The sequence below is a fragment of the Lactuca sativa genome, chromosome 5 (assembly GCF_002870075.4).
Source record: "Lactuca sativa cultivar Salinas chromosome 5, Lsat_Salinas_v11, whole genome shotgun sequence".
Classification (NCBI taxonomy): domain Eukaryota; kingdom Viridiplantae; phylum Streptophyta; class Magnoliopsida; order Asterales; family Asteraceae; genus Lactuca; species Lactuca sativa.
This window is the reverse complement of record NC_056627.2, coordinates 128,524,751-128,596,839: the sequence shown is the minus strand read 5'-3', so window position 1 is coordinate 128,596,839 and position 72,089 is coordinate 128,524,751. Positions and strand designations below refer to the sequence as shown.

Genomic DNA, 72,089 nt, shown 5'->3' with positions numbered 1-72,089 from the left:
GTAAGAATTTGATTGGATGAAGAAATTCATCGGTGATCTGGATGTTGTTCCAATCATCAAAAATGCCCTTGAGATGCTTTGTGACGACACTGGTGCCATCGTTATCGCAAGAAACCCGATGGTGACGAACAAGACTAGACACATTCAACAAAAAATCAATTTCATTTGTTAGGAATTAGAATTGGGAAATGTACGCATTGAAAAGATTCATACAGATGATAATCTAGAATCTTCGTTCACAAAGGCTCAACCTCAAAGCAAGTTTGAGAGTTATGGAAAAGGAATCGGTCTACGATTAGCTAGTGATTGGATTTAAATATGTATTTGACTAATATTTGGATATTTAGAACTATGTATCAATGATATTTAATCTCCCCTAAATATGAGACGTCTCTTTTGTGTTGAATATTACTGTGTTCTATATTAGCATGTTATTTAGTTCCTGAATAATATAATTATTCAAAATTTGTCCATAGTCAGTCACTGTTGCAGGAACAACTATGAATTAAGACTAATATGAATCGGCTTGGTTGATTTCAAGAGGTGATATAGCAATGTGCTGCATCCAAATTCATATGTACTTGTTTCAAGAGGTGAAATAGCAATGTGTTCCTCCAAGGCATTACAAATGTCTTCCAAATCTGCATTTGTAATTATTCAAAATTTGTCCATAGTCAGTATTAGCATGTTATTTAATCCGTGAATAATGTAATTGTTCAAAAGTTGTCCATTGTCAGTCACTGTTGTGGGAGCAACTATGAATTAAGACTAATATGAATCGGCTTGGTTGATTTCAAGAGGTGAAATAGAAATGTGTTGCATCCAAATTCATATTTACTTGTTTCAAGAGGTGAAATAGCAATGTGTTCCTCAAAGGCATTACAAATGTCTTCCACATCTGCATTTGGAATTACTGCATAATTTTTTTTCCAAGGATACATAAGTGGAAAAAAAACAGAAATTATAATCAAATTAGGAATGTGTTTTGCTTACCTGCATTCAAAGTGCTACCTGGAACTTCAATAGTTGAAGCCTCATCGGATGATGAATCATCTTCATCCAACAATGCAATAATCTCAACAGCCTTTTCACTCTCCTTCCTCAGTCTTGGCTCTCCAGATTTCTTTTCGTTTTGCCTATTGGAACGTCTCGTGCCATATGTTTTCTGTACATTACTCTACTTTCTCATGGTGGTTGAATTCGTTGCCACCTTCCTCCGGCCCTTTGCTACAACCACTTCCGGTGACTTCTTATCTTCTTTTGAATCTAGTTCGCAATCATTCAGTTGACTATTAACATTCCGGGAAAATGAAGTTGTCGGAGCCTTCCTCATTGTGCTGGAAACATCTCAAAACCCTAAATATTTAATTTTCATAATCAAAGTCCTTTTAAAATGAAGAAATTATTAAAGTGATTAGAGATCTGGTGTTGAGAACTCGTTGACCTCTCACAAGCCCTAGAGTACCATCTATAGCAATAGTCCTCACCATATTCTCCTTCAAATGCTACGCCACTCCCAAGACTAATCTAATCATTTGTGGTAGGTGATGGAAGATAGAGAGGTTTGTTAAAGACAAGGTGGGGGCAACGAATGAGATGTTTGATGATACCGATAAGAAGGAGATTGAGAAGAGATCCGATAAGAAGATTAACAAGTAGTGGAGAAGCAAATTGGAGAGGAGAGAGAAGGAGGGAGAGGGGAGAATCGATTGCGAATATGAAAGATAGAAAGAAGGTAGAAAAGAACAAGGAGGGTTTTCAAAATTTTGGGGATTTTGTTTCCCCCTGGTCTACTAAAAGCATGTTTCATTAAAGTTATAAAGCAACAATTATAGAGGACGCGCGTTTACAATAAAGCACCCTCCGTGTTTTTAACTTTTTTTCTTAAAACACTAATTTAAGGACACACAATAATGAATGACCTAAACCCTTAAAATTTTTGTAGAGATGACACTATTTTAAGGTCACTCTCTTTTGCATAACATAAATCAGTATGTGTCATGGTTTGCATGTCATTAAATGCATATATATTCTAGTAGTGATATATCAACACGATACACATGATCTTGAAACTCTTCATTTTCAAACCCTAGAGGTTGTTTTAGAAAGACTTCTTTTTGAAGATTTCCATGTAGAAAGGAAGTCTGGACATCTATTTGGTAGAATTTGAAGTTCTTGAAGGAGGCAAAAGCTAGGAACAGACGAATTGCTTCAAGTCTTGCAACAGGAGAAAACGTTTCATCATAGTCTAACCCTTTAATATGATGAAACCCTTGAGCCAAAAGCCTAGCTTTCTTTCTTATGATGATTCCGTCTTCCTCAATTTTGTTCCTGAAAACCCAAGGAGTGAGAATGATAGTCTTTCCATGAGGTTTGTAAATGAGAATCCACACACGATGACGTTCGAATTCATTCAGCTTATCCTGCATCGCTTTAATCCAGTCAGCTTATTTCAAGGCATTTGAGACATTTTTTGGTTCAATCATTGAGACGAAGTTTATAAACATGTAGAAGTTGTTGTTGGATCTGTTGCGAGTGAGAATCCAAAAATATACATCTCCAATGATTTAGGATTCAAGATGATCTTGAAGAATTCTTGGATAAGAACTTTCATTAATTTGCATTGCTTTGGTCAGAGTCTTCCTGGTTGGATGGTTCAGCTTCTTCAGGGGTAATAAGCTGATCTTCAGAGATAGGTGGTAAATTTATTAATTGATAAACATTAGGAACAATGGGATTAGCATCATTTGACAAGAGCTCAGGAACAAGGTCTGAAGGACTATAAGTAAGTTCATTCAGAATTGACGAGGGATGATCAACTCAATCATGAATGAATGAGTCCTCGTATTAGTGACATGAACTATTTCTTTAACAATTTTCCTTGAAAGATTAATACTCTAAAAGCCTTGGATATGCTAGAGTGTCCTACGAACACTCTTTCATCAGCTTTAGCTTCAAACTTCTAACGTTGATGTCTTTGATTCAAGATGTAACAAACATATTCCAGCGCATGAAAATAAGAGATTTATGGTTTCCTTCCTTTTAGTAATTCATATGTAGTTTTCTCATGATGCTTAACAATAATAGACCGTTTTTAGGTATAACATATTGTATTGACAGCTTCAGCCCAAAATGACAAAAAAAAAAAAAGACTAGCTTTAACGACAATAGTTCTTCCAGCTTCAATGAGAGTTTTGTTTCCTCTTTCTGCAATACCATTTTGCTGAGTAGTTCTTGATGGGTTTTATGCATAAGAACAATCCTATGTGCTCATACAAACCCTAATGCTTGGATCTAGGTTTCTCTATTGTACATGCTTTGAATCCAAGACTAATAAACTTAGATCTAACATATTATGAACTGAATTAGGGTTTATAGAATTACCTCTGATTGTTATATATCAATAACAATCAATTCCTTGCTTGAATTGGCTTCAAAAGCTTAGTGCCTCAAGTGCTGCACCTCTAATGGAGTCACAAACACCTTATGCAACTTGGATGAAGAGGAGAAGAAGAGAGGCTGCCCAAAAACGACTAGAAACCCTAATGGAAGTGTTGTTCACGTTTTTGGAGCCTAGGGGTCCTTTATATACTTGTGTGGGCTGCTAGGGTTTCAGTCAAAACCCTAATGGACAGCTTAAACTCTAAGCAGCCCATGGAACCTTCTGGATAACGCCATGGACGAAAATATGATGGGCTTCCATCATAATTTCGTTCACCCCTTGTTCCTTTAGCACTCCTTAGCCCAATAACTCAATTATCCAATAATTGTAGTCCAGTCCCCCAAATTTAATTAATCTCTTTTAGCCACAAAATTAATTATCAATTAATTCTTGACTAATATTAATTAAACAATATGATTTCTCCTTTAATATATTATTCTCATAATATATTAATAAATCATATTTAAACCTTTCTCTCCTTAAATCATCCTACATATTGCTATGGTGAAGGCAACCCAAAAGGACCATGCTCATAATCGGGTCAAGTACATACCAAAATAGTTATGGACTTAGACACTAATCCAACAGTCTCCCACTTGGATAAGTCTAATAACTATTTTCCGTATGACTTCAGAACCTGATCAGCAATCGTAGCTTTCAAAAGCCGCTGTCAACTCTGATCTTATCAGATAGCGTGTCCTCTAGATAAGGGATTATATGTTCCATTCTCAAGATATCATATAGACAAAAGACATGAATTTCAATCATTCTCTCTATACTGTTTCCCGACTTCCGATTTATGATGACTGATAACAGACTACAATTGAACACATCAACTTAGTCCCGGCTTGGCCAAGCGCTTAGGTGTCATCATTAAATCATCGAGAGTCCCATGGATATCGCTTTTATCCTACTTTGGGTAAAAGGAATGGATAAACTTTGACTCATATGCTCGCTTGCATTTACTGATCGAATCACACACAATAATAAGTTTCATAACACCAAGTTACTGGTGCGTTTACTTATTATCAATGTGTAACCGACCAACAAATAACAACTCACATGTCTCCGTTTCAAGAATATACAATATTATCGTCTCATTAATCCCTCGTGATAAATCCATGAAGTGATCCAAGTGAGCATGGGTTTAATCCAATACTCTAATCTTATCAAAGCACTCATGAATTCTGCAGCAAACTTGTGCCATGTCTAAACACTTCAGACAATCTACAGACAAATTCATGACAGTCTTTATTCATACTTACTCCCAACGTATGACCGACTGTGGATGTTTGAACAACCTAGTTATTCTGGAAGTCAAAACATGCAAATTGAAACATAACAATAATACTTAATCCTATATGGCCTCAAACTTGTGAGAGTAAATAAAACACTTTTATTTAACCACCATATTGATTACTCATTATTATCGTTTACTGTTTCAGAAAATCAACTTATTACTCGAATTACAACAATAGCTATCCCATGCATAAAGCATGCACACTATGTTTCTTATGGTCCTTACTTTGTGAAATAGATCAATTGAAAAACCTTTTTAATGATGCTCATTTCATAATTCCCAATCCTTATCATTAGTGTAAGAACACAAGGTTCTTTCCACTACTAGAATATGCTAGATTCTAACATTTTAAGCAACGATCCTTTCGTAAGGTCATAGCACAAAAGTCACCAAGACTTGGCTAATGAAACTACAAAGTACTCTATCAGAAATTGTTACAAGACAATTCCATAGACGTGAATTCACACATTCAAAGTACATTCCTTTGAATATCCTTCTTGCATAAAAGTTTCTAATCTAGGCATAGACTCTCAATATCCAACTCCAAATATGGAAACATTTCCACATTTGCCATATGACAACTCATTCTTAATAGAATCTTATCTGTTCATAATAATGTCGATATGGTCCATCCAATACCATACTTCCAACTAATCACAAGCGACCAATCCTCAGCGAACTTTGGATCGTCCTTTGATAGTTGTTTAATAATTTTAGTCAAAATCCATTCTAGTCCTTTTTCCCTCTTAATGTGCTAGACATTTGAAAAATTTTAGAATGGTAAATATTATAGCATTTGCAATCGATCCTATACCCGAAGCGTATGGGACACGATGCATAATGTCTTACATAAAGATATGATACTTTACCAATCTTTTGCCATAATATTTTATGTGTCATGTTCATAATTCGAACTATGAAGAGGGATGCCGTAATCATAATCGAATTTTAAGAACTCACAATGTATCCTTTGACTGAAACTATTAAAATTTCTCAATCTAAGCTTTAGATTTTGAAACGAAGTATAATATTCTCTCCCTTAATTATATCAAAACAACTTTTCAACCCATGCAACTTTGCAAATTAAATCTTTGTTTTTCTATAATTAATATTGCTAACTTGCAATACTAGCCATAATAATCATACAATCATAACACTTATGCTCCCACTATCATGATGATTATCATATAAGCATAACATTTATGCTCCCACTAGCCTTGACATGTATTCAGAAAACAAATGAACTTCCAGAAAAACAATGCCTATTGAATTTCTGAAATTCATATTTCTAATACCAGATGCTTCGATAAGCCTTTATCTAAGCTTCTTAAACTTATACACCTTTGCCTTAGATAGCTCATATGTCTGTTTAAATAATTTAGAACTTATGTTACTAAGTTCCAAATGTTCAAACTACTTGCCAAATCTCACAATTCGAACTATGGAAAGGGATGCCGTAACCATAATCGAATTTGAGAATACAATTTTCACAATTGCTATCTTCTTAAGATATCTCTTAGTGAAAGCATTTTCTCACAGTCATTTTCATGAAGGAGGGAATCTTATGACACTTAGATTGTATGGTGTATGAGTTCCTATCCATGTGAATTTGCCAAAACCAAGGTCTGCGACAAATCCAAACTCATATGGACTGAACTTTCTTAATCTTGATTTCTTGTCCTATGGTAACATGAGTGCCCACCATGTCTTCCAAGTAGTTTAGTAACTTGTCCTTACATATCAATGTACTTTCCATCGACTAAGGCTCTAGTATGCATTCAAATGAGAACTCATAGAACTCACATACACAATTAACTTAATTGGAACGGCACAGAAAACAAAATAATGTCAGCATGATAGATTGTAAACCTCTAGTCGTGTGCTAGTGATGATCGATAAGGTTTATTCTTGATTTGTTCTTGAAAACTTTCAAGACCATTAAGACTCCCACTGACTCTTTGACATATAAGATTCTCTTGTAAAGAAACATTTCTTGACAAAGCAAATATTCAAGAGTTAGTGTAGTTCTTATCAAGACAAAACACTTCACATAATTGGTCCTAGTTGGTCTTTGTCTTATCCAAGACAGCACAACTTACCAATTTCTAATGTGCAAGAATAATGAAACCTTTTCTAAATTCCACATTTGATGAGTGTTATAAACCTACTTAAGACTTTTCACTCAATGTCACAATCTTGACTCTAAGATTTGATATTGGAACGAAGTATGATTGACTTCTTGATTTAACCATTTCTACAATTCTCGATTCCTCTTCTTAGACATGCAATTGCACTAAGACTCACTTAGAGGATCAATTGAGACATGGTTCTTAATCATTAAGACTTATCATAAAACACAATAAAAGGTACTCTCCCTTCTTCTTAGAATAGAGAAACTTTTATCTTTCTGCCTACTTGATTCTTCTTTATTCGTTCTACTATTCATTGAAATTCTTTCAATCAACTCAGAATTACACTTAATCTTATAAGTATAATTATATTTACTAAACTTTAGTAAATCATGACGAATATCTTTGTCACTCTTGTGGTGGACTTGATCAACGCACAACCTAGTGTACTTGATCTCCTAGTCCTTCAATTGACACTTTGTCAAAGAATTAGTCTAAGTTTCCCAAATGTGAAAGTTTTTCATTCATCATACAATACACATTGCATGATTCCAAGTTTCTGTCCAATGGAAACTTGGGCGAAGAGAAACTCTCCCTATTTGGTAAACTTTTGATATTTCCACAAATAACATAATTAAGAATCAAATCCATTTTGCTAATTATAGAAACATTCAAACATCAATTTTTCATTCATACCAATGCAAGGATAAATAAATAAGATAAAGTTAAAAAATTTATTTTACTGCGGAAAAAATTTGTCCTTACAATGCAATTGAAAAACTATGTTATTTAACAATCTATTCTAACTCCAAGTAGTAGCTCAAGAATCCATTCTTCAAGTAATGCGATCGAAATCCATTTCTTCACGATTAGATTTAGCTCACTTCTTCCCTTAAGCTTCCTCTCTTTTCTTCGATCCTACAAAAAATCAAAATGTAATCTTATCACATCATGTATTAAGAATCTAGAATAGGAACTCAAAAGAGTTAGATAATGGATTTTACCTGAAGTAGAGCCATATGTCTTGACTCTCCCATCTCTTACATCTCTCAGGTAGTTAGGGCAGCTTCGTCTCCAATGCCCCTTCTCTTGGCAATAAAAGCAAATGGACTCCTTTGGCACAGCACATCGGACAATCACAGACTTATTTATTTCTGGACTTCCAATGTTTCCAGTGTCCATTGAAGTTTGGGAGTTTGATTCACCAGACAAATTTGCTTGACCAACACGCCAAATCATTGCTGATTCAGCAGCTATAAGCAAATAGGTGAGATCAATTAGGGTCACGTCGTGGTCCATCATATAGTACTCTCTAACGAACTCACTATATGATTCAGGAAGTGACTGAAGAACCCAGTCAACAGCCAACTTACCTGAAATCTTGACACCCAACATCTTTAACCTATCAATGCGTGACTTCATCTCTAAGACGTGTGCACACACAGGTTTCCCATCTTCGTGTTTACTTGCCAAAAGGGCTTGAGCTTGAACTTTTCAAGCCTTTGAACTTGTAGGTCAGGGAGAATAATTGGAGGAGGTGGAGGAAGTGAAGCATGACTCTCATTTCCTTGATCGTATCTCGGAACGTCATCTTCATTTGGAAAGCTTGTTCCAAAGGATTTGGGAAGACCATTGTAAGATGTAGACATCTACAAAATGGGAGAAAATTTAAGTTAAGTTGATTTGAATTCTTGATACAACACCCAAATGAAACATCAACCTAGGATCCAACACAATATTCTACAACCTAGAAAAGGGATGCCGTAACCTAGTTGCAAAATATTTGAAGGTAGGTAAATGACGATTTACCAATTTCCACCATGAAAAACAAAACGGAAGATTAAGTTTTAAATGAATTGAAACTCCTAGATCTTTTGAGATTCATTGAACTTTTCAATGGCATGTTTAATCTCGATTATGCCCTACTATTTGTGACTGGGATGCCGAGGATCACAAACAAGGTGTGAATAACCATACGAATCACGTGGTGCACCCAATGCTACTATCACCTAATCAATGTGCCAGTTAGCCACACACGCTCCATTGATCTATGACAAGCATCGAGTCACCCTTCGCTACCAATGTCATCCCCAAATTAGTGTGCCGGTTAACTTCACACGCTCCATTAACGTTTGACAAGGGTACGAAGTGTAATTCCATGGGTTAGCATACAATTTCACATTTTTCCTAAAGTAACTATGATTTGGGAATTTGTAAAAGCATTTAGTTACTTTGTACTTCATTATACTTATAATGGAAGGTTTCTGTCCTATCCTACCCGTTCGGCTAACGACCCTCCACTAGTCAAAAGTGCGGTGGGTAAGAGTGGATACCCATTCAATCGCCATTTTATAGGCAATTTCCTTAAACACCCCTTATAGACCAGCTTCGTGAATGAGGCCTACTAACGGTAAGACTGACTGTTTACTCATACATATATAATATTAGACTTTTAATGTTATATATAGTATAGGGTGTATTTTACATTTTTAAAATAGTAGGTGGTTTAACTTACTAAATTATACTTTTAATTTAGTTAAATGTAAACCAAAACTTTATGGGTTTATTAAATCACTTTTAATTATACACTTTAATTAATTAATAAAACATAAGGGTGTGATTTGAACTTTTTCAAATTACTAGGGTTTTAGAATTTAACATTTCAAAATTAAACTTTTAGTCAAATTTTAAATTCCAAAACTTGAGGGCAAGTTTTGAAACATTTCAAAACATTAGGGATCAAATAACAAATAATTCAAATTAAACAATTAATTTTACAATTATCTATATTTGAACTAATCTTATTTTAGTCACTAGATAATTACCAAATAATTTGAAATAATCCATATTTATCATATAAACAACCAATATTTAAAAGATTTGAAATTATCTATTGTTTTGGCATGGATAAACACTTAATTGAGATAAAATTCGGATTTTAACTTCATAAAACAAATTAAGCATCAAGTCTAAGTCAAAACAGCAGCCAAAACACGAAAATCCCTCTGTCTGACCCCTGGACTCGCCGAGTCAGGGACTGGACTCGCCGAGTCAGACAGACACGCCGAGTTCATCCACTGACTCGCCGAGTCAGGTCAGGCAGAGGCCAAAAATTCGTTTTTCAGTAAATAAAATAGATAAGCATCACATACAACTGAAACCAATCAAGGCTCTGATACCACTGATGGGTTTTATGCATAAGAACAATCCTATGTGCTCATACAAACCCTAATGCTTGGATCTAGGTTTCTCTATTGTACATGCTTTGAATCCAAGACTAATAAACTTAGATCTAACATATTATGAACTGAATTAGGGTTTATAGAATTACCTCTGATTGTTATATATCAATAACAATCAATTCCTTGCTTGAATTGGCTTCAAAAGCTTAGTGCCTCAAGTGCTGCACCTCTAATGGAGTCACAAACACCTTATGCAACTTGGATGAAGAGGAGAAGAAGAGAGGCTGCCCAAAAACGACTAGAAACCCTAATGGAAGTGTTGTTCACGTTTTTGGAGCCTAAGGGGTCCTTTATATACTTGTGTGGGCTGCTAGGATTTCAGTCAAAACCCTAATGGACAGCTTAAACTCTAAGCAGCCCATGGAACCTTCTGGATAACGCCATGGACGAAAATATGATGGGCTTCCATCATAATTTCGTTCACCCCTTGTTCCTTTAGCATTCCTTAGACCAATAACTCAATTATCCAATAATTGTAGTCCAGTTCCCAAAATTTAATTAATCTCTTTTAGCCACAAAATTAATTATCAATTAATTCTTGACTAATATTAATTAAACAATATGATTTCTCCTTTAATATATTATTCTCATAATATATTAATAAATCATATTTAAACCTTTCTCTCCTTAAATCATCATCCTACATATTGCTATGGTGAAGGCAACCCAAAAGGACCATGCTCATAATCGGGTCAAGTAAATACCAAAATAGTTATGGACTTAGACACTAATCCAACAGTTCTAATGGCAGAAAAATTCTGAGAAATTCCTGAGATTAAGCAAAATTACTCCAGAGATGAGTTTCTAAATTCGGTTCCATGATCACTATGTATCTTCCTTACTTTGTGATCATAAAGAACTTCCTACTGTTTTATGAGAGCAATGATTTCATCAGTGACATGACTTTTCATCTCTAAGAAGACAACCCATGTAAACCTTGAAAATTCATCCACAATGATGAGAGTTTATTTCTTCCTAGCTCTTGACTTAACTAGAACAGGTCTAAATAGATCCACGTGAAGGAGATGAAGAGGTTTGATAATAGTGGAGCATGACTTTCGCTTGAATGAAGACTTGGTTTTCTTCCTTTTTTCACACGCTGAGCATAGCTTATCCTTGATAAACTGCATTTTAGGAATTTTTATTACAATCTGATTCCCTGCAATCTTTAAAATCTTCTTGAAGTTCGAATGTGACAACCTCTTGTGCCACGAACAATTTAGATGAGATTAAGCACGAGAGAAGAAACAACAACAAAGAGAGTTGTCAACGGAAAACATATCCATAACATAAATCACTTTTTGTCGATTTGCAGTAATAACAGTGGCATTCTTTTTATCAACAACCCTTCCTTCTCTCTTGTTAAATAAAACTTCAGAACCAACGTTACATAGATGGCTGATAGAAATGAGATTATGTTGAAGACCTTTCACGTAAGAGACCTTCTTGAAAACAATAGAATTGCACTTGATGGATCAATATCCCTTTGTAGCTCCTTTGCCATTATGTCCATTTGTATAGTCGGACCATCCTTTTTTATGAAATATTCCAAGGGAGATTTTAATCATGTCATATGGCTTGAACAGTCGCTGTCTAAATACAAAATATGCTCTTTGCCCTGAAACTAATATATACAGTAAGACATAAAAAACAAAAAATACATATACTACACACTAACTCATTTGCGAAGGGTCACTCAATAAAAGATATTATAACAACCATTAAGGAGACAGTTCAATGAGTTTCACTTTTTGATCCACTTATCATTGCGAGTTCTGATATTGTTAGTACGAACAAAGTCCTTTTCAAAAGTACACTCGCTGACTTTATGAGAGGCATCACCACATCAACAACAGAATTTGATTCCTAATTCTTTCCTCTAACATTAAATTTTGAATACTTTTCAACTACTGAATTTAATTTGAAAGTTCTGGGAAAAGGGATGGCATCAATGGTATGCTCAGATACTACCTTTTCATTAGGCTCATGATGCATTGAAGAGTCATCAGAAGTGGAAGATTTTGATTGATCTCCAAGTTCATAATTGCTTAATGAGCATTAAGGAAACATGTTAGGAATCTTGTTTAAAGAATGAACCTTGCCATTATATGAGGAAACTTTAGCAAAACCTTAGTGGAAGGAAGAACATACTCACGATGAAAAGGTTGGTGAGAAAGATCAAGAGAAGATAATTTAGAAATACATTTGGTAATGCTATTAAACTTGATAGAGCAGTGAGTATCAATTAAAGATTGATTTATAAAATGAGAACTCACAAATCTACTCTTAAAAGCTTCCTTTAAGTAGTCAGCTTTATAAAAGGTTTGTTTAGTCTTAACTTTGGTTAAGGAAATAACATCTTCTATATCACCTCTAAGAATTTTCTTACACTAATTTGGAATATGAGCGTTAATGATTCTTGTGACATTAAAGTGTGAAAATGCCCAGTTTTTCAAAATAAGTTGAGTGCGATTAGCATGATCAACAAATTTTTCTTTTTTAGTGTAAAGAAAATTATTGGCCAACGAGATACAAATGTTTTCCATTTTTAGAGCAAATTGGGATTTTTCAAGAAAAGAATTTTTTATCTTTGAGTTTCTTTAACTCAAGACTGAGAGACAATTTTTCTTTATTTGTGAGCAATAAATTTAAACATAAGAGATCAATTGAGTCATCTTTTTCAATATTATCAACAGATGAGAGATTAACATGATTCTTTACCTGATACACTGAGGTGTCATCCCATTCTGACCTGAGGTCCTTTATAGTGTGAGGAGGATCTGCGTCAAGGATCTTAATGCTTTCATGATCAGTTTTAGTGTGTGGTTCAACAATATGAGCCATGAGACACTTAACATTCATCATTTAAGGAGTTTTCCTTTTCAAAAGCAAATGATAGAGTGATCATCATCTCTAGAGCAGTTGAGTAGTTTTGAACCAAATGATAGACATAGAATGGGAGTGAGTTTCCAATATCAATTCTCTCCTTTACATCAAGATTCAGCATCCTCTTCTCTTCCTTCTTGAATTCGGGAACATGTTTCACTTTCAACTTGCTACTAGATGCACCATCACTGGATGATTGTTGCTTAGCGGCAATAAGACCCTTATTGACGACATCGAGCATATCAAGGTCCATGAACTCGAGAGCTACCATGGCCTTTAATTTCCCTGCAGAGAAGTTTTGTTTATCAAATGAAGGAATCTTGTTGCAAAGAGTTGATTTTGGAGTAAAATAGGTTGACATGATTACTTGAGTATATCAAAAACGTGATCAGATACCAATTGAAGGTTTGTATCGATTAGATACACTTCAAGTATTAAGAAAAAACGTAAAACTAATCTAAGAAAAACAATAAACATAAATTAAATAACATAGAAGTTCTCCAAATTGTTTGTTTCACCTAGAAAGGGGTTTGGTCCCCACAAATAAGACACTTGTCACAAAGACGATTATGATGCCAAGCCATGTTCACAAAATTAGGGTCTTCCCTAATGTTTTATATATATATATATATATATATATATATATATATATATATATATATATATATATATATATAGTAATCTATACATATCAATCCCCATGATTCAAGAGATTGCATCTAATCTATACAAAGAACCAATCTTATCACAAAGATTCCAGATCTATGATCTATTATACCATTATCTATATCATTACCTAATATACAAAGATTACAATCGGATAACTGTACTATAAGTTGACGTTGATAAGATTGATACGCTGATGTTGTAGATATAGTAGACGTTGACGCTGATCTATCAACATGTTGTAAGTTTGACTCATCAAATCATAAGGTGTGACCTTATAGTTGCAACATCCAACTGGGGGATATTTAGGGCTTTTTTCTCCTAAACCTACTAACATAGTACCTTAAAGATTCCTCATTACTTTTATCCACTTTGTATAGACTAATGGTTAGCTTAAGGTTCTATTATAAGTAAACTGGTTATTAAATAAACTAAAAATGTGAAAGAAAAAAGTAAAAGAGTAAGGAGGAATATTTAGGAGCCATTTCACTTTGGATCCTGTAAGGGTTGAACCAAACGCTTGAAAAAGCATGCCTCCTTAAGATGTTGAGGAATTTGGACAATCTCCATGCATTCCCTATATTGGGTCACTTGCTTCTCATGATTTTTGGTTCCATCATACATCTTCATGTTTGGCATTTGGAAGCGTTTTAGAACTTCAATATCACATATTGATGGAGCAAATATTGAGACTTTATGGCTAACGAGAAATATTTTCGGAATAGGTTTGATTACACATAAGACACTTGTGATCATGACTGTCAACTACCTGAGTTTTTTCGTCATAACATGTCTCATCCTGACATCTTGGTCCTATGTAGGAATATTAAATATTCCTCCAAGATCTTTGAAAGTAGGTTTCAGACATGAAGTTGGATTATGTATAGCTCCCCTTATATACAAACTTAGTTTTCTAGTTATTCGAACTCCCAGAGACACTTCCCCCCGACCTCGTTTGTTCAGGGGTTTAACATCCTGAGATTTTGCTGGTATTTTTGAAACCTCTCTTCTAATATTATTGTGTCATTTGTAATCCCTGGGGTTAGAAGATTCGACCCATGAGCAACCTAAGGGCTAAAGTTGCAACTTTGAGAACAAGACTGGTACGCTAAGCATACATAAGGTACGCTAAGCATACTAGGCGCGCCGTAGTATGCTGGGCGTACACTTGTGTACCCGAGATTATTGCATGATATGCTAATTGATTTACATCCTGGTAGTTAGGATGGTGATATTCTTAGTGACCTGGTTAGGTCTGTAACCTGGTTATAGGATGTTGCTATGATTAGTGATCTGTTAGATTAGTTTGACTGTTATATATACTAGTGTACAATATTTATGTGCACATGTTTGTTTGATTGGGGCTTGGGTTGAGGTGGTCCTGCTTTGTGCTGAAGGCCAACATACTTAGGGCGGTCCAGATAAACTGAAGGCCTTGCAAAGGGGTTCAATTAGTGTTGGAGCATGAAAATGCTCTACAAATAATGAGTGGTAGTTAGGTTGTAGTTTTCCCTTTATTGTATTGTTGGTGTATTTTATCTCTCCCTCCTATATAAAGGGAGAGATGGTCATTTTCTTATATGCACTTTTCTCATCATGTAATTTTAGAGAGAGATTCAGTGGGTTCACCCTAACTAGGGAGAGTTTCTGTAACAACCCGAAATTTCATATCACTTCTTGTACCTCAACTTGTAATCCAATTCGATCAACCAAACGTCATTTTAAAATTAGTTTCCGATTTCGCCATTTTATTAAGTCATTAGTTTATATCGACCTAAAATGACTTAATGGGTGTCTTAATACATTTAGAAATCATTTAAAATCCTCACTTTAGTAATCGGAATAAGTATAGAATCGACCGTATCGAGTCACGACAATTTGGCCGGGTATGACCAAATGCCTCACGTAACGTCAGTATCGGGTAAATTCCGTCGTGTCCAATTCCCGAACACTATATAAAGTGTTTTAAGACTTCATTTGAAGCCTTTGGCCAATTTCTCATTAAACTCTCACAACCTCTCTCCTCAAGCTAGAATTAAGGTCCAAATCTCAAATTTAAGGCTTCAAATCTCTAAGGTACTTTCCCTAGCTTGTATTGTAACCTTCTTAGCCTTCAAATTCAAGTTCAAAGCATGGATTAAGACCATATTCATGAGTTTATGGCCATGGAGCCTTCATGGGCTGTAAACTCATATAGCATGGGTTTTTAAGCCCTAAATTCACTCCTAAGCAATTTTGGACTTTAGTTATGGCTTAATGACTTCATGGACAAGACTTTTATCATTTGAAACATGGATTTTTAGTCATTTGAAGGAGTTTACGGCCAAGGAATAAGCTTGGGCCGTAAACTCATGTAAATGGGGTTTTCATGAACTTAAACTCTTCCAAATCATTGTTGGGACTTAGATATGACATTAAGGCTTGCTAATCTAGACTTGGAACACTTTAAACATGATTTTTGGGGGATAAAAGTGAGTTTACGGCCAAGACATATTCTTGGGCCGTAAACTCCTCTTAAATGGTGATTTAGTGCCTTAAAACATGTCAAAATGCTTTCAAACTCAACCAATGGCTTTGTAGTCAGATCTAGATGCATCTAAAAATAGTTTAAGGGTTTGTAACACATCAAAAATGTCATTTATAGGAGTTTACGGCCTAGGAGCATACCCTTGGCCGTAAACTCATAAAACTTGTTGAAAGATGCATCAAATTCACTCAAATGGCTTGTATAAAATTCTAGAATCACATGTGATTGTTTTTAAGCATCAAAAACTAACTTTTCATGTGTATAAGAGAGTTTACGGCCATAGAACATGCCTCTAGGCCGTAAACTCCCAAAAGTATGTTTAATGGTGTTCTAAATTCATATCAAGGCTTGGAAAATTAACTAGAATCACATGTGATTGTCCTTTGTAGCTTAAATTAATCATTCTTGGCCATGGGTGAGTTTACGGCCGTAAACTCCAAGAGTATGGCCGTAAACTCCCTTTTAAATGGTGTTAATTCATTCCAAGTGTTCCAAGGCATTTTTAGATATCCATTCTAGCAATCCCCATGTCCATTTAAGCCCTTAAACCTTGAAAATCACACCAACATGAGTTTACGGCCGTAAACTCATGTGTGGGTGTGTTTTGTGGTTGCAAACTCTTTAAAATGTTTACTCTTGGGGATTAAACTCAAGTCCCAAGTCCCTAGTGCCATTACAAGTCCGAAGATGTCACCTGGGTTACTCCAAACGCTCATTTTGAGGTGTTTAACCTCGTTGGAATGTAATGTTCCATATAATTAGTGAATGTATCCCTAATTGTATATATATGGACATTATTTCATTTTACATAGGGACATCGCGAGTAAATAATCCCTGAACCAACGTCTAGTATCCAAAACCGACGCATTTCCGAGTCCAGTGAGTTCATACCCCTACCCTTTTTCACTGTCTTTCACTGTTTTCAGGGGGGAACACAAGCAAAGTACAAGGGTTTTCTTGTACTCAAAACTTATTTTCATGTGTGTGTTTCACATTTCATATGCTTTTAATATTGATTACACAACTGATAACTGGTAGAATATATAAATCACTTAAACAATTATTTGTGAAATGGGTTTTATAAACTGTTATGTTTTATATATTTCACAAATGGTTTCCACACTTTATCAGTTAAAAGCATGACCTTATAACACATGAACAATATAATTCGTACACTGTCTTGTCCTCGGTAACATTCCACAGAGATACATGAATGGAGGATTTTCCTATTATTACTAGTAAATTTGTTATTCCGTATGATTGGAGACACGTCCTCGGCGAACACTCCACAGAGATACGCGAGTGGAGGACTACACCCGTAACCAGAATCTCTGGAATTTAGAGAGCGTGACTTGAGTGTATAGATCTATACGGGGCTGACTACCCCACACCTGGCTGCTAGCTACAGCCGAACCAAAATGGTTCAAGGGTGACGAAAGTCATAAGGATTGTGGACTACTTATTGCCACAAGGTTGTGGACTACTTATTGCCACAGGTTCAGTCTTTAGTATGGTTATGGAACTCGCAATTAGGATAACAGAGATTTACTTATAGTAATAATGAATGATTTACTACATTTTACAGATAACCATGTTTCAGTTTACATCTTTTACATAAGGTAACTAACATTCAGGAAGGTATGGGACCTTCCTGGGGAAAACTTTGTACATAACCATGTTTAACAGAATACATCTTTCACATTGAAAACCAACATACAGGAAAGCATGGGGCATTCCTGGGTAATATATACATAACTAGAAAAGTGTAACCAACTGTATATCATTACATATTTTACAATAACTAACAATTTAGGAAAGTATGGGACTTTCCTGGGAATACACTGGTACATAAAAGGAATAGAACAATGAAGTGGATAATCAAACTATACATTACTTTTGTGATACAACAACCAACTTTTAAGAAAATATGGGATTTTCTTGGCGTGTGTTACATTTTCAGAAACAGAAAGGAAACATAAACTTTTTCATAAAACAAAACTACTTATGAACTCACCAGCGTCATGCTGATTTTCAAACTGCTTGTGTTCTCAGGTCAACGATAGTATAGGTACCCGAAGACTTACTTGGTTCAGAATCGTGTGCGTGCAAGGCTTGTTCGTTTTGTTTATAACTATATTATGTATCACAACTGTATAAACTGTGTCTTTTGAAACAAATTGTAAAACTTTTAATATGTAATGTAATGTTTGTTTCACTTTACTAACTATGTACATTGGATTTGGTACTCAACGTGGAGTCAACCCCGGAAATGTTTCCGCCTTCGGTTTTCGGGGTGTGACAGTTTCTCTCTCCCACCATTGTTCCTCATGAATATTATTATTATCTCTCTTTTCTTTCTCATCTTCTAAGAATTATCATCATGTTCTTCATATTTTTATATTTTGATCTACGATAAATCTCGAAATATTATTCTTCTGCATCCACCATCCGTTATAAAAATGGGTTCACCAATTGGTATCAGAGCCGTACCTTGAAGATGTCATGATTATTTCAAGGGAACAACTCCTGTTCGGTGATTATCTTGAAGTTTTTTTGTGTTTTTGCAAAGAATTTTCGGGTTTCAAATCGGAAATTTTTGATGAGTTTTCTATTTTTCTGGGGTGATTCTTTCTTAGTAAAATAATTATGTTGTTGCTGCTCACTCGAATTCACTGCTGAAATTTATGTTCTTGAAGTTCTTATTATCTTGTTGTTGAAGAAATGAAGAAAAAAAATGGGAGAATAAATTATTTTTGTGGTCTCAAATTGTTGAAGAAATTGTTCCAGGGAGTTCTTTTAATCTTGGAAGAAAAACACAAAATAATGGGCTTATTTTCTTGAAGAAATTGGAGAAAAGCATTTCTTTATTAAAGATTTTTTTACCCAGCAACTATTCTTCTCAAAGGTTATTCTTCGAAGAATCTTGGTGTCTTATGATTCGAGAACTCAAGATGTTTTTCAAAATTTTTGAAGCCGAAGTGTTTCTTTTATTAGATCTTCTACTTGCTCATGATGACTTTCTTCTTCCGATGATTATGAATGGTTTGAAGATTTGGATCTCAATTTTCTACTTCATTGGTTGTGCTTTGAAGCCAAAGACCTTCATTGTTTAGAGATTCATGGCCAGTTTCAGACTTCACAGACACTTCGAGTTTTAGAGACATTTCAGCATTTGGTTCTCATTATGTTTCATTTGATTACCATACTTGCTAGTCGGATTACTGTATTATAGCCTTGTATCACTTATTGTATCTCTCATCATTTGCAAGCATTTAGGGAGAGAATGTTGGAGCATGAAAATGCTCTACAAATAATTAGTGGTAGTTAGGTTGTATTTTCCCCTTTATTGTATTGTTGGTGTATTTTATCTCTCCCTCCAATATAAAGGGAGAGATGGTCATTTTCTTATATGCACTTTTCTCATCATGTAATTTTAGAGAGAGATATGGTGGGTTCTCTCCACCTAAGGAGAGTTTCTCTCTCCCACCATTGTTCCTCATGAATATTATTATTATCTCTCTTTTCTTTCTCATCCTCTAAGAATTCTCATCACGTTCTTCATATTTTTATATTTTGATACACGATAAACCTTGAGATATTATTCTTCCGCATCCACCGTTCGTTATAAAAATGGGTTCAACAGTTAGGCCGAAGGCCCGGTGAGCGGTCCAGATAGGCTGTAGGGCCTACGAGGTGATCCAGACGTACCGAAGGCTCAGAGAGCGGTCCAGATAGGTTGAAGGACTACGAGGCGGTCCAGTCAGGCTGAAGGCTCATTATGCATGTTATTTGCTTATATGTTATTCATATGTTTTATGGTGTTGGTATTTTGGGTGTAACTCACTAAGCCTTCGAGCTTACATTTATCGATTATTGTTTTAGGTACCTCTGATGATCACGGGAAGGTGAAGGCGTGATCGTACAGCTCCTCATATTTCATGATTTTTGTGATTGATTATGGTATACTCTAACATTATACTATTTTGGAAACAAGTTTTGTAATAATCTTTCATTTGAAAATGTTTTAAAAAGTTTAAATTTGGCATGATTTTATGGATGTTACAATTTGGGATCAGAGCCTTGGTTTGAGTGAATTGGAGGAAACACTCGTGTGCCTCCAGTATCAAACTGAGGACAAGATTTTAAACCAATTTTCTTAAAATGTTTTCAAAATAATAAAGGAGGATGCAAGTGTACGATCAGCTGGAGCTCACAGATAGAGCCCAAAATACCTTATAGATTATTTGATTTATGTGATATGTTAGAACAACATGCTAGTACTAGGCTAGGGATCTTCAGGAATTGCATGATAGAATTGACTAATTATATGATGCCTGATAGCCTATGATTTCCTTATATGAGATTGACATCATTACTGTAGTTGCTTAGTGTATGCATCATGGTTGTACATAATTTAGATCTTATAGCTTGAGAATATTCGGTTTAGCTTTATTTCCTGTTCCTTGTTTGGATGTGGGCTTAGAGTAGGACCTAGTATTCGAATGTCTATAGGGTACAACGTTATGTATGGCTAGCATACACGAGTGCTGCAAGGTTGGTGGAAGTTTTATGGTTGGGTTGTTGGAAAGAGTCCGCCAGTTATAAAACATTTAGCCTCCTCTAGGAGTGAGGGTTGAGTGCATGCCATGCTTATGTATAGTTTTAGGGCGTTGTGATGATACTTCAGAAAAATATGGGTAGGTGTGGAAGGTAGTATGGGCTCGTACTACTAAAAGCACAAGACCCATACGCGTAGCTAGGAAGTCACAACCCCTAGGGTTTTGTTGGGGGCTGGTTCCCGAATTATTATATGGAATATCTGATATCTTCCTGGTATATTTTTTTAGCATGGTGGTTACTCGATGATTTGTGACTGGATCCGGGTCGGGATCAGGAGACGGAGGACAGGAGGCACCCGCAGTGCCCGAGACTATTAGCCAGATGGGGCCAGAGGAGATGGACGCCAGGATCCGGGAGATCCTGCATGATGAGGTGGCTGCGTTATTCTGGGCACAGTTACAGGAGATGTTTGGGTCTATCAAGACCGCCATGGTGGAGTATTTTGATGATCGATATGCAGCCCTCACTGAGGCAGCTGTCACAGCAGCCACAACAGTTGTAACGACGACAGGGGTAGGAGCCAGTCGGGCTTTCCAGTATCAGGACTTCGACAACACGAAGCCCCTTACTTTTGATGGGACACAGGACCCCATCAAACCCATGAGGTGGCTATCTGACATGGACGGGTGTTTCTTGACGTGTTCATGTCCCACTGACCAGAAGGTCTGATGTGCCCTGAACCTGTTGAGGTCTGGGGCAAGGGACTGGTGGAGTTTGATGACTGGATCGTACTCTGATGATCAGAGAGTCGTAGTTACTTGAAAGTAGTTTCGGAATATGTTCCACACTTGCTACATTCCACGGGGCGAGCGGGAGCGGCTAGCTCAAGAGTTTCTAGATTTTAGACAGGATGGTGAGACGGTGACGAAGATCACCCGCATGTTCTCGGAGAGGGCGATGTTCTGCCCGGAGTTTGCTTTTGAGTAAGCTCAGATGACACGTTATTTAAGCATGCTCAAGATGGATGTCTTCTAGTTTGTGGCTACTCAGCGGTGTGATATTTTGCTATAGTTACAGGAGGCCGCTAAGCAGTGTGAGTTGGAGATTGAGCCACAGTTGAGGGAGCAAGGGTAGGCCCCGACTTAGTCACAGCCAGTGCTGAAGCGGTCTAAGATAACTGATTCCAGGCTAGGGGGACAGAAGGGCCGCACTTGTGGTAAGTACGAGAAGGGTCATTCGGGGGTTTGTAGATTGAGCAGTGCGTGCTGCAAATACGGCAAGGAGGGGCATTTCGTGAAAGAGTGTCGCCAGGTAGCCCCGGTTCAGGATATGAGGATCTGTTACCACTGCCATCAGCTTTGTCATGTGAAGACCAACTGTCCGCAGCTCGCTACCACACCGATGCAGGCTACAACGTCGACTACACTGAGGATTACCGATGGGAGGCAGGGTAGGGTGGAGCCCCCGAGTGCCCAGGAACGCGACTTCTAGCTCATAGGAGAGGAGGCCAGGGCAGCACCATACGTGGTTACTTATATGTGAAGACCATCTGTTTTATGCTTATATATTTATGCATGTGATTAGGTACGTTTTTAGTGAACTCCTTACCTGCTTTGGTATTATTTGACTCGGGGGAGATTCGTTCGTTTATGTTGGGTTTTGGTATATTACAACATCCTATGGAGCACATACAACCCTAAATACACTAGATCTATGTTTTCACTAATTATACATGCAAATGGTTTCCAAGGTATTAATCTTACAACTAGCATACATTTAACATAAAAAATATAATATACTAGTTAGCATGATATACCTTTTGATGGAGCTTGATGTCTTGGTGTATTTGGCCTTAAAGAGCTTAGCCCCAATAGTGTGGAAGCCTCAAATGAAGTCACAACACATCATGGACAGAGGTAGGACTTGAGAGAGAATTCCATGCACCAAAAACCTCCATATTTCTCTAAGAAAAGAAGTGTACACATTTTTGGTCATGAAGTAGCACATTTATATGTTGGATTCCAAGGGTCATGGGTATAACCCAAATCCATACCCATGGGTGTTATGATCCATGGTCCATGTGGCCCAACTCTTTATGTATCCATACATAAACTTGGTCCAACATGGATCATAAGCCCAACACATATAAATATACCCAATTACCATAATTAGTCCCCATAGATTTAATTAGTATCTTTTGATCACTAAATTAATTCCAAATTAATTCTTGATCAATACTAATTAAAACATATGATTTCATATTAATATATTATAACTTATAATATATTAATAAACCATAAATTACCTTCTCTCAAAAGTCCATCGTAACAAATTGTCCTGATGATATGCAACCCAAATGGACCATGGTAATCTCGGGTCGAATACATACCAATAATAGTTATTGACATAAACACCTAATCCAACAGTCTCCCACTTGGATAAGTCTAAAACTATTATTCAAGTATGACTCCAAGATCCCGACTAGCAATTGTAGCTCTGAAAAGCCACTATCGAACTCTGAACAAATCAATGACATGTCCATTAGATAAGGGATCATATATTTCTCCATTCTATATATCATATGGACTGAGACATGGATTATAATCATTCTCTCTGTCCGTTTGTTGTTTCTTGATTTCAGATTTATGACGACTGACTAATTGAACAAATCAAATCAGTACAGGATCGGTCGAGCACTTACGTTTGTCATCACTAAATCATCGAGGGGCCCACAGATATCGCTTTTATCCCTCCAATGGTAAAAGGAACGGATAAACTTCGACTCATATGCTTGTTCTACTACTTGTTGAATCATACACAAAGGCACATTTTATAACATCGAGTTACCAAATGCGTTTTCGTGCAATCAATGTATAACCAACTCATAGGCAACAAATCATATCCCTAGGTTTGAATAATATAAGATATTGTTGTCTCATGATCACTCGTGATAAAATCCATGAAGTGATTCAAATGAGCGTGGGTTGAATCCAATACTCGAATCCCTATTCCAGGAGTACTCATGAATGTTGTAGTAAGTTGTACTATGTCCACTACCTTGGACATCTACAAACCCGATTCACGACAGTCTTGACTTAAAACCTACTTCCAATGCATTATCGACTGTGGATGGTTTGAATAACTTAGTCATTCGGAAAGAATAACCTAGTTATTCTGGATGTCAAAACATGCAAAGTGAAACACAAGAATAATACTAATCCTTATGGTCCCAAGCACCTTTGAGAGTAAATAGAAAACCTTTTATTTAAACACCATATTGATTACTCATTATTCATTGTATAATGTTTCAAATAATCAACTTTATACTTGAATTAAAACAATAGTTGTCCCATGCTCCAAGCATGTAAACTATGTTTTCTAAACACTAGTCATGCCATACACCAAGTATGCACACTATGTTTATCTATGATCTTTACTTTGTGAAATAGATCAATTGAACATGATTCCAATGATTCTCATTTCACAATCCCAAATCTTTATCGTAAATGTAAGAATTCCAAATTCCTACCAATTAACGAAATTTGTTAGATTCTAAACTTATATTCATTGATCCTCTCGTAATGACTATGCACAAAGTCATAAAGACTTGTCAACAGACATTACAGAGCATTCCAATGGAGATCAAATCCATGGAAACGAAGTCTCAAATTCAAAGTACATTGCTTTGAACATCCTTCTTGCATTAAGTTCTCTCATCTCACACAGATTGAATAACTTCCACCTATGGGAATATTTCCATATTCTCATTTTGACTATCACTTCCGAACAAGAGTTGCATCTTTTCAGAATATGTCAATTATGGCCCTTTCCAAAAATTAACACTATACTTCCAATTGCCCCAGAGCAACCAATCTTTGGTAAACCTTACATTGTCCTTGACAATCGTTTAGTCATTTTAGTCATATCCAATTCTAGACTTCTCCCCTCTTAATGCCTTGAGCATTTGGGAAATTTAGAAAGGATGAATATTGCAGCACATGCAATCGATCCTATATCTGAAGCATATGGGACACAATTTATGAAGTCTCACATAAAAACATGATACTAGACCAATCTTTTTCTACAATATTTTTTATTTGCCATGTTCTCAAAATTTGACTATGAAGAGGGATGTCGTAATCATAATTGAATTTTGAAAACGCAATATATATAGAATTTCCTTATGTTGAACCATTCCAACACAAAATTCATATATATGTCCGTGACTAAAGATGATCAAAATCTCAATCTAAGCTTTTAGAATTGAAATGAAGTATAATTTCCTCTCCCTTAATTATAGCAAAATAACTTTTCCCAATTGAAACCTTTTTGTTTTCTATAATTAACACTTAACATAATAATTATGCTCCAACTAACATGATAATTATTAGCATAACACTTATGCTCCCACTAGCTTTGACATGTACTCAGAAAACAGCTAGACTTCAAGAAATAAATACTTTATTGACTCTCTTACCAATGTTTAGATTTTTGATACAAGATGCTTTGATAAAACTTTATCAAAATCATACGCCTTTCCTTAGATAGCTCACATGAGTGTCTAAACAATTTTTGAACAATGAAAAGGGATGTCGTAATCATAGTCTCAATTGTTTAGACCTTTGCCATTTCTCACAAGTCTATGTTCGTGTGCCGGTTACCCACACACGCTCCACTAACGACTTTGAGAATGCAAATGTCACAACTGCTATCTACTAAAAATCTACTTAGTGAAAGTGTTTCCTCACCATCATTTTCATGAATCGGAGAGAAACCTTATGACACTTAGATTTTATGGTGTATGTGTTCCTTTCCATGTGAATTTTGTCAAAAACATAATCACAAGACAAGGTTAGTGACACTTCCAAATTCATATGGAATGAACTTGTGTAGTCTTAACTTCTTGCCACCTGGCAGCCCAAGGGCCTGTCATTGCTTCCAAGTAGTTATGCAATCAATTGAGAACTCTCAGAACTCCTATGCAAAGCCAAATTTAACTAGAATGGGTACACAAATGTCAACACGATAGGTTATAAACCTCAAGTCGTGTGCTAGTGAAGAGCTATAGGTTTTATCCTTGATTAGTTCTTGAAACTTTCAAGACCTTTAAGACTCCTACTGTCCTCTTGACATATAATACTCTCTTGTCCAGAACTATTCCTTGACAAAACAAATATTCAAGAATTAGTGTGGATTCTTATCAACAAAAACACTTCACACAGTTGGTCTTAGGTGGCCTTTGTCTTATCCAAGACATCATAACTTGCCAATTTCAACTGTACAATAATAAGAAACATCTCATTCTACATTTGACAAGTGTTTTAAACCTTCTTAAGATTTTTTCACTCAAATTACAATCTTGGAGTATGATTCTAAGACTTTGTTTTTGGAACGAAGTATGACTCATCTTCTTGATTTAACCATTCCAACAATTCATGACTCCTCTTCTTAGCCATAAGAATGCACTAAGATGTCCTTAGAGATTCAATTGTGATATGTTATCTTAATCATTAAGATGATCATAAAACATGATACTAAAGTACTCTCCCATCTTTTCAGATTTGAGAAACTCTTATATTTCTACCTAATTTGATTCTTCATATTCACTAAACTTTAGTAAATCATGACGAATAGTCTTTGTGGTGGACCTGATCAGTGCACACCCAAGTGTACCCAATCCCTTTGTTCTTCACTTAACTCACATATACATGTGACCAAGGACTTAGTCTTAATTTTCCAAAGTTGAGAATTCTCATTCATCATACTATACAACTTGCATGATTCCAAGTTTCAGTCCAACTGAAACTTGGGTGATGAGAATCTTTCATTTATTTGCTAAATTTAGACACTACCACAAATGAAAGATTCAAATCCACTTACCAATATTGTTGTCAATGGAATCATATAAGCAACACTTTTCACAAATGCCATTGTAAGGATATTTTAAAATAAATAAAATCAAAACCCCTTTTATTTGTTTTAAAACTTTACGGAAAAACTTATCCTTACAATCCATATGAAAACCTTATTGTTATCTATTCTTAAGCAATCTGTCACAACTCTTAAGTAACAGGTTATAATTCTGATCACCAAACCATGTGATCGAAATCCATCTTCGCAATCAGAATAAGCATAAACTTTCTTTAAGCTTCCTCTCTTTTCTTTGACTCTTAAAACATCAACATGTGACCCAGTCACATCATGTAATAGGAATCTCGGAATAGGAACTTAATAGAGTTAGATAGTGGATTTTACTCGAAGTAGAGTCAAACCTTTTTTACTTTACCATCCTTATGATCTTTCAGGTAAATAGGCAGCTTTGCAACCAATGCCCCTTCCATTGGCAACATAAACATATGGACTCTTTGGGAATGGTAAACGAGTCTATCTCATACTTAGCCTTTCTCTTTACCATTTGGTCAACTGAGTTGACTATGGCGGATCCCTTTCCATTGGGAAGAGAAAGCTTTTCTGGATTTCCAATGTTACCATTGTCAATTTCCATGAAGGTTTGGGAAGTCGATCTTCCATTCAAATTTGCTTCACCAGTGCTCAAAATCATTGCTGAATCAACAACACTAAGCAAATAAGTAAGATCATTAAGGGTTAAGTCATGGTCTGTCACATAGTAGTCCCAAAAGAACTCACTATGTGACTTAGAAAGTGATTGAACATCCAACTTTCTCAAGACTTTGACACCTAACTCTCCCGGCTTGTCAATATGTGACTTCATCTCAAAGATGTGATCACACATAGATCTTGCTTGCCAATAGGGTTTGAGTGACCTTGAACTTGTGGGATAGGGAGAATAATTGGATGGGGTGGAGGAAGTGAAATTCCAAGAGATTTGGGAAGATCATAGATGTCTAAACTAGACATCTACAATGCGATATATTCAAGTTAGTTGATTTTTAAGTCCTTAATATAACACCCAATACGAAATATTAAGGCTAGGACCCAACACAATATTTTATAACTTGGAAGAGGGATGTCGAAATCCAAGCTATAAGATATTTGAAGATAGGCGAATGACGATTCACCAATTTCCACCATGAAAAACAAAATAATTTATTAGGTGTTAATTGGATTTGAAACTCCAAGATCTTTTGAGATTCATTGAACTTTTCAATCGCATGTTTCAATTTCGATTGTGCCCTCTCAAATTTTGTGACTGGGATGCCGAGGATCACAAAACAATGTGTGAATAGCCATGCAAATTGACTTGGTACCCTTAATATTTATCACCTAAGTGATGTGCCGGTTACCCACACGCGCTCTACCGATCTATGATAAATATTAAGTCACCCTTTGTTATCCTTACTAGTCCGAGTTAGTGTGCCGGTTACCCACACACGCTCCACCAAAGACTTGGTAAGGTAAAAGTGTGAATTTCATGGGTTAGCACCAAATTCACATTTTCCTAAGTAACAAAAATTGAGAATTTATAAGTGTTTAGTTACTTAGTGTTTATCATTAATACTTTTAATGAAGGAAGAATTATAGTCCTGTCAAACCCGTTCGGCTAATGACCCTCCACCAATCAAGGAAGCGGTGGGTGAGAGTGGACACCCATTAAACTGCCATTTTATAGGCAGTAACCTTATACCCCCTTATAGACCGGCTTCGTGAATGAGACCTACTAACGGTAAGACTGACTTTGTTCTTATATATAAGTATTAACTATTAATATTATAATAGTATAAGGGTTGAATTTTAACTTTTAAAACTCTAAGGGCTAACTTGGAACTAAAGTATTCAGGGGGAAACTTTACAAATTCCAAAGCTCAATGACAAGTTTTGAACAATTCAAAAACTTATGATTTCCATAACTTATGAGTTTTAAAGTGGTTTAATGGAAAAGCTCTTCAAGTTCCATAACTTCTAGACAAGTTATGGAAGACCTTAAAAGCATTTAAAAAATGTGAATCTTCATTTTTTCATAACTTATGGAAATTTTATGAGTTTTAAAATTCATAAATGTGACTTTTCATGTAACTTGAGGACAAGTTACAAAAACACATATTATGAACAACTTCTAAATTAATTTGGATTGAAAACAACTATCACATAATTTTTTCTATTAATCTAAACTAACTCATAAACAAAAGCAATTCATATCAACAATTTTCAAGAACTTAGCTAATCACATAAATTAACATAAATCTTGAAACTTTGACAATTATCCTTTATTTGGATGAAAATAAACATTACCATAGTATCAAAAACAAATCGTATGAACAAAAACACTTTATGGTAATGATTCTAATCCAAAACAGGCCAAATAACTCGAAGATAAGCTGTCAGGGGGTCCAACTTGTCGAGTGCATGAACCAACTCGACGAGTTGGATGAATTTGTTCTTAGACTCGTCGAGTCCATCACTGAACTCATCGAGTCTGCTGTCCAGACAGCAAAAAATTCGATTTTTTTCCAGTTTTTTTCAGCAACTTGCATCAAGTATAATTGAAAACAACCCATGGCTCTAATACCACTATTGGGTTTTGGTATATTACAACATCCTATGGTGCACATACAACCCTAAATACACTGGATCTATGTTTTCACTATTATACATGCAAATGGTTTCCAAGGTATTAATCTTACAACTAGCATGCATTTAACATAAAAAAATATAATATACTAGTTAGCATGACATACCTTTTGATGGAGCTTGATGTCTTGGTGTATTTGGCCTTAAAGAGCTTAGCCCCAATAGTGTGGAAGCCTTAAATGAAGTCATAACACATCATGGACAAAGGTAGGACTTGAGAGAGAATTCCATGAACCAAAAACCTCCATATTTCTATAAGAAAAGAAGTGTACACATTTTTGGTCATGAAGTAGCACATTTATATGTTGGATTCCAAGGGTCATGGGTATAACCCAAATCCATACCCATGGGTGTTATGATCCATGGTCCATGTGGCCCAACTCTTTATGTATCCATACATAAACTTGGTCCAACATGGATCATAAGTCCAACACATATAAATATAACTCATTACCATAATTAGTCCCCATAGATTTAATTAAATTAATTTCAAATTAATTCTTGATCAATACTAATTAAAACATATGATTTCATATTAATATATTATATCTTATAATATATTAATAAACCAGAAATAACCTTCTCTCAAAAGTCCATCATAACAAATTGTCCTGATGATATGCAACCCAAATGGACCATGCTACTCTCGGGTCGAATACATACCAATAATAGTTATGGACTTAGACACCTAATCCAATAGTTTGTTTCTTAGTCATTTAGTAGGGATTTTGGGTTGCCAGTGGGAGAGCTAGAGTGTCCATTGCAAGTCTCTATCTCCAATGAACACGGAGTATCTGCTTCTTTAGTCTATCGGGGATGCGTGTTAGACATCTTTGGGGCATCTTTCCCGATAGACTTGATTCTGATTCCCATGGGGGATGTGTGCGTGATTGTGGATATGGATTGGCTTAGTCGTTTCGGTGCCATGATTGATTACAAGGGTCAACGGGTAGTAGTTCGAACCCCAAGTGGGGGAGAACTGATTGTCTATGGCGAGGGCACCAGAGTGGGATTGGGGTTTTGTTCAGCCGCCAGGGCGCGGAAATATATCAAGCACGGGTGTGTGGGTTACTTAGTATACATGGTGGATGCACGAGCCAGTGATCAAGGTTCAGTATCGGAGGTTCTAGTGGTCAGGGAATTTGCTGATATGTTTCTGAAGGCGTTACTCGGAGTTCCTCCAGAGAGGCAGGTCGAGTTTAGGATCGACCTAGTGACAGGTGCGGCCCCTATCGCCAAGGTTTCGTACCATTTAGCACCACCAGAGATGCAGAAGTTGTCATCACAGTTGTAGGGACTGTTGGGCAAGCAGTTCATCCGTCCGAGCAGTTCTCCATGGGGAGAACCAATCCTTTTCATCCAGAAGAAGGATGGTTCACACCAGATGTGCATTGACTACCGGGAGTTGAACAAGTTGATGGTGAAGAACCGTTATCCATTCCCATGGAAGATGATCTTTTCGATTAGTTGTTGGGGGCATCTTGGTTCTCCAAGATAGACCTGAGGTCTGGGTACCATCACGTCACTGTTAGGGAGGATGACATGGAGAAGACAACGTTCCGGACTTGTTATGGACACTACGAGTTCGTGGCGATGTCGTTTGGGCTCACCAACGCCCAACAGTATTCATGGACCTGATGAATCAGGTATGCAAACCGATGCTCGATCACTCGATCATCGTGTTCATAGACGATATCTTAGTGTACTCCAAGACCCGAGAGCAGCACGAGGAGCACCTTCAGGAGTTATTAGGAGTTTGAGGCGAGAACGACTATATGCCAAGTTCTCGAAGTGCGAGTTTTGGTTATGTGAGGTTTAGTTCCTTGGACACCTCATTAACCAGGAGGGGATTTTGGTCGATCTGGCCAAAATTGAGGCGGTTATGTAGTGGGAGTTTCTGAAATCTCCCTCGGATATCAGGAGCTTTTTAGGATTGGAAGGGTACTACTAGAGATTCATACATGATTTCTCCAAGATTGCAGTACCCCTCACTCGTCTGACAAGGAATAGGGTGGATTTCCAGTGGGGCCCCGAGCAACAAAGGGCGTTTGACACCCTCCGACAGCGCCTATGCGAGACTCCAGTATTGACTCTCCCGAAGGGAGTCGAGGATTTTGTGGTGTTCTGTGATGCATCCATCATGGGACTAGGAGTGGTCCTCATGCAGAGAGGATGGGTGATAGCCTATGCATCACGTCAGTTGAAGCCGCACGAGACGAGATACCATACTCATGATTTGGAGTTGGGAGCGGTGGTATTCGCTCTCATGATTTGGAGACACTACCTCTATGGAGTCCGTTGTACCATATACATGGATCACAAGAGCCTAAGACACATCATGGATCAGCTGAACTTGAACATGAGACAGCGCAGGTGGCTGGATGTAGTCAAGGACTACGACTGTGATATCCTTTACCACCCAGGTAAAGCAAACCTGGTGGCGGACGTTCTGAGCTGCAAGTCAGCTGGATCTTCCACTCCGGCAATATGTATAAGGATGTCAGTGGATTCTCCACTTGTAGGCTTGATTAGAGAGACTTAGGCTGAAGGCATGCGACTAGAGAACTGGAAGTTGGAGAGGATCAGGGGCGAGAACGCCCAATTTGTGCGGGATAGTTGAGGATTATTGACCCAATGTGGTCGGGTATGGGTTCCGATGTCTGGTGGGGTTAGACAGATGGTTTTAGAGGAGGCTCGTAAGTCTCATTTCTCTATTCACCCGGGAGCCACTAAGATGTACCGGGATTCGAGTTTGAGCTACTGGTGGTCGTGCATGAAGCGAGAAATCTTGTGGTATGTCGAGAGGTGCTTGACCTGCAGGATGGTCAAGGTCGAGCATCAGAGGCCACATGGAAAGCTGCAGCCTCTATAGATTCCCATGTGGAAATGGGAACAAATCATGATGGACTTCATTACCAAGTTGTCGAGGATGACGAAGGGATTTGATGCTATATGGGTCATCGTGGATCGATTGACCAAGAGCGCCAATTTCCTGGCCATATGGGAAAGCTCATCGGCCGAGAAGCTGGCCGATGTATATGTCCACGAGATCATTGCTTTCCACGGAGTTTCGGTCTCTATTGTTTCCGACCGTGATGTTAGGTTCACCTCCTGCTTCTGGCAGAAGTTCCACGAGGAGCTGGGCATGCAGCTGCACTTTAGTACGACTTATCATCCACATACCGACAACCAAAGTGAGCGGAGCATACAGACCCTCTAGGACATGTTGAGGGCTTGTGTCATCAATTTCGGTGGGAGCTGGTATTCCCACCTACCCCTTGCAGAGTTCTCCTACAACAAAAACTATCATTCCAACATTGTCGCTCCACCTTTTGAGCTGTTGTACGGGTGGAGGTGTTGCACCCCGGTTTGTTGGGGTAAGTTTGGTCACAGAGTGATAGGATGGACAGAGGTACTCTTGCAAACTACCATGAAGATTCAACATATTAGACAGCGATTGCAGACCTCTCAGAGTCGACATAAGAATTACGCCGACAGACGTCGATCTAAGTTGGAGTTTCGGGTAGGTGACATGGTATTAATGAAGGTTTCACCTTGAAAGGGTGTGATTCACTTCAGAAAAAGGGAAAAGTTGGGTCCCCTACATTGGACCATTTCGAGTTATTGTCAGGATTGGCAAGGCTACATACAAACTGGATCTTCAGAGGGGCTCCATCAGATACATAGCACTTTCCACGTTTCCCAGTTGAGGAAGTGCATATTGGACGAGGATGCCGTTGTGTCATTGGATGATGTTCAGGTTGACTAACGTTTCAACTATATAAAGCAGCTGATGCCTATTCTGGAAAGGAAGGTAAAGGTTCGACGCAACAAGGAGATACCTCTGGTAAAGGTATAGTGGCAGCATCAGAAGGGATCTGAGTGGACCTGGGAGCCAGAGTCCGAGATGCTGGAGCATTACCCAGACCTATTCACTACATCAGACTTCGAGGATGAAGTCCAGGTCAAGTGCCGGAGAATTGTAACATCTCGAGAATTTGTAGGTATTTTCGAACCCTCTCTTCTATTATTATTTTGTCATTTGTAGTCGATGGGGTTAGAAGAGTCGGCCCATGACGAGCCTAAGGGCTAAAGTTGCAACTTTAAGAGCAAGACTGGTACGCTAAGCGTACATAAGGTAGGCTAAGTCTACTAGTTGCACCCTAGTATGCTGGGCGTACACTTGTCTATGCTAAGCGTACTCGCGTCAGATGCAAACCCTAATATTTAGGGTTTGAGTGCTATATAAGCATCCTTATGAGATCATAACCCTTCTTTACCTCATCCTCCTCTGTTTTGAGCCGTTTTACCCAAACCCTAATCCCTTTCTTGAGTGGGTGAGCTTACAGAGTGTGTTTTAAGTAGTTAGAAAAGAAAGTGTTGCATCAAGAAGTTGGAGAAAGAGGACAAGCTTGTGGATCTGAAGTTGTTTTGTGCCTTAGAAGCTCCAGAAGGTAAAAAAACTTCAAATAGTATGCTTGTATGATATAGATCTTGCCATGCTAGCTTTATGGAACCATTCTTGTCCCAAAAAGTCCCAAGTTGGTGCATGATATTATTTGGACGAGATAAGTTGTCCTTTCAGACCCTTGAAGAGGTCCTAAGTGATAAAAATGATGTCCCAATAGCTAAATGTGTCTCATGCATGGAGTAGGAAGATCTTAATGGATTAAGACCATGTATTAAGAACTTTCTGGATGTACAAAGTGTTAACGTTTGAGACTTTATGATTATTATGCATATTTGGTCAATGGATCTGAAGTTTGGGCTTAAGTGCTTAAGCCAATAAGCACTTATTACAGTGTTGGTAAAACACGCGTACGCCCCATATAGTTTACGTACGCCCAACGTACTGAGTCAGCCACCCTGATGGTGGTCAACACAAAATGGAAGTACGCCCAGCGTACCAAAGGAGTACACCCCGCGTAAGCCCTCTGTTGGACTTTTGACGAGTTGGGCCGCCTTTAGACTAATTGGACTTGGGTCTTGCAGGACTCTCTGAATAGTTAAGTTTGGGCCAGTTTTGATGATGGATCTTAGATTAAGGCCCAATTAGGAAGTTAGGAACAATTGGGAAAATTGGGCATTTAATGGGCTTCGGATATATGGATATTTAAGATCATGGATTTGGCAATTGGACTGTAGCCCAGTAAAGAGAAGACAAAATGGATTATGTGGACCCTTAGTCAAGATTGATATCCCATGTATTGACTTAGTGTTTATTTATTTGGATAGTTTGGGATTTTCGGTGAGACATCGATCGGAGACTTTCAGTTCATTTCAGCACTACTTGCGAGGTGAGCTGTCCTTACTATACTAATAGGGTCGAAGGCACCAATGTCTACCCTTTACGGATTTGTATCCGGGATTATTGCATGATATGCTTATTGATTTACATCCTAGTAGTTAGGATGGTGATATGCTTAGTGACCTGGTTAGGCCTGTATCTTGGTTATAGGATGTTGCTATGATTAGTGATCTGTTAGATCGGTTTGACTGTTATATATGCGAGCATATGATATTTATGTGCATACGTTTGTTTGATAGGGGGTTGGATTGAGGCGGTCCTACTTTGTGCTGAAGGCCAACATACCCAGGGCGGTCCGGATAAACTGAAGGCCCTACAAAGGGGTTCAATTAGGCCGAAGGCCCGACGAGCGGTCCGGATAGGCTGTAGGCCCTACGAGACGGTCTAAACGTGCCGAAGGCTCGGAGTGCAATCCAGATAGGCTGAAGGCTTGCAAGGCGGTCCAGTCAGGCTGAAGGCTCATTATGCATGATGATTGCTTATATGTTATTCATATGTTTTATGGCGTTGGTATTTTGGGGGTAACTCACTAAGCATTCGAGCTTACATTTATCGATTATTGTCTCAGCTACCTCTGATGATCGCGGGAAGGCGAAGGCGTGATCGTACAGTTCTTCATATTTCATGATTTTTGTGATTGATTATGGGATACTCTGACATTATATTATTTTGAAAACAAGTTTTGTAATAATCTTTCGTTTAAAAATGTTTTAAAAAGTTTAAATTTGGCATGATTTTTATGGATGTTACAAGAGGTTTCACCCCTAAATAGACAGTTTACTTTGAATCTTTAATAAACTTAAACAAGTGTGCACTCCACACATTCCTTACTTGTTTAATATTCATCAGGATTGATTTTAGTCAACAAGTCAATCCATTACGCTTAAATACAATTACTGAAACGATTCACCAACAAATCATTAAACTCAATTAGCATTTAAACATACTCTTGCAACGCCGATTAGGTAGCTCTATGGCCACTTCAAATTTCAATTACTACCAACTAATTCAGATTCAGACGAAGGAAGAAGTTGAATTTGATGAAAAGATATATCTTGAAAACGAAACTTCAACGCGAGAAATATGAATCGAAATGCAAGGAGATTTCTTCCAAGATCAAACTCCTTGGATCTCTATTTCTGTTAATAAACTTGTCAAAAGTTTAGGGTTTGTGTGTGTGTGGAGAGAGAGAGAAAGAGAGAGAGAGAGAGAGAGAGAGAGAGAGAGGGAGGTATGACCCATATTTATTTATTAATAAATCATTAAATAATATGGAAAAAATATAAAAATTGTATCAGAAGGGCATTTTAGTCTTTTCCCTTTTATATATATATATATATATATATATATATATATATATATATATATATATATATATATATATATATATATATATATATATATATATATACCATTTTTGCAGTTTGTCTATTATAAAACATTATAAGTACGCTAATGAATATAATCAAAGTTCTTTTTTTTTCTCATTAAAATCACTTTATTTACTAAAACGTAAAAAAACAGTGTCATATAAAATATATCATATTTTTTAAAAACATAGACCAGTTGTTTTTCTTTTTATATAAATGAAAATTAGTAAAATGCATGGATCATAATCAAAATATACTTTTAATAAATAAATTTGATTATTGATTTTACAAACTTGTATAAAGAAATTATAATTTGCTATGAACATGCAAAACCGAAAAGTACAATGATCTTTTATAGGAGTCATAAACGTCTATTAACAAAAACTATAAATGTATTTAGTTGCAACATTTTTTTTAAAGTAAATTGTTGTAATAGGCTAATATAAGAAACAAATAAATAACAAATACGTTTATATTGTTTCATTTAACAGAATATGTTTATAATAAATTTTATGTTATTTAATTTGCTAACTGTATATTACATGAGTTTTAACATAATATCTAGCTTATATATAATAGTATAAATTCTTGTTTCACAAATATATTCTCTTCACATACGATGCATTATTGGAACATAGTTGAATACATAATATTAAAAGAGAACTTAATTTCCTATCGAGCATTTAGATGTGTTATCGTCAATTCACCGACTGAATCCAATGTTGGCAACGATGAACTAGGAGTGAATTCTAGCAATTTATCTTTGGTGAAAAATGCTGGTTGTTTAGGTGGAGGCAAAGAATTCTCGTTACCGAGCATGAGAACTACTGATGACATAGTAGGCCTATCATCTGCATGATGTTGCACGCATAACAAACCTATGTGCACTACCCGTACTACTTGAAAGTCAACAAATGAGTGTCGCAAATGTGAACCAACAAGCTCAATCGACCTTCCTTCGTTGTGGAGACGCCATGCCTAAATTTTGTCGACAACAGGAAGTTATTAGCAAAGTTATATTGTGGCCGCTAATCGTTTAAAATAGCCAAGGGCCTCAGGCCTCTGGTGATTTTATATATAACTTACGTGTCCCGTAAGAGTATCATGATGTTCTTGTTTCGAGAATCCTCGATTTTTCTTGCCACTCACAATTTCCAGCACCAAAACTCCAAAGCTAAACACATCTGACTTTACAGAAAAAAGTCCATGTAGTGCATATTCTGGAGAGATGTAACCACTGAAAAGTATTTTGGGAATTTCATTAATGTATGAACAATGTAAATGAAACTAATACAATGAAGAAATGAGAGTTTAGATTATTACTGAGTTCCGACAACTTTGTTCGTGTTGGCTTCAGTCTCGTATCCGCTAAGCCATCTAGCAAGGCCAAAGTCCGATATCTTGGGGTTCATATCATTGTCCAACAAAATATTGGCAGCTTTCAGATCTCTATGGATGATTCGGAGGCGTGAATCTTGATGAAGATAAAGAAGTCCTCGAGCAATCCCATTGATAATACCAAAACAAAGAGGCCAATCAAGCATAAAACTTCCAGATTCATCTGCCAGATATTAGTTATTAAATTAGTTGATTTACAATAGATTTTAGAATACATGGCATGTGAATATAGTATCAAACCAAATATAAACAAGTCCAGGCTTTTGTTCGCCATGTATTCATATATCAGCATTTTTTCATCCCCTAGAATGCAGTATCCGAGAAGTTTCACAAGATTTCGATGCTGCAGTTTGTTAATACATCCAACCTCATTTTTGAATTCATCAAGTCCTTGTTTTGAAGTTGATGAGAGTCGTTTTACAGCTATTTCACGTCCATCCTCAAGCACACCCTAAAGATTCAACTAATATAGGGTAAGCCATCTGTGTAATTCTTACTGTTTTTCCGCATAAGAGGGATATATATATTGTTGTATAATGTATTACCTTGTAAACAGGACCGAATCCACCTTCACCAAGCTTATTGTTGGGAGAGAAGTTGTTAGTCGCTTTAGCAATCATAGAAAGGCTAAAAGGCAACATCTCTTTATCCGAATTGAGACTCTCATTCGTATAGTTATCTTCATGGTCTTGCAATGAAACTATGGATAATGTTAGTGTGTATAGTAAATTTTAGCATTAGACCACATAAAAAGTTTGTTTGGCTACCTAGTATAGTCTTGCGAGGTCTTTTTCTCTTTCTCCATGCTACGTACAGCGCGAAAATAACACAGACAACTACCAAACCAAGTGTAGATAACACAATTACAACGCTCGTTTGTTTGTTCTTTCTGGAGCCATATTCCGAGGTTGTGGGACCTTTAATTCAAATGTTTATAGCAATTGATATATAGTCAGGATATTATTCTATACAAATAAACATGATCTGAGCATTTTTGTAAATGTCAAAAATAAAACCTAATTTTCATCTTATATTTAAACTAAATTAAAATTAACACAAATAATTGTATGTCGTTTTGCAATTGTAGGGACGAATTTAGGATTTAAATTTTACTAGGGTAGAAGTGAAGTCTTACTTGATATATCGGAGGCAGCTATTCTTATGTAAAGCTCTTGAGTTTCATCAGACTCCCGAATATCCATTAGATCATCGAACCATTGCAAGCATCCACTTCCACCTCGTCTAATATCTAAATTAGCATACGCCGTACAAGAGCAATTCCTCATGCAAGCTGTTTCACATTCACCTAGCGTCATGCTCAGATTGTACCACGAATGATTTGTGTCTGGGAATTTTACACCTGAAACTTTACGAAAACCATCTGGATTCCCGCAAGCTAATGGGTTAATCCGTTGACATCCACTTGACTGATCTGCGAGGCTCCGTTCTTCGGAGGGCCGTGGTTCAAAACCTTCCAGGCAACTACAATTATGATTCTTGTCAAAGTTAATGTTACATCTTCCGTATGAACCACAGATCGCATAAGGTGTACATGCATCATCAATTCTTGCACCTGAGTAGAAACTCCAATTTTCCGTCCGATTGGCCCAATTCCAGTTACCCATTTTTCCGTCAGGAGTCAAACGCAGAATGGAAACAAAAGCTTTCGTCAGAAGTTCATATTCATAGTATATATCGTTCTCACTGACAACAAACTGGTGTGTGAATATTGCATTTTCGCCTAAATTACGCATGCCATTAAATGTAACACCAGTCCAAGGTCCGTACCTTGACTCCGGAATCACATCTCGCTTCACAAAAAATTGTGGATACCCATTTGGATCCACCCGAAAGACATACGGACCAGCAGAAGGATCGTCATTGCTCTTCCATGAAGTCAAATGTCTGTCTTTTCCTGTTATCAAGTCAACACCAATTCTCATCCCTGAGAGAAATGTGTCTCCAGGATAATCAAAACTCTGCCAAATTAAATTTTCCTTATCCCTGAGAATAAGATTTCCAGTATCCAAAAGCTGCATTACCAGATCCCTAGCTGTGTCTGATCCCGTTGAATTTGATGACCAGATTACAGAGTTGTTACCACTGAGAATTTGTAGTGCACCCTGTCTAAGTTTGAATAAACCAGACGTATCGCTCAGTGGAGTCTCTCTGTTAGCAACCCAAACCACTGTGCGAGTTGATATCTTCTTGAACCATATCCCCACGTATCGTTTCCTTGATGTGCCAAGGCTGAAGAACCCCATTTCAAAATTTTGACCAGCTGAAACAATGGTGTTGCCATCTGTGATGGTTTGATTTGCTGAAATCGTGTCTAAGGATGCACAAGTTATAAAGATTGAGATTAGAACAGTAAAGTATAAGAACAATATGGTAAGCTTCTCCATGATATGAACTTTTGCCCCTCTCGTATGTGGATTGATTATCTGGGTTTAAGCTATAAATTAAATGAGCTGAACTAAAACAAACGTACTGGCGCGGGAATGTTTAAGGCAAAACTCAGATGTCAAGCAATTTAATAAGTTGGGACAAATAGCAACTGTTCCAACTAACACGCAGTTGACCAACGTTTTCTCAAACAACCTGGCCAGCAATTTAATATGATTAAAACATGACGGTCCCATGTAGAAAAATCAACGAAAATGCTTGGTCTAGGTAGATGGCCTGAGTTTGACGGGAGTTATCAGTTATGGCCTATGAGATGATCAGTCGATGAGTGGAAAAACAAAGGTTTTTATAATCTTTTTATTCATTATTGGTTGAGAATTTTCGGATGTTAATGGTTTTTATACCTACATATTACCTACAATCTTTTTTTATTTTTCTATTTTTCAAGGATCAAATGTCGTTTTTTTCGTTTTATTTTTTTCACAACTTAATTATACTTTAATTACTTTGTTTTGACCGATTTATACATAACATAAACTTACATACAAACGTATGCCTCGTTAGAAACCATTACTCATTTAGAGGGTTTTTTTTTTTTTTTTTTTTTTTTTTTTTTTTTTTTTTTTTAAACCAAAGTAATTTTCTAAACATAAATAGAAATAAATACACACATTTACATACACATCATATGTATGTATTATGTTTAGTATATCATGTATTTGTTTAATGATGTTAATTGTGACCTAAAGACAAATATAGATAGTTTTTTGTTTATTTTGTATATAGTAATAGTTTATAATGATGCATCCGTTTGTTTGTAAGTTTATGTTATATATAAATTGGTTAAAACAAAGCAATCAAAGAATCAATAAGTTTTGAAAAAAACGAAACGAAAAAAACGATATTTAACCTTTGAAAATTGAAAAATAAAAAAAATACCGTAGGTAATCTGTATGTAAATACCTACGGATTACCTACAGATTATCTTATTTTGTAGGCATTCCGTAGATATTTACCTACAGATTACCTACGGTCATTTTTTATTTTTCTATTTTTCAAGTATCAAATGTCGTTTTTTTCGTTTTATTTTTTTCAAAAGTTAATTATACTTTGATTGCTTTGTTTAGACCGATTTATACATAACATAAACATACATACAAACGTTTGCCTAGCTAAAAACCCTTACTATATACAGAACAAACAAAAAGCTATCTAAATTCATATTTAGTTTTTCTAATGATGCATCTGTTTGTTTGTAAGTTTGTGTTATGTATAAATTGGTTAAAACAAAGCAATCAAAGTATAAATAAGTTGTGAAAAAAAGAAACAACAAAACAATATTTGACCTTTGAAAATTGAAAAACAAAAAAATACCGTAGGTAATCTGTAGGTAAATACCTACGGATTACCTACAGATTACCTTATTCTGTAGGCATTCCGTAGATATTTACCTACAGATTACCTACGGTTATTTTTTATTTTTCTATTTTTCAAGTATCAAATGTCATTTTTTTTCGTTTTATTTTTTTCACATCTTAATTATACTTTGATTGCTTTGTTTTGACCGATTTATACATAACATAAACATACATACAAACGTATGCCTAGTTAGAAACCGTTACTATATACATAACAAACAAAAAGCTATTTAAATTCATATTTAGTTTTTCTAATGATGCATTCGTTTGTTTGTAAGTTTGTGTTAAGTATAAATTGGTTAAAACAAAGCAATCAAAGTATAAATAAGTTGTGAAAAAAAAACGAAACGAAAAAAACGATATTTAACCTTTGAAAATTGAAAAACAAAAAAATACCGTAGGTAATCTGTAGGTAAATACCTACGGATTACCTACAGATTACTTTATTCTGTAGGCATTCCGTAGATATTTACCTACAGATTACCTACGGTTATTTTTTATTTTTCTATTTTTCAAGTATCAAATGTCGTTTTTTTCGTTTTATTTTTTTCACATCTTAATTATACTTTGATTGCTTTGTTTTGACCGATTTATACATAACAAAAACATACATTCAAACGTATGCCTAGTTAGAAACCGTTACTATATACATAACAAACAAAAAGCTATTTAAATTCATATTTAGTTTTTCTAATGATGCATTCGTTTGTTTGTAAGTTTTTGTTAAGTATAAATTGGTTAAAACAAAGCAATCAAAGTATAAATAAGTTGTGAAAAAAAAAACGAAACGAAAAAAACGATATTTGACCTTTGAAAATTGAAAAATAAAAAAATACCGTAGGTAATCTGTAGGTAAATACCTACGGATTACCTACAGATTACCTTATTATGTAGGCATTCCGTAGGTATTTACCTACAGATTACCAACAGTCATTTTTTATTTTTCTATTTTTCAAGTATCAAATGTCGTTTTTTTCGTTTTATTTCTTTCACATCTTAATTATACTTTGATTGCTTTGTTTTGACCGATTTATACATAACAAAAACATACATACAAACGTATGCCTAGTTAGAAACCGTTACTATATACATAACAAACAAAAAGCTATTTAAATTCATATTTAGTTTTTCTAATGATGCATTCGTTTGTTTGTAAGTTTGTGTTAAGTATAAATTGGTTAAAACAAAGCAATCAAAGTATAAATAAGTTGTGAAAAAAAAAACGAAACGAAAAAAACGATATTTGACCTTTGAAAATTGAAAAATAAAAAAATACCGTAGGTAATCTGTAGGTAAATACCTACGGATTACCTACAGATTACCTTATTATGTAGGCATTCCGTAGGTATTTACCTACAAATTACCAACAGTCATTTTTTATTTTTCTATTTTTCAAGTATCAAATGTCGTTTTTTTCGTTTTATTTCTTTCACATCTTAATTATACTTTGATTGCTTTGTTTTGACCGATTTATACATAACATAAACATACATACAAACGTATGCCTAGTTAGAAACCGTTACTATATATACATAACAAACAATAAGCTATCTAAATTCATATTTAGTTTTTCTAATGATGCATTCGTTTGTTTGTAAGTTTGTGTTATGTATAAATTGGTTAAAACAAAGCAATCAAAGTATAAATGAGTTGTGAAAAAAACGAAACGAAAAAAACGATATTTGACCTTTGAAAATTGAAAAATAAAAAAATACCGTAGGTAATCTGTAGGTAAATACCTACGGATTACCTACAGATTAGCTTATTTTGTAGGCATTCCGTAGGTATTTACCTACAGATTACCTACGGTCATTTCTTATTTTTCTATTTTTCAAGTATCAAATGTCGTTTTTTTCGTTTTATTTCTGTCACATCTTAATTATACTTTGATTGCTTTGTTTTGACCGATTTATACATAACATAAACATATATACAAACGTATGCCTAGTTAGAAACCGTTACTATATATACATAACGGCTACTTTGTAAATGGCCCCTCGAACAATGCTCGGTCTTACAACGGCTACTTTGTAAATGGTTATAAGTTCCACACACAAGAATATGGTAAAGGAAGTGCAACAAATAACTATGGACTATGCGTGAGGGGGGAGATATATAATGGCGAAGAGTCAGACTACTACGGATTATTGGATGAGATCCTAGAGATTGACTATTATGGCATTGGGCGCTCGACTGTTGTGCTTTTCAAATGCACTTGGTTTGATAATATCCGCGGTGTAGTAGTTAACAAGAATAAATTGGTTGATGTTAATCCTATGTCTCGTATTCAAACTAATGACCCTTTTTGTTTGGCATCACAAGCGGAACAAGTATTATATACACCATATCCTGCGGTGACAGATGAACTAAAAGATCTTTGGGCGGTTGTCAAGACAAAACCAAGAGGGGTATATGAAGTCACCGAAGCTGAAACGGAAGTTGCGCTTGATGGAAGCACTGAATCAAATGGAGTCTTTCATCTTGGTGAACGGTTTGAGTTACCGAATGAAGTAAATGTTAGTGAACGTTTGAGCCTAGCCTCAAATAGAACTAACTTTGAGCAAATATCTTCCGATGAGAGTGAGGGTTCTGAAGCGGAAAACCAAGAAGATGATACAGATGAAGATGATAAAGACGAACCAGTTTATTTTAACTACTATGATCCAGATGAGGTCGAATGTTAGGAAGTTTGTTTTATGTTATATGGTATATACACTTTAATATATTTGTTATCTTGTTTTACTTTTAATTTATAATATGGTATGTAGACGCTAGTCTATTTGTTATTTTTCATTATCATCTAATATATTTGACTATTTTTGTTATACAAATGTAGCATGTCGGATAAAAGCCTAGCACGTAACCTTTTTCCAGTTCGTCCTTCGCCGGGTGGTAGGCCATCGTCTTTGCCTGACCGTAGTGGCCTTCAACGCATCCCTCTTATAGGTGGTTCTGTACCAGGAGTCAGGTCATCACCTTTACCTGATCCTAATGGCCTTCCACGCATCCCTCTTACAGGTGGTTCAGTACGAGGAGTCAAGTCATCACCTTTGCTTGATCCTAGTGGCCTTCCACGCATCCATCTCACAGGTGGTTCTGTACCAGGAGCCAAGTCATCACCTTTGCATGATCCTAGTGGCCTTCCACGCATCCCTCTTACAGTTGGTTCTGTACTAGGATCCGGGTCATCGCCTTTGCTTGATCCTAATGGCCTTCCACGCGGTGGTTTTGTATCGGGAGCCAGGTCATCGCCCGGCCCTAATGGCCTTCCACGCATCCCTTTGACGGGTGGCCTTTCACGCACTTCAGTTAGGACGACAAGGTCAGGATTCTCAGGGAATAGTAGCATGGGTGACATAAATACCAACATGGCTTGACTGATGCTATAGCAGATATAGGGGTGGTATAGAATGTTAGGAATGGTATTGCATATGGTTATGAGATGACAGGCAACAATGAAGACCCTGCTAGTGATTTTTTCTATAATGGGCCTGAGCATGAAAATGAGCCTGAGCATGGGCATGAGTCTGTGCGTGAGCCTGAATCACCAATGGTTCAGACGCCCCATTATTCGGGTACACATGGTGGATCAAATGCTGCAGATTCGAATGGCTCTCATAGGCCATTTATCACACGAAAGGGGTACAAGTAAGTCTTTTTTTTTAATTATTATAAATTTACTATTTTTGATGTTATAATTATCCTTATATGGTTATTTCAATATTGTAGGTTTGGGAGACAAAGTATTCATCGGGCGATCGTAAAGATATTTTGGCAGTCTATAAATGAACCTTGGATTACTTATAAAAAAAATTCCGAAGGAAGTTGTCACTCAAATGTTTGAGCGTTTTAGGGTAATATATCAATTATTTATTTTTATTATCTATTTCTCATTCACTGTTATTTTGCATTTTAAACTTTTACTTTTTATTTTTTACAGACTCAATGCCGGTGGGATCCAAATGAAGAAGGGTTAATTCGTGAAGGTTTTGAGAATACACTGAAAGATCGCTACAGGGGTAGAATGAGGGATGCTATGGAAGCATCGGTAAATTCTGCAAGAAAAGTTGGCCACGTTATCACAGAGATTAATGATAACTTTGAGATTCTTGCAAATTACAATCCTCCTGAAATACATATAGATGTTTGGCGACGTTTGTGCAGGGCAAGGAATCTAATACATTATTGCTTATTTTGTTGTTTTTTATTTTGTATTCTAATTATATTATATTATATTATATTATATATATATATATATATATATATATATATATATTACAGAAATGGGACACGAATGAGTGGAAAAAGTTGTCCAAAAGCGGAAAAAACAATTGTAACACTGATTCGGGGGGGGGGGGGGGGGGGGGGGAACCAGACATACGGGTGGTAGCATTGGATTTGAGGAGCACCGTCTTAAATTGGTAAATAATCCTAATTATTGATTTTAGTGATACATTTTTCTTTCAACACTAATTATATCAATTATATTGTGTCGTTTATATAGAAACAGTTGACGGGTGAAGACCCCTCATTCATTGATCTTTATTATAAGACACATCTTACTGCCGAATCAAAGAAAATATATTTTGGGGGCGATAAAGAGGCACAAGTGGGTTTCGTGAATGAGACATCTAGAGTGGCGATCGTAAGTTGTCTTTATCTTTTTATATATTTACTAATATTAGTTTTTACTTTTTAGTACAATAACAAAAACTTTCTTTTGGTATGTTGTAGGAATCATATAACACAGCCCTATCTCAAAAATATGGTGATGATACGACTCAACATAATGTGAATGATCCTGATTGTGGACCCAAACACAATTGCTTAGGAAAGGCGGGAAACAAAAAGGTCCTATCTATGGGGCAGGATACTCGGATCTTCACTTTCTGATGATGGGTGCATATTGTTATGAGTCAACTTCAGCTTCTGCTGACTTTGCAAAGTCACAACAGGAGGTACTATTATTTACATAATATATTATAGAGAAAAAAATCAAATAAAGAGGTACTTAATATGGCTGAAAAATATATGTTCATATTGGTAAGATACATTGTTGTTACGGGTGAAAATTGAAATATGTTGTCATTATTAATATTAGGTAAAGTGCATTTTTATTATGGTTGAAAATGATACTTTTTTGCTATTATTAAATTAGGTAAAACATAATGCTACAATGGGTGAAAATTATAGTATGTTGCTATTATTAATATTTGGTAAAGTAAATTGTTGTTATTGATAATAATTTAAATATATTGATATTATGGATTAGATATGTAAAGTACAATGGTATAATGGATAAAAATATAGTATGTTATTATTTTGCATATAAAAAGTTATTATTATGGATGTTAAAAACAATGTACATTTTTATTAGCAATAGTGTGTTTTTATATAGAATTAAAAGTAAAGTACATTGCTATCATGGTTTAAAGTTTAATTACATTTACTAACTGCATGTGTTTGTCTTGCTATATTTAGGTAAATGAGTTGCGACAAAAAATGTCAAACATGGAACAAGCCATGGAAGAAAAGCAAAGTGAAATGAATTTGCAAATGCAACAAATGCGAAATGAAATGGAATTGCAAGTGCAACGACAATTGGAGGCCTTTATGAAACAAATTAATCCGTCCGATAATCCACCAAGTAGTTCTTAGTTTTTGTTTTAGAGCACTAAATTAATGTTATGTTATTGACTAGTTCTTAGTTTATGTAATGGTATTGTAATGGTATTTTGAGTATTTGAATGTATGAATGGCATGTTAGTGACTATTTTAATGGTAATGAATGTAATGGTATTTGACTATTATTTTAATTATTTATTTGGTTTTTTTTAGCAGATAATTTAGATATTTTTTCAGTTATAATTCTGTAGGAATTATAAATTTAATATAGCAATAAAAACTGGTAAAAAGTTCATAGAAAATCTGTAGGAAATAAATATTCAGTAGGTATTCGGTAGGAAATAAAATCCAATAAAATCTGTAGGTATTCTGTAGGTAAAGTTGGTAGGTATTCTGTAGGAAAATCAGTTGGTAGGTAATCCGTAGGTAAAGTAGTTGGTAGGTATTATGTAGGAAAATCAATTTGTAGGTAATCCGTAGGTAAAGTAGTTGGTAGGTATTCTGTAGGAAAATCATTTCGTAGGTAATCCGTAGGTAAAGTAGTTGATAGGTATTCTGTAGGAAAATCATTTCATAGGTAATCCGTAGGAAATTAATCCGTATGTAATTTGTAGGAGTTCCGTAGCTAAATAACCCGTAGGTAATCTGTAAGTACTCCGTAGTTAACGTGTTCCGTAGGTATTCCGTAGTTAAATTTGTAACAGAATATTCCGTAGGAAATGCGTAGGAACGTTTGTAGCTAATTTGTAGGAAAAAAATTACCCACGAGGGTTTTCCCTACAACCCGTTTTCTGTAGGAAATCTGTAGGTAACGCCTTTTTCCTACGGATTTACTACCAACTATGCTGTAGGTAATTACTTAGTTTTCTAGTAGTGTAATATATCGTGTTTGCCACTAAGCATTTGGAAAGGTTTGGTTTTTATTTTTAGTTTTTGACAAAACATTTTAATTTAAATAAAAAAGTTCATTTGACGATACGAACGTTTAATTTTTAATTTAAACAAAACGTTTAAATATAAAACTATTTTATATGAGTTATTATAGGAATAAAAGTATGTTAGCTATTTTATTTTAAAAATATAACTATGTGGTTTTAAATTAAAGATAAAAATATATTCGGTTTTTATGTCACAATATAAGTACAATAAATTTTATGTTACTTCGATATAAAATTTTGATATTCAATTTTTAAAAATTATTTAGTTTTAGCAAATTTTAAATATATGTCTTAAAAAGACAAACTTTTCAATGCTAATATACGTAATATAAGTAACCATTTGAATAATATGACATTAATTATGTTTAATTCATTTTATTTAATACAAGATAAAAATATTTTATGTATTTATATAAAATGAAATAAACAGGGTTAATGTCATATTAAACGGAATTAAACGAAAATAATATCAAATTAATTTGGTTAAAAAAATTATTTTCCATTAAATAAAATGAATTAAATAAAACTTAATGTAATATTATTCATATCGTTAATTATTTTAGCATATGTAGCAGCAAAGTTAACAATTAGCTAACAAACGTTTTCAATTTTGCTTTGAAAGTTTATGTCTTATTAAAGAATATTCAAAAGTTAATAAAACTAAATAAATTAAATATCAACAGTTTATATCGAAACAATATAAACTTTATTGTACCTATATTATGAAATCATAACTGAAACATATTTTTATCTTTAACTCAAAACCACATACTTATAATTTTAAAATAAGATAACAACATACTATTATTTCTATAATAACACATCATGTGTTTTTTCATAAAAATAAATATATGTGTATGAGATAAATGAAGATAAATTTTAAAAATCACATCAGATAAAAATTAAAAAGTAATAAAATGATGTTTTTACGCTTCAAATACTTTTAGATAAAAAATAGACAACAAAAATTATTTATATATTTAAAAAAGACAATTACACAAATGGTTTTTTTTGTGGTTTGTCAAAAGTAGCAAAGTCAGTCCCTGGTAATTATTTTTGATGTGTTTGCCCTTGTGGTTTGCAAAAGTTGCACTGGAGGTCCTTTTTCATAACTTTGTCAGTTTGCAGCCGTTTGCGGTCATTAATATCAGGATATATTTGTCTTTTTATGTTTAGTGCTCATTTAAGATTGAATTAGGCAGTGATACATCATTAATGTATCCCCTAATTAACCAGGGTCCAAGAAAACCCCCTTCGTCTCCACTTCACCTTATCTTACTGATTATCTGCACGACCTTCATCATCCATCCCTCGCATCCAATTTTAGGGTTTATCAACTGAAATTGGTATTATGTACGTGGAATTTACGTGGTCCTTATATGATTGCACCCGACCTTGATAAGGATTACAGTAACTTGTTTAATTTTTTGTTTGGTGTTTCTTGGTAGGTATATTCAAAGCTTATCAATTTTTCTTTTTCAGATCGTTACAAATATTTCTTCACTTTAAAGATACATCATGATGGAGTTTTTACAAAGTACCCAGGAAGAAAGTACATTAAGGAAGTTTGACATTCTTTGACTTTGTTGACATTGATATTTTTCAGTTCATGATCTAAATGACATGATTCATGAGATAGGTATTTTGTGGATGACACAGTGTACTATCATTATAGAATTCCTAATCTACACTTAGATTTTGAATTGAAGGCTCTAGGAAATGATCAAGACATTTTATCTATGGCTCAATATGTCCCTCAAAACAGAGTGCTTAATGTGTACGTTAAACATGGTTCTACAAGACTTCACACTTATTTCATGTCCCCAAGTAAAGTTGTTATTGAGCAACTGGAAGACAATCCTTCTCCTGAACTTAATAGGATTAGGCCTGAGAAGAAGAGATTAGACTTGAATGTCCCATTTAAAGAATTATCTAATCAGACATAGGTAGAAGATAACGTACGTGTATGATTTTTCCATGTCCTTAGTTCCTTTTGATCCAAACAAACAAGATGTGGTCAATGAGCTTAAGGATGATTCATATTTCCCTGTACCAAAAGAAACTGATACGATGCATGATATTAGAGTTGATATTAATTACCAGGATCATAGGGAAATACTAGATGTTTGATCAGTATGTGGTCAACATGAAAGAGGGGACATTTAGTTGTAGGTATTGGGAGATAATAGGGATAGTCTGTAGGTTTGGAGTTTGTGCAATTTGGGAACATATTCAAAATGGTGAAAAAGTGAAACATCCCAAAATTGAAGACCAAAATTTCATTTTAATTAAGTTATTATGAAACCAACAGTATAAGAAAACATTCATAATAACATCCCATGTCAAAACCAAAGTGTCAATAATCATAACATGTTATCATAAAATAATAACAGAGTGTAATCACAAAGATCTCATGTGCGGAAAACAAAGCATGATGCGCTGCAATCGAGCCGACTCCTTTCCTTTGAAAACGAAGTACCCGAAACCAAAACAGAAAACCATAAGCACGAAGTTTAGTGAGTTCCCTAGATACCACATACCATACATACCAACTGATCCATACATATTATGATCCATACATATCTATCATAGATCAAATAAGTTGCTATGTACCGAACATAGTCTTGCCATTATGCCACGGGCCCCCACGTGGTCTTTCTTGCCAAGTCGGGAGCCACCCCCTGGGTCTTACAGACAAGTCCCAAGAGCCGCCTCCTGGCCTTTCATGCAAGTATCACAAAGACAACTAGAATCCATACTACTTCTACTTAGCTAATAAGAATACAGTGTGCCTGGAGCCACCGCCTAGTATTTCGTACATATTGCCTAGGGCTAACCCTCAGGTCTTACTACCATACATAATAACATACTAAGTGCCAGGAGCCGCCTCCTGGTCTTTCAAGCATATTATCTAGGGCTAACTACCGGGTTTTCCTATCGTACATAAACTAAATGGGCTAACATTGGTTCCTTCGACCCATACAAACAGTGAGGAGACTCACCTCGCACTGCTGAAGTGTGGCTGATACACTTCTGGCTGCTACTGGCAATTCCCGAAATGCTGATCCTTCGGCTCCCCGTACTATCAATACCAAAATAACACTTAGACCATATTGCCCTCAAAGGTCAAGCTAGGTTAACTCTGGACAAGGTCAAATTCAACGCACCAGGTAGACTCAACTCGCTGAGTTGCTCCATTAACTCGTCGAGTTCCAAAACTCAAAATCCTGAATTCGTGACCCAAGTCGTCGAGTCAACCCCTGACTCGTCGAGTTTCCTGGCTACTCATGGTCACGACTCATCCCATCAACTCGCTGAGTCTTTCCTCGAACTCGTCGAGTTCAACCATACAGAATCGGGACAATCCACCTTGACTCATCGAGTCCCTTCCTAAACTCGCCGAGTCCCTTAGTCTGATGACCTAACGTAATGGGTTAAGCCCCTATACTTCAGATTCCAACTCCAAACTTCGAATACACCCTGGAAATGACCTTATAAGGGGAAAGTTTCCAACTTTACCTGATAATACCCTTGCTTGAAGGATTTCACTCAAACCCTAACTCTTAAGGACCTAAATCTTGGTCCATAAATCACCAATACACCATACTAATACATCCAAACATAGATTTGGACTTAAACATCTCATAACCATGCAAATCTCCCACCTTTTTCCCTCCATACATGGCCCCTTTGAGCTAAAAAACCAAAAGAACACTCTAATGCTTGCATGGGGACTCCTATGGCATAAAGCTTGCACCTTTATACCGTAATAGCCCTTAATGGTTCTAGATCTGAAAACATAAGCCTTTGGGACGTCCATTTCTCGCATGCTAGGGTTCATGGACCAAAAACCCTCAAAAGTGATAAATAAGAGATCTAAGTGTATAATAATCAATGTTGGAACTTTCTTACTAGAAAATGATGAAGAAGGCAAGAGATATCTGGATCTACTAGTCTCTTCTTGTATCCTCAAGGCTTCTCCTTCTTCAAAGCACTCAAGAGTACTCATAAATGGCTCACAAGCTCATGGAAGGCACTAGGGTTTCATGTAATGGGTTTGGGTAGTGTAGGCTGGAAATTAGGCTAATGGGAGGAGAATAAGATGCTTAAATAAGGGATAAAAGCCCAAGTTTAGCGTCTCCCAAAACCAGACCAACTCGCTGAGTTGGTCCTCCAACTCGTCGAGTAGGTCACTTAACCTGCATCCCAAAACTCGCTCCTACTTGTCGAGCCACCACCTTGGACTCGACGAGTAGACCTCTTGACTTGGGGTTTTTCTTTCTCTTATTGGCCTTCTGGATTTCGGGTGTTACAAATCTCCCCCACTTAAACTAGACTTCATCCTCGAAGTCCGCTACGTCCAACTACCTCACAACCTCTCACTACATTCCTACATGATCCATACTTTGTATGCTCAGTCCAATCCTCGGAGCACCGCTTCTAAAAGCCTTCCATCTGGTTTTTCTGTAAAAGCAACTCCTGGAGGTAAAACCTCGAGAGCACTCTAATCATTAACAATCCCAAGTACATCACTCTTACTCATTCGACATTCCTTCCGGTACTCCCCCAGTACTTACACTTGATACCCAAGGGGTTCACCCCTTTTTCTGTGCAGTCCACGGCCTTCCCAAGGCAATTGAACATAAGCAATAACTTTTCCTACCTCTGTGAAGAACAAATCCTTCGCTGTACTAAATTTCTAATCACTTCCAATGCCGGTCATTTCACTGTTATCTACTGAATGCTTCCTCCCACTGTATACTTGTGTGAGTGACTTGGCGCCTCCCGACAACTAGTTGCTACATGCAGGGATTCTCCTTTCACTACTCTTGACCGACAATCCCACTATCTCTTATCTTCCTTATGCATAGACTACAACCATCCTGGTCCCCTCTGATCTATCATATCTGGATTACTGGACTTCCACCAGTTATTTAACCCAACACAATCTCTCAGTCACTTTCAGCGACTTTTGAAGAAAACTTGATTATCAAAAGCTATTCTATCCACATTGCCACTAATAGCCCTACCCTTCTTGCTGATCATTATGATCATACCGTCTGACCACTTATTGCCAACATAATCTACCACTAAAGGTGAATGCTACCTGTGTAAAATAAACTTATATTATATAAGATATTAATAATATATGTAATATTCTAAATTTAGAACTTATAATGTAACGCGAATATCCATAATGATTTATAGGAAATCCAAATAATTAACATATATTATTTTTCTAACTTTAATGTATAATATTACGAAATTATGTATAATATTATGATATTAATGCGTAATATTATGAAATTATATTATAAGGTGTGATATTCTAGTATATGGTGTAATATTCCAATTCGAAATTGATGATGAATTGCAGAAAATAAATGTTGAAAACTAGAAATTCCTTATGTAATATTCTAGCCATTCTGTTTAGTATCATGCTCATTCTCATTTTTATCATGAATTGCTAAAAACCGATTGCCGATGAGTTGATAATCATACGTAACAGCAAAGTTTATGATAAATTATTAAATTGTTGAAAATTGAACCTTGCTTATAATCCATCAATAATAGCAAAATTATTTGATGATGAATTGCTAAAAATTGATGTTTTGATATCAAATTATATAGAATCTATAGGTAATCAATCCTTTATGATAATTCTTCAGTAGTAGAGAAATTGAAGATGAATTGTTGAAAATTAATGTTGAAATATCTAAATTCATTATCGATGTCTATAATAGAGAAACTGATGATGAATTTTAGAACATTGATTTTTAGTACAATATTTTAGTCAGTCTGATTTTATATATCATATTATTCTAGTCATTTTAATTTGTGTAGTAAAACATTCTAGGAATTATTTTTTATATATTAGCTTTTAGTAGAATATTCTAGCCTTTCTGATTTAGTATGTAACATCCTGTTCTGGATTTTTTTGTGACTTAAGTCCCGTGGGCCTTAATCCGAGTATGAGAAGGTTTTGAGGCATTGAAAGAGAAAGGTTAGGCCCTTTTGGGATGTGGGTGAGGTAGGTAGTGTGATAAAAGAGTTCGGTTTGTGCTTTAGAGCCTAAATGTATTCTTAAAGGCGTTGGTTCGGGCTTTTCATGAATTTTGGATCTAAGATCGAGTGGGATTCAGGAGGAATAAAGTTGATACAAGTGTAGGGCTTCTCGTTAGCTTTCCGTGGATATAAGGATTGTCGGAAACAGACTTATAACGAAGAAGTTATGGCCTTCAGAAGTTTTGTGGTTTCAGGCTTAACCGAGTACGCTGGGCATACTCAGTACGATGGGCGTAATTTGGAGTATGTTGGGCATACTGACCAGGGATAGTCGTGAATGTTCTTCAGAGTATGATGGGCGTACCATATGAACGTTGGGCGTACGCCAAACAGACCTGAATGTTATTTTAGGGTCTTGGACCCTTTTTAAGCTCCTTATCTCATAACCTAACCCTAATATCTTCAGCCTCCATCCCTCTAAACCCTAGAAATTGACCCTAATCCTCCATTTGAGTGATTCTTGAGCATTTTTGGTGATTTGGTGAGTTTTTGGTGCATATTGTGGAAGAAGGAGTTCCTTGAGGAAGCATTTCCTGGCTTAGAGCTTGTGGATCCAAGTCCTAATCATGTTGATCTCACTCCAGAAAGCATAAAGTTTGAATCTTGGTGGCTTTCTCGTGTGGATCTAGTGGGGTGATCACTTGTTGTGTTTGGCTTTTGAAGAAGAAGGATCTTTGAAAGAGAATGGCTTGAGCACCTAGCTTTTGGATCTATGTTCTTCTCTTGTTGGTGCATCTTCCAGAGGTATCAAGTTTTGAACTTGCTTATTATTGTGCTAGTTTTTGTTTTGGGTCCATTTTAGGGTTTTTGGTCCCAAAGCTTGAAGCTTTATGAGTGGTTAAGTTCCACAGCCTAATATATGTCCCTTTAAGTGTTTCTAGTGGAAAGGATTCATAAAAATGAATCCTTGGATGTTGGAATCAAACCATGCATGAGATATGAGAATTTTAGGTAGTAAAGAGTGAGAGTTGTTGTGTTTCGGACTTGATCAGTCATGCAAAGGCTTAAAGTCACAAGCTTTATTGAGTATGAGCCTTTATGGAATCCAGATCTAAGAGTATAGTTATGGTCTTAACTAATTAAGACCAAAAGAGTTGAAAAAGTAAATCTGGGTGTACGCTGAGCGTAAATCTAGTACGCCCCGCGTACTAGGTTGGTGTCCCGGATCAGGATTCATGTATGATGGAGTACACTGAGCGTACCAAGGGAGGTACGCCCCACGTAACCCCAGTGTTGACTTTTTGGGTTAAATCTTATATTGGGCCTTAAGTGTTGGGCCTGGAGTTTGGGCTTGTTGTGCTAGAGATTTGGACCAGAGGAATATGTATATGCGCCTTGGGCCCTAGAGTTGGGTTTGCTTCTTGGACTTGAGAGTTGGGCCTCGGGATAGTCCATTTATTATTGGGCCTTGGTGGGCACAATGGGTTTTGGGGTTATTTATGGACTAGTTAGTGGACTACTTTTAGACCTAGAGAATGAGGGTTGGGACTTAGATCCTAATTTGAGATCATTGTTGATATGGCTCAGGGGTAGAGGTTGGTGCGCAACGGCAACATTTGTAGGAGCCGTTCATCGTTCGAGGTGAGTCTTCTCACTATACCTTATCTAGAGTGGTAATTACAGTTGTGTGATAGAGTACCTTATATGCTATTTGTATGATGTGATACATTGTATTATTCTATGTGATTTATGCTGTGTATGATTCAGAGTTTACAAATTTTGGGCCGGAAGGTCCATAGAGTTAGGGCCAGAAGGTCTATAAAGTTAGGGCCAGAGGGTCCACAGAGTTATGGGACTGGAGGGTCCCACAGAGACACATTAACCAGAGGGTCATACATGGTTATAGCCTCGAGTGGCTAATATGTGTTGCATGTGGCATTTTGGGGAACTCACTAAGCTTTGTGTGCTTACCGTGTTATGTGTTATGTGTTTTTGGTTTTTTTCTGGATCGCGGGAAGGTACCAGCTTGATTGTACACACCAGTGAAAGAGTTATGTTTCAAGGATCCTGGATTTGTAATCAAAAAAATATGGAGTTGTGTTCGTAAATTAAATAAATGAGATTTTTTATAAATATGTTATGAGAATTATATGATTTTAAATGAAAATTTTGTTTTGAAATTTTATGTTGTTACAAGTTGGTATCAGAGTCTTGGTTTGAGGGATTCGGATGCACCTTCGGGTAAATCTGGACTCAAACTGAGGATTTGATAAAGAATTTTCAAAAGAAAGGATTTTTCTAAAACGAGCAAGAGTTTCTATGAGAAAACGAGAAGGGGCAGTGTGTACAATCAGCCAGATCCCGAACGGTGATTTCCCAAAATACCCTTACTTTTGTGTTATGAGATATTATGCATGCTAGAGATAAGCTAGGTATTTCATATTTTAGGACTAGAGTGGTCTGATTTGTGATGCCATAGCCTAGGAGTTACTGTTATCTGTGATGCACTTTCGAGTATGTGTTGAGTGAGAGTATCCAGCAGGAATCCTTGTAGAGGGGAATTTGAGTAGAAGAGTAATCTAAGAGAGATATACAGATGAGCATTTGTGGAGCCTACCGAGAGAGTAGCTAGATACCTGCGAGGGGTAGAGTTGCAGAGTTCGATGATATATTTTGAGTATGAGTAGAGCAAGTGGATTTATCCCCTAGAGCGAGTTTTACGTGTTTATTCGATCATGAATGCTACTTGCTCCGTGCTTGTGGAATTCCTGATGATGGGAGTCAGCTACCAAGTGAATGTGACTAAATTCAGGAGGTAGATGACTGGCATCATAAGGAGTTTCTCAGCAGCTGATGGCGGAGAAGTGTGAGAACCTAGGATGAGCCTAGTATGTGACCTTAGTTAGATGAGTACGCCGACAGAGTAGATCATTTCGCAGGAGAGCGACCAAGTATGATGGGATTGGTGATTGAGGAAGTTTAGCAGCTACTTAGGAAATCTGGGATGGTCCATGTGGAAAGTATGGGTAGATGTGGCAGGTAGTATGGGCTTGTACTGAAAGTAAAGGACCCATACTCGATACACGGAAAATTCCAGAGGTTCTAAGTAGCAGATCGAGAGGTGATGTCATGGTTCGAGTACCATGATTGGTAGCAGGTTGAGAGGTGATCATATGGTTCGAGTACTATGATTCATAGCAGATTGAGAGGGGATAGAATGGTTCGAGTACCATGATTCGTGGCGGATGGTGCTTCTGGTTTTACCAGTCATCCTGTTGAGATTGATCAGACTAGGATGAGACATGATAGAGTGTGGGTCAAGAGGGCCATGTTGAACGAGTTTCAATTGAGCATACCTTGAAGAGAAATCGAGTTGGTTCCCGATACATTTTGGTGATATGTTAGTTGGAGTCACAAGACTCAGGGATAAGTAGAGGTGGTACTTTTTGGAGGATTATGGTCTGAGTTGAACAGTTGGCTGATAGCAGAGATGCCATTTTCTGTGACCAGAGTTGTGCTAGTTTCTATGAGAAGCAGAAGGGATATTGAGCTTCCGGTTTCAGAGTTGGAGGTAGACCCAGTGGGGTACCAAGGGGTTGCGACCTTTTCACCAGAGTAATTAGGTAGTATGTTTGCTGCGAGATATTCTTATCCCATGAGAGAGTCATTAGTGGGACTAAGATGGATAGGAACAAAGAGGTGCTTTGTTAAGGGTGATGTATTGTTGTTGGCAATTCCTAGTCGCTAAGAGGAGTATATCGGGGCGGTGGCCCTCGTGGTCTGCGTTGTGTATCGCCAATAAGAGTGAGGTCTATTGCTTTTATGAGTATTTCCGATTTAGGAAGCGGGTCGAGGAGTCAGAGTCGAAGTGTGAGATTGTGCATCATTTCCGGACTGAGAGTCAGATCTAATTCGGAACAGTAGGGTATCCGACGGTGTGTTGGTTTGAGGCTTCAAGATGAATAGAGGCAGTCACGCTGGGAGGATTATGAGATTTTTGGTCAAAGTCGGGATATGTGGAGTTGATTGGTTTCCATCAGGAAGATCATTAAATTGATTTCGTGATACACTCCAAGAGTCAAGTGTGTTATACCTGGTGAAACAATCTTGGGAGTAGATTGTTGGTTTGCCAATTGGTGATGGTTCGAACCCTGAGTGGGGGAGAACTGGGTATTCTATTGAGAGGATCAACAATCCATTAAAGTGCGGTTATAGGATTGGTTATGGAGATTTGTGGTGCGGACACATGAAACCTGGGTATTTGGTGAAGGAGGTGAGGTTTGATTCAAGATGATGTATATGTATGTGCTTACGAAAGGGTGAGAGAATCCACAGTGGTTGGTCAATGGTCAGAGAATTTATTATGGCTAAGGATTTTCGGGTTTGCAAATGTTGAGTTCGAGGTGGTTGGGTAGCTGAGTTTAGGGTGCAATAGCTGAGATTTGCGGGTATGGGTGTAGATTGTGATCTATACTTCAGGAGGGGCAACAATGGATTTGTCAACCAATTTTAGAGTCGGAATGAGTAGTTTCGCTTGGGTGGTGATCAGTAGAGGATGGAGCTTCGGATTTTCGTCAGCATGTTTTCACTCATTGACAATTCCTCCGTGTTACAATGTATGAGATGAGAATATTTCGAGGTTCCGAGTGCTTAAGTGGAAGAGGGTATCGTGGTACTATAGGGATCCATAGTACTCACTAGTCATCGAGGGAGTGTTATGATACTGCGGGGAGTCGCAGTATTCGCTGGTTAGCGAGAGAGTGTGGTGATGCTGTGCGGAGTTGCAGTATCCACCAATCAGCGAGGTGGTGTGGCGATACTGCGGGGAGCCGTAGTATTTGCCAAGCAGTGAGAGAGCGATGTGAAACTATGGGGAGCCGTAGCTTTCACTAGTCAGAGGAAGAGCATTGTAGAACTGCGGGGAGCCGTAGTTTTCACTAGTTAGAGCATGATGTAGAGGAGTCCTTAGGCTTGAGTAGCCTTATCAGTTGTGGTGGTCAGGCCAGTGATGAGAATGGGGTCTCTCTATTGGTTGGGAGTCGCTGTAATATGGATAGAGGAGGGATTATCATAATCGGAAGCAATTGGAGAAAGGGTGTGAGAATAAATTTGCGAATAACGAGTAGGGGTTGAGTATCAGATTGGAAATGAGTGGTTCCAATTCTGTTGTTGAATCAGACTCTCGAGTTGACTTTGGGACAAGTCGTGTATTCAGTAGACCAGATGAGGTTCTGGATTTGTAGACGGGTTTCATTTCGAGGAGTATTGATCTCCATCTGATGTCTTAGACCGGAGTGGGTCAGTTTCATTGGTATGAGAAGAACCACGAGACGCATGGAACCAGTAGGTGGTAGACGACAGAGGTCGGAGGTGAGATGATTTCAGTTGGGGTTGTAGTATTCGCTTGGGGTAAAGCGAACATTATGACTTATGTGTCATGATGGTTCGGGATAGTTATTGAGAGAAAGAAGCCGATAAGTTGTTCATTTAGGTGTGCAGTGGGTAGTCCTTGGAGATCCAACTATTGGGTTGGGAGTTGACCTGGTGTTCAGTGTTGGAAGGAATATTTGAGAGGAACTGGGGCTTATGATTAAGGATGCCAGAGGATCTTTCCGAGCTAGCTTGACCGCTTTCGTGTGTCCGAGGACAAAGATTTGAGATTATTCCTTCAGAAGAGTTATGATAGCAGTTCAGCCGGTGGGTCCTTAGGGGGATATGACCTCTCCGTCCCTTTTGAGTTACGACCAGGATCGATTAGAGAATCAGAATTGGTAGAGTATTCTTAGATTAGGTTATTCGATGAATGGATTAACATGATGATATTGCGAGGATGGTCTGGCAAGGATACAGACAAGTAGAGTTTCAAGTTCTAGAGAGGCAGATCGAGTATTACAGTGACAGAAGGGTTTGTCCTTCTTCGGGGTTGGAAGTTCCTGTTGGGTTTAGGTGTTTTTGGAAGAGATTGTTGTATGATATGGGGTTATTTCATTGGTTCTAATTTGATTATTCAGTTCGACCTATATGTTGATAAGGAGTGATTTCGAGGCGAAATCTATTTCAAGTAGGGAAGAATTGTAACATCATGTTCTGGATTGTTTTGTGACATAAGGCCCGTGGGCCTTAATCGGAGTATGAAAAGGTTTTGAGGCATTGAAAGAGAAAGGTTAGGCCATTTTGGGATGTGGGTGAGGTAAGTTGTGTGATAAAAGAGTTCGGTTTGTGCTTTAGAGCCCAAATGTATTGTTAAAGGCGATGGTTCAGACTTTTCATGAATTTTGGATCTGAGTTCGAGTGGGATTCATGAGTAATAAAGTTGATAGAAGTGTAGGGCTTCTTGTTTTCTTTCCGTGGAAATAAGGATCTTCGGAAACAGACTTATAACGAAGAAGTTATGGCCTTTAGAAGTTTTGTGGTTTCAAGCTTAGTCGAGTATGCCGGGCGTACTCAGTACGATGGGCGTAATTTGGAGTACGTTGGGCGTACTGACCAGGGATGGTCGCGAATGTTCTCCAGAGTACGTTGGGCGTACGCCAAACAGACTTGAACGCTATTTTAGAGTCTTGGACCCTATTTAAGTTCCTTATCTCATAACCTAACCCTAATATCTTTAGCCTCAATCCCTCTAAACCCTAGAAATCGACCCTAAGCCTCCATTTTAGTGATTCTTGAGCATTTTTGGTGATTTGGTGGGTTTTTGGTGCATTTTGTGGAAGAAGGAGTTCCTTGAGGAAGCATTGCTTGGCTTAGAGCTTGTGGATCCAAGTCCTAATCATGTTGATCTAACTCCAGAAAGCATAAAGTTTGAATCTTGGTGTCTTTCTCATGTGGATCTAGTGGGGTGATCACTTGTTGTGTTTCGCTTTTGAAGAAGAAGGATCTTTGAAAGAGAATGGCTTGAGCACCTAGCTTTTGGATCTATGTTCTTCTCTTTTTGGTGCATCTTCGAGAGGTATCAAGTTTTGAACTTGCTTATTATTGAGCTAGTTTTTGTTTTGGGTCCATTTTTGGGTTTTTGGTCCCAAATCTTGAAGCTTTATGAGTTGTTAAGCTCCACAGCCTAATATATGTCCCTTTAAGTGTTTCTAGTGGAAAGGATTCATAAAAATGAGTCCATGGATGTTGGAATCAAACCATGCATGAGATATGAGAATTTTGGGTAGTAAAGAGTGAGAGTTTTGTGTTTGGGACTTGATCAGCCATGTAAAGGCTTAAAGTCACCAGCTTTATTGAGTATGAGCCTTTATGGAATCCAGATCTAAGAGTATAGTTATGGTCTTAACTGATTAAGACCAAAAGAGTTGAAAAAGTAAATCTGGGCGTATGCTGAGCGTAAATCTAGTACGCCCCACGTACTAGGTTGGTGTCCCCGATCAGGATTCGTGTACGGTGGGGTATGCTGAGCGTACCAAGGAAGGTACGCCCCGCGTAACCCCACTGTGGACTTTTTGGGATAAATCTTATATTGGGCCTTAAGTGTTGGGCCTGGAGTTTGGGCTTGTTGTGCTAGAGATTTGGACCAGAGGAATATGTATATGTGCATTGGGCCCTTGAGTTGGGTTTGCCTCTTGGACTTGAGAGTTGGGCCTCGGGAGAGTCCATTTATTATTGGGCCTTGGTGGGCCCAATGGGTTTTGGGGCTATTTATAGAATAGTTAGTTGACTACTTTTAGACCCAGAGAATGAGGGTTAGGACTTAGATCCTAATTTGAGATCATTGTAGATATGGCTCAGGGTTAGAGGCTGGTGCGCAACGGCGACATTTGTAGGAGCTGTTCATCATTCGAGGTGAGTCTTCTCATTATACCTTTCCTTGAGTGGTAATTAGAGTTGTGTGATAGAGTACCTTATATGCTATTTGTATGATGTGATACACTGTATTATTCTATGTGATTTATGCTGTGTATGATTCAGAGTTTACAGATTTAGGGTCGGAATACCACAGAGTTAGGGTCGGAAGGTCCACAGAGTTAGGGCCAGAGGGTCCACAGAGTTATGGGACTGGAGGGTCCCACTGAGACACATTGACTAGAGGGTCATACAGGGTTATAACCTCGAGTGGCTAATATGTATTGCATGTGGTATTTTGGAGAACTCATTAAGATTTGTGCTTACTGTGTTATATGTTATGTGTTTCAGGTTTTTCTCAAGATCGCAGGAAGGCACCGACTTGATTGCACACGCCAGTGAAAGAGTTATGTTTCGAGGATCCTGGATTTGTAATCAAACAAATATGGAGTTGCATTTGTAAATTTAATAAATGAGATTTTTTATAAATATGTTATGAGAATTATATGATTTTAAATGAAAATTTTGTTTTGAAATTTTACGTTGTTACATATTAGAGATCGTATCCTGTTTATTCTTATTTTAATAATGCATTGCTGAAAAACAACCGTTCTTGATAATCCTTTAGTAATAGAAAAATTATGTGACGATGAATTGTTAGAAACGGATGTTGGGATATGAAATATAAAAAATAGATGTCTGTAATGGAGAAATTGATGATAATGTTTTTGAAAGTTGATGTCTACATGGCTAATCGACGGAAGATATAAATATCATACCTTGAAAACAGTTATCTCTATAATTAGGTTAATAATTCTCAATATTCTAAGGGTATAAATTTGTTTTAAATTATTTATTCCAAATATTCTAAGAAACTGTCAAATCCTTTATTCTGTTGTCATTTAGCAATCGTAGGCTGAATGTGAGTATCTAATTAAACTTGCTAAACCTCATATGGAGAACTCATTTTTAACTGATAATATCAAGATGTAATCTAACACTTATTATCACATTACAAGGTTCAAGTTACATATTGCTTATAGTAGTTAGGAAATGAAAGTATGCTGATATAATGAGTAAGAAGTAAACATTGTTTATAGTAGTAGAAAGATTAAAGTGTGTTGCTATTTTCTGTAATTCTAGATATTTTGATATGACATGCTTATGGTTCATAATTGATATTCTACTATATATTCTGATATGATATATCGTAAGTTACTTCATAACTTATTATTCAACTGAATATTATGATTTCATTTAATAAGTTATACTTATAATTCTAATGCCTTATTTTTTTTCAGGAACATGAAGAAATGTTTGAAAAGGTGTAACGTCCCAAAATACGAGCCAAAAATTTCATTTTAAAAGCAAAACTTTGCAAAACATTAGAAATAAAACATTCACCGGTCATATCATTTCATAAAACATGTCGCGTGTCTAGAAACCATTTTATAAAACATAATAATGTCATAGTCCAAATCGCCAAGAAGATCTTATAGTGCGGAATACAAAGCGTGTATGTGATGTGCCGCTACCGCCCCAGCTCCTTCCCCTTCGAAGAAGAGGTACCTGAAACCAAAATTGTAAGCTGTAAGCACGAAGCTTAGTGAGTTCCCCTATCATACCACATACCATACAATCACATACAATAAATACTGTCGGGCAATTTTGGGGTGCCCTACCTACCCGGTACGGCCATCCTGGGGTGCCGACCTACCCGTGTCAAGCTGTTCTGGGGTGCTGACTACCCATGTCAAGCCATTCTGGGGTGCTGATTACCCATCGGTCCTAACAACCGATCCTCGGGGACTATTTCACCCCCTACTGCTACTATCACATATATCATAACATAACATACTATCAGACATATCTGGGGTGTCCGACCTACCCTTCGGTCCTAGCGACCGAACTTGGGGACTATTCCCCTCCTACTACCACTATCGCATATAACATATCATGCCAGCATATAAACATATCATCACATACTGTCAGACATATCTAGGGTGTCTGACCTACCCTTCGGTCCTAACAACCGAACTCTACTACTATCACATATACATATCATGCCAGCATATAACATATCAGGTAGTAGCAAACCTAGATGATATCATAGAGACAATCATCTAACATACAACTCCTACCGGTGGGCTGGCATTGTGGCCGTATACCCACCGCTACTGGAAGGTAACTCACCTCAAAGTAGCTGCTGATCTGCGTGGGAACTGGCTATCTTCTGCTGCTGCTGCCCCGGAAATCCTCCGGCTATAATTCCCACGAAACCCTTAGTCAAATACTGCTAACCAACCTCAGGGTAAAATGATCATTTACCCCTAACCAAACCAAGAGTCAAAGTCAAAGTCAACTTCCAGTTGACCCGACTCGACGAGTTGGCTCGCCAACTCGTCGAGTCGCAATCCATTCGATTGACCATAATCCCATCTCTACTCGTCGAGTTAGGCATTGACTCGACGAGTTTTCCTTCTAAACCGAAGTCCAATAATCCTTCAGCCTACTCGTCGAGTTGTATGAACAACTTGTCGAGTTCATCTTCATCCGAAGAACATTCTATGCTGAGAATCGCCGAGTTGTATTAACAACTCGCCGAGCCTGTTCTTGAGGCAAGAAGATTGCCTTGGACTCCCCGAGTCAGGGCATTGACTCACCGAGTTCCTTCATGGGTGAGTCTAGCTTCCGACTCACTGAGTCACACCCCATGACTCACTACTCCACTCAGCAAACACGAAAAGGGGGAAAACTCAGGGACTCGCGACTCGACTCACCGAGTTCGATGAACGACTCGCCGAGTCTTTCACATGCAACTACTATATACTGGATTTTGCTTGAATCCAACTCATGCCATACATAGATCTGGGTTCTTAGGGCTTGATTAACACATAAAGTTTCCAACTTTACGTGTAAATAAACACCAATGATGGTTTTTAGGGCTCAAAATGCACTAAAAGAGTAGATCTAGGGCTTTCATGCAATATGGCTTCATAAAGGCAGTAGATCCGAGCTCCTGGAGCTCAATCATGCCTAGATCTAAAGGTTAATCAACTTATCACCAACCCTAATTCATAATCTAGCTTGGAAATGGCTCAAGAAGGACTTTAATGGAGCTCTAAGGGACTTTTAGCATGAAAACAGAAAGAAACTGAGTTATACCTCAAGGAATCTCTGAATAACAGCAAGATATCTGGCCTCCTTCTTCTCCTCTTGATCTACTCTCCGTTTTCTCTCAAAATCTTCAAGAAATCCCACCAAATCACTTAAATCTCACAAGGAATGAGGTTAGGACGATATAGGAAGCTCTGAGGGTGAAGGGGCGAGCTTGGGGGCGCATATGATGGTTTAAATAGGGTGCAAACCATTAAAATTAGGGTTTCATCAGACAGCGGGGACTCGCCGAGTCTAGAATATGGACTCGCCGAGTCGCCAACTTAAACGTGTTCCAAATCCCGGCTCTACTCGGCGAGTCAGGCCTACAACTCGCCGAGTCCAAGGCTAAAAATGCAAAGTACTTAGATAAGTTTTACATACCAGGAACCAGGTGCTACAAATCTCCCCCACTTATTTTAGACTTCGTCCTCGAAGTCTGCTGCTCGATCCTGAAACAACTCGGAGTAATGCTAAGTCATTTCTTTGACCGGCTCCTAAGTCCACTCTGAACCCTTTTGGTGCTGCCATTGCACCTTCACTAATTCCACCCTTTTGTTCCTCAGATCCTTCGACTTCCAGTTGAGGATTGCGACTGGGCGCTCAATGTAATTCAGGCTGTCATCAACCTGGATATCCTCTAATGGCACCACTGCTGAATCATCCACTAGGCACTTCCGCAGCTGGGAGACATGGAAGGTGTTGTGGATCTGGTTGAGTTCTGTAACATCCCCCTCTGGCACGTATCATAATATTGTACACTTTGGGCCACTCGGCACGAGGACTTCCCAGGGGGTCACCCATCCTGGTACTACTCCCGCCCGAGCACGCTTAACTGCAGAGTTCTTATGGGATTTGCTGCCCTCACGGCTTTAAAACGCGTTGTGATAGGGAAAGTATCCACACCCCTTATAAGGAATGCTTAGTTCTCCTTCCCAGCCGATGTGGGATCAGATCTAACCCACTTTCACCCCCCATTATAGGGTTCGACGTCTCTGTCGAACACATCGACCCGTGCCCTGGCTCTGATACCATTTGTAACATCCCCCTCTGGCACGTATCACAATATTGTCCGCTTTGGGCCACTCGGCACGAGGACTTCCTAGGGGGTCACCCATCCTGGTACTACTCCCGCCCGAGCACGCTTAACTGCAGAGTTCTTATGGGATCTGCTGCCCTCACGGCTTTAAAACGCGTTGTGATAGGAAAGGTATCCACACCCCTTATAAGGAATGCTTAGTTCTCCTTCCCAGCCGATGTGGGATCAGATCTAACCCACTTGGTAATTGTAACGCCCGGGTTTCAAGGCTAAGCATTTTTGTCAATGTAATAGTCTAGGTCAACTCTTGTAACTCTTTTTGAAGTAATAAAGATGAAATATTTGAGTATTATGTGAATTATATGTGTTTATTATTTAATTATAAATGTATAATTAATAAAGAATAAAAATGAGCGTCAAAATTAAAGTGTGAGATAATCCCGATATCTCTACATAAAGTTGTAGAATATGTCTCAAGGTTTCCGTGCATATAAGGAACGCCGAAATCCGAGTTATAACGAAGAAGTTATGACCCGTCGAAGTTTCACGACAGAACCGGCACGATACCGGGAAGCGTGAATAGTGAATTTACGATAGAGCGAGATTTAGCCTTAGTGATCTAAACGAAAGTCGTAGAATATGTTAAACTAAGAACATCGATAAAAAGAACGCCCAAATCTGACTTCGTATGAAGAAGTTATTTGATTTTAAACAGACTAATCCTGTCCCGGCTTGTTAAAAATATAACTTTAAAAATAAAGTCAAAATTAGCCGACGGATTCTAAACGAAAGTTGTAGAGTACGTCTTCACCTACGCGTGGATATAAAGAACGTCAAAAACGGAGTTCGTATGAACGAGTTACAAATTATAATAGCATATTTACGTATTAAAATAAAGTATAAATCATGTATACGTACACATATATATACATATGTATATATCATTAGAAAGGTATCGACGATGCGGTCATTATAAGACTAATGTTGAGTTCTTTCGACATTAGTTTAGTACAAATATCATTAAATCCATTTATAATAGTATTATAGAGGGGTGTTTAGTTGTTTATATAACTAAAAGGTCATTAAGTAATTATGGAGGGTAGTTTTTGAAAATTCAATTAGTATAAATAAGAGCCTTGGGCTCTCATATTTCTTGCACCATTCTCTTGATTCAAGAGTCTTTCTCTCCTTATCCCCCGAGCATTTCGGTCCCTCGTGATTCGACTTCTCCTTCTGTAGCTTAGTATAGTAAGGTGAGCGCTGAAGCGCCGCACGAATCTTTCTTAGAAAGATTCAGCGACGAAGTTCTGCCCCTGCAGAGCCCGACTCCTAGCTAAAACCCCTTTGTAAGTAAGTTATGCTTACCTTATTTTAATATAGCTTATATTTAAAATTAGTATTGTTATTATGAACTTATAATAAATATTTGAGCTATTATTATAACTTATATAAGTGTTGTTATAATATTTTTTTTAACTACTCACGGTATGGGGAATCTGGTTTAAAGGGCCGCATAGGGTTGTTGGATTTCAGAAGTGCTATATGCCAAAATGGTCCTGCCCTCCGGTGTTTTATGTCTGGCCCCTGTCTGTACATAGTGGTTGGAAAATATTGTTTAACGCTTATATAATAATAATAATACTAAGACTAATAGTTGGTCACGGTAAATATTAGACTAAAATTTAGCGATAATAATGCTAGGTTTCGTCGAAGGAAAATAGAATCGTTAGAAGCAAGCCCTGCCCGATTTTGGAATCATCACCTTAACAAGTGAGTGCATAGTTACTTTCAACTTACACATAGATATGAAGTATTTTATATAAATTACGTGCTATGTGTGCATATTATCTGAATACTTGCTATCTATGCTAGATGAACGTTGTTATACATGTTTTCAATGATTTAAACTGTATATGTATTTTATATCTACGAAAATGTTAGGGTAAAACATGGGTAGATGCAATAGGTGATGTGTGATAAAATGATGAGAGGCCTCGATGTTGATGTTGTTGATTCTGTCATCTAGCGGAGTATGGATGACGACCACGGACTCTTCTAGACAGTCCAGTGGAACACTAGCAGGCTCGCAACCTGTAGGTGTTTGTGAACGATATGTTCACCGGTGTACTCCATCCCCCACATGGTTGCCTTTAGGACATTTATTGCCGAGGAATCCCCTTAGCAGTAGTGTCCGTCCCGATGATGATCCTTAGGCTAGGTCCCTTATGATAGGTGTTTAGGGATGTAAAGTGAGGATAACGGGAACGGGTAATCGGGTTATTGTTGATCGATGAAATTAATAAACTTATTTATTGTGGGTTGAAAACCCTATGTGCTCACCAGGCTCCCAAGCCTGACCCACTCAGTTTTATGTATTACAGGTAGTGGTGCATGAGCATAGGTGTGATGTTTTGGACGAGGGATTACGGATATAGGCCTGTAGATATGAAATAATGTAGTAAGACTTATATTGTACTGTTTATGCTTTTGATCTGTACGAACATGACATCCCGAGTCTTTTAATGAAATAAATTTCTATGGAAATGCTTTTGATAAATCTTTATCATATTTTTGTTTTGGGACAAATTCCGCAACACTTTCATTTAAAATGTAACTCTGATTTTTAAACAAAGCATAAACAAACCGGTCTTTTCTGGCCGTGATTTTGGGGATGTCACAAGTTCGGCTGGCAGATCCAGCGTATATGCCACCTTACCCACCTGGGCTACAACCCTAAATGGACCAATTTATCTCGGGCCCAACTTGCCCCGCTTACTGAATCGAATAACGCCCTTCCAAGGCGACACTTTTAGGGGAACCATATCCCCGACCTGGAACTCCAGGTCTGATCGGCGCTTGTCGGTGTAACTTTTCTGTCGACTCTGCGCAGTCTGAAGCCTGCTTCGAACCTGCTGGATTCTCTTGGTCGTCTTGAGCACCACCTCAGTGCTCCTCAAGACCCTCTGGCCAACTTCACCTCAACATATCGGGGTCCTGCACCTCCGTCCGTACAAAATCTCGAATGGAGGATGGTCAATACTCGCATGGTAGCTGTTGTTGTACGAGAACTCAGCCAAGGGAAGATAGGTATCCCGGCTACCACCGAAGTCTAGTACACACGCCCGCAACATATCCTCCAAAGTTTGGATGGTCCGCTCGCTCTGACCATCCGTCTGTGGGTGAAAGGCGGTGCTAAAATGCAGACGAGTGCCCAACTCATCATGAAACTTCTTCCAAAACCTGGAAGTGAACCACACATCTCGGTCTGATATCACTGACACTGGCACCCCGTGCCGCACCACTATCTCTCTGATATATAGATATCGGCCAACTTTTCGGCTGAGATACTCTCCTGGATCGGAATCAAATGGGCGCTCTTGGCCAATCGATCCACGATGATCCAAATCGAATCTACTCCTCGCGCAGTCCAGGGAAGCTTTGTTATAAAATCCATCGTCATATCTTCCTATTTCCACAACGGGATATCCAACGACTGCATCTTGCCGTGCGGTCTCTGATGCTCGACCTTGACCTTCCTGCAGGTCAAACACCGCTCGACGTACCAAGCCACATCCCGCTTCATGCAGGGCCACCAATAGTCTAGACGAAGATCCCTATACATCTTCGTCGCCCCTGGATGACCTTCCTGCACGCCTTTGTGATACGGTACCCACACCCTACGGTGTAGTGTCAATAATCCTCGGCTATCATAATCAAAGGAGGTGACTTGACCCACGATTCACTCGCTCTTCCGATGTTACTCCTTCATAGCCTCCTATTGAGCTTCCCGAATCTGCTCTAACAGTGGAGTCACCACCTTCATCCTCATACACACATCCATGATCGGTTCCACCTTATGGCTAAGCGCATCGGCCACCACATTGGCCTTCCTCGGGTGATAAAGGATCTCACAGTCATAATCCTTCACCACGTCCAACCACCGACGTTGCCTCATGTTCAGATTCGGCTGATCCATGAGGTACCTCAAACTCTTGTGGTCCGTGTAAATGGTACATCGAACCCCGTAGAGGTAATGCCGCCAAATCTTCAGGGCGAAGACCACTGCCCCCAACTCTAAATCATGCGCCGGGTAGTTCGCCTCGTGAGGCTTTAGCTGCCTCGAGGCATAAGCAATGACATGCCCCCTCTGCATCAATACTGCGCCTAAGCCTGAGATAGACGCATCACAGTATACCATAAAATCCTCTACGCCCTTGGGCAGGGCTAAGATTGGCGCCTCGCACAATCTCCGCCTCAGAATCTCGAACGCTGCCTGCTGCTCAGGCCCCCATCGAAAGACCACGGCTTTCCTAGTCAATCGTGTCAGGGGTACGGCTATCTTGGAGAAATCCTGAATGAATCTCCGATAGTAGCCTGCTAATCCTAGGAAACTCCGAATCTCGGATGGAGACTTCAGAACCTCCCATCTCATCATGGCCTCCACCTTGGCCGTGTCTACTAAAATCCCGTTCTGGTTGACGAGGTGCCCAAGAAACTGCACCTCGCGCAACCAAAACTCACATTTGGAGAACTTGGCGTACAAGCTCTCCCTCCTCAAGGTCTCCAAAACCTCCGTCAGATGCTCCTCGTGCTCCTCCTGCGTCTTGGAATAAACCAAGATGTCATCAATAAAAACTATCACAGACCAATCCAGCATCGGTCTACACACACGGTTCATGAGGTCCATGAACACGGCAGGAGCATTGGTGAGGCCAAACGACATCACCACGAACTCATAATGGCCACAACGCATCCGAAACGCGGTCTTCTGTATATCCTCCTCTCTGACCCTTATCTGATGATAACCTGAACGCAAATCGATCTTGGAGAACCAAGATGCTCCCTGTAACTGATCAAAGAGGTCATCAATCCTCGGGAGTGGGTAACGGTTCTTCACCGTTACCTTATTCAACTCCTGATAATCTATACACATCCGATGCGACCCGTCCTTCTTCTTCACAAACATGATCGGGGCTCCCCAGGGTGAACTGCTCGGTCGAATAAATCCCTTGTCCAGCAGCTGCGTAGACAACTCCTGCATCTCGGGAGGAGCCAACCGATAAGGTGCCTTTGCTATCGGAGCCGCACCAGAAACTAGGTCGATCCTGAACTCTACCTTTCGCTCCGGAGGTATTCCAGGAAGCTCTTCCGGGAACACATCAGTGTAGTCTCGCACCACTGGAGCCTCGCTCACCATCACCTTACTCGTCTCTCGGGTATCCATAACGTACGCGACATATCCTACGCAACCCTGCTGAAGGTAGCGCCTAGCTCTCGCTGCTGAACATACTGTGGGTCCACGTTGTGACCTCTCGTCGTGGATCACCAACTCTCCCTCATTCGGGGTCCTGATCCGCACTAGTTGTTGTGCGCAATCTGTCACCGCCCCATTAGGGCTCAACAATCCATGCCTATAATCACCTTGTTCCCTAGCAATGGGATGGGAACCAAATCCACCAAATAGCGCTCCTCAAATAACCTTAGAACACAATCCCTGAATACTGCTGATGCTTGCACCGATCGATCATCGGCAATCTCTACCTCTAAAGGGCAATCCAACATGCCTGAAGACTCAGTAGACCTCTTGCTAAGCGCAAGGAAAACAAATGATAGGGTGGCACCCGAGTCAAACAACACCTGAACAGGGATACCGTTCACATGGACCGATCCTAACGCATATACACAGAGCACATATCAATATCATAACATCATAAAAATAAAATAGAGGGAAAGAAAGATACCCGTCACCACATCGGGTGCGCGCGCGTGCCTCCTCGATAGTCAGCTGAAACGCCTGGCTCCTCACCACTGGAGCCTCTACCTTGCCCTGCCGGCCATCCGTAATTCGCAGGGTAGCTGGAGCAGGCGCCTTAACCAGCGCTGATGCTGTCAACTGGGGGAAATTGGCCTTCTTGTGGCCCCTATGGTTGCAGTGGGAACACAACAACTCAGACGTCTGTATCACAGGTGTAGGGGTGGTACAATCCCTGCTGAAATGCCCCGTCTTGTCGCACTTATAGCAGCCTGACGATCCCAGCCTACATGCCCTCTCATGAGGCCTACCGCATTTCTTGTAGCGACTCGGTCCTGACTGGCCTTTTGGCCTACCATCTGGTCCCTTGGGCTTCTTCCCCGAAGCCCTTCCTGCGTGTCCCTCCTCTGTCTTCCTCTTCCGGACGTGCTCCAGATCTATCTCCCTCTCCCTCGCCCTGGCAATCATAGAGTCTAAGGTAGGGCAAGCTGAAAAACTGACATGCTCTCGAATATCAGCTCAGAGGATGTCATGGTAGCGGGTCCTCGTCATGTCCTCATCACCCGCATACTGGGGCACCAACAAT

General features: G+C 37.8%; 1 protein-coding gene and 1 long non-coding RNA gene across 3 annotated transcripts; one reads left to right on the top strand and one right to left on the bottom strand.

The window, feature by feature from the left end:
• Positions 1–36,475: 36,475 nt before the first annotated feature.
• Positions 36,476–39,885, bottom strand: LOC111887276 (G-type lectin S-receptor-like serine/threonine-protein kinase At4g27290). 2 transcript variants are annotated; one of them, XM_023883438.2, is made up of 7 exons: positions 38,514–39,885; positions 38,146–38,295; positions 37,924–38,066; positions 37,619–37,829; positions 37,304–37,541; positions 37,067–37,217; positions 36,476–36,958 (listed from the first exon to the last, which is right to left on the bottom strand). In XM_023883438.2, exons 1-7 carry the CDS (start codon positions 39,781–39,783, stop codon positions 36,653–36,655), a joined length of 2,469 nt encoding a protein of 822 aa, XP_023739206.1. In that variant the 5' UTR covers positions 39,784–39,885; the 3' UTR covers positions 36,476–36,652. The 2 variants fall into 2 exon arrangements, with proteins under 2 accessions (XP_023739206.1, XP_023739205.1); XM_023883437.2 differs by having other exon boundaries at positions 37,924–38,078; positions 38,514–39,884.
• Positions 39,886–45,626: 5,741 nt separating this feature from the next.
• LOC111879284 (uncharacterized) lies at positions 45,627–46,808 on the top strand. The gene is made up of 3 exons (XR_008223994.1): positions 45,627–45,847; positions 45,937–46,160; positions 46,684–46,808. It is a non-coding gene; the product is annotated as an uncharacterized LOC111879284 (long non-coding RNA).
• The last annotated feature ends 25,281 nt before the right edge of the window (positions 46,809–72,089 follow it).

Bases quoted from the DNA above. Each gene is read 5' to 3' on its own strand.
- LOC111887276 (XM_023883437.2), bottom strand. From the start codon at position 39,783: ATGGAGAAGCTTACCATATTGTTCTTATACTTTACTGTTCTAATCTCA. The intron at 38,296-38,513 runs GTAAGACTTCAC...TTTGAATTAAAG, and splicing joins AGCTGCCTCCGATATATCAA to GTCCCACAACCTCGGAATAT. The intron at 36,959-37,066 runs GTAAGTTATATA...GACAAAATTTAG, and splicing joins ATGATACTCTTACGGGACAC to GCATGGCGTCTCCACAACGA.